This window comes from Amblyomma mixtum, chromosome 5 (genome assembly GCF_055824585.1).
Source record: "Amblyomma mixtum isolate Tamu chromosome 5, ASM5582458v1, whole genome shotgun sequence".
In the NCBI taxonomy this organism is placed as follows: domain Eukaryota; kingdom Metazoa; phylum Arthropoda; class Arachnida; order Ixodida; family Ixodidae; genus Amblyomma; species Amblyomma mixtum.
In genome coordinates this window covers 117,733,217-117,805,305 of record NC_143016.1, presented here as the reverse complement: position 1 = coordinate 117,805,305, position 72,089 = coordinate 117,733,217, and the positions used below count along the sequence as shown (strand labels likewise).

General features: G+C 48.6%; 1 protein-coding gene across 1 annotated transcript; it reads left to right on the top strand.

The window, feature by feature from the left end:
- The first annotated feature begins 46,877 nt into the window (after positions 1 to 46,877).
- LOC149343448 (uncharacterized) lies at positions 46,878 to 71,291 on the top strand. The gene is made up of 5 exons (XM_089546971.1): positions 46,878 to 46,982; positions 59,615 to 59,778; positions 64,614 to 64,690; positions 68,532 to 68,618; positions 71,110 to 71,291. The coding sequence occupies exons 1-5, from the start codon at positions 46,878 to 46,880 to the stop codon at positions 71,289 to 71,291; spliced, it is 615 nt and encodes a 204-aa protein (XP_089403097.1).
- Positions 71,292 to 72,089: the final 798 nt, after the last annotated feature.

The following is a 72,089-nucleotide window of genomic DNA, read 5'->3' as shown; positions in this document are numbered from 1 at the left end:
CTGCAGCACTGCGAATGCAATGCAATGGACTTGCGGAGCATTTAACCGAGCTGCACTCTCGTCAGCAGCCTCTACGACGTTGCTGCCGCCGTCCTCTATTACGTCGCCTGTACTGTTCAGCTAAGGAAATATGCTCTGTTGTCTGTGCATTACATAGCTTCAGCACGATAATGTGACTAATAACTGCACAATTTTGCTTTTAAGTTAGCTACGTCGCACTCGAGAATTTCTTACTGTGGCTGAAATATTTTCAGAGCGTAGCTCTTATGCGCCAGTTCTTGCGTTGAGCGGCGTGCCTTGACATCGGCCTGGGGCATAACAGTGAACGAGCACATCGGGAGATAGAAGAGCGAACGCAGAGCGCAGCGAAGGATGAAAGCCAGCGATAGCGAAGGGAGCGTGAGCACGAAAGCGGAGGAGGAGGGAACGGCGGCTGCCAGAAGAGTCACTGGAGAACATTAGTGCGCGCCGTCGCCTGCTTGATGATGACCTCACCGATAAAGTATGCATCACTCATCAGAGATGGCGCCACTATCATTGCCGCCGTCTCTTTCCTGTTTGACGATAGCGAAGAGAGCGCAAGAAAGAAAATGGTCTAAGAGCGAACGGCGGCAGCGTGAGCGGTAGGAACCTTTGGGTAGTTTTGGTTTCAGCTGCTTCAGCATGCCTGGCAAGGTCTATTGAAATAGGTCGCGAAGCCGGAGCCCGAATGCGGTCCAGAACCAAGTGCTAGCGACATCAAATTATGGGTGGAACTAAAGCGCCAAAATGAAATGAGTGGACAAACAACTAGAAGAGGAAAATAATTAGGACATATTTTGTGTTTCAAAAGCATTCAAAAACAATTGCAGTGATTCCTTTTTAAAATATTTTAGTTGTGTGCATTTTGTTAGAAAGTATAGCGCTTGCTTAGTAAAAATTTATAACAGCGTTTGCTCAGAGTAGCGGCAATGGCAGCGGGACGATGCCAAGGTTGACGGTGCTCTGATGTAATACCCTGGTCATATCTTTTGACCCATGTTTTGACCATTCTGCTTGCTTTTGTTTGAAACTCGATTCTGCTAGCCCTACTTTTTCCTCGTTGCTTGTTGCTCGAGTTCTTGGTGTGCATCGTTCGTGTACAGTTTCCGTTTTTGCCTTTTGCCAGCGCTTCTGTTTAGTTTCGTTCCGTTGGGTGCGGTTCTGTCGCATTTGCCCCCAAAGGGCATCGTCTGTGGCCATGGCGCCCCCGTACGCAAAAAAGAGGTGTGCGGTTGCACGATGTGCGAGCGATAACCTGTCTGGCGGCGTCACATTTCATCGCTTCAGCGCGACACCTGCGACATTCAGCGCGACACCTGAGGTGAGGACGAAGGAAAAAGGCACAACGAGAACTGACTACCTAAAAATAGCGTTGGTGGTCGGCACTCGTGTCTTCTTTCTTCGTTCTCGTGTCGGGTGTCGCGCTGAAGCGTCGCGGCGTTCAGTAGTTTATTTTTCCCGCCAAGCAGCACCTGACGCTGACGTCACGTATATGACGTCACTAAAACACGTGACTTCGACGTCGCGTTTTTGTTTTAATTATGACGTCAGTTTTTAGTTGTCCACGCATTTCGAAGACTTGTGGCTGCGCACCACAAGCCGCCATGTTTTGAACGTATGGGCTTCTATGGAGCCTACGCTACCATAGTACATCTACCTTGTGCCTGGTCACTAAAGCAGGCGTGATGTTTAAAAAATTATCGTGCACATTCACGCAGGCCGACAGGCTAGGGCATCATGTCGAATTGTCCGAGGCACCGCAAGACGAAGTTGCTTTCTTATCGCCGGCGGTGGTTCGAATCCAGCTCAAGGATGAGGTGCCACGCTAAGCGGAGTGAGCAACACAGGTCACCAACATACAGAAACAACACACGCAAACACTTCACATCACCGACAAGATCCCCGCAGTGGACAATCACCTCCTGCATCTGTGTGAGGCGCGCCAGAGCTTAACAAGACATTGGAAGGGCCAAAGGAGGAAGCGTAAGCTTGGAGCTCGCGTTGCACAACTAACGGAGCAGGCTGCGGCATATGCCCCATAGCTCACAGACTCCAATTGGATATAGCTCTGCAACTGGGCAGCGCGTCAGATGAGCTCGAAGGGAACTTGGCGTCTCTTACGCAGCCTCATCGACCCCTCTCAAACGGAAGGGGAGGTGCAAAAACAGCCCCGGCGGGCTCTGCACGGGCACCAAGGTACGACGGCGCAACTTGCGGACACTTTGTGCGACAGGTATCTCTGCCGCACAAATGACCCCGTTTGGCCCAAGTACGCGTACTGCGATGAGCCAAATCAGGACTTAGACACCCCTTTTGCATTGCATGACCTTAAGGCGGCCCTCGCTAAAATAGGCCGAGGTGCGGCACCGGGTCGGCATCGCATAACAGTGAAACTGTTGGCGAACCTCTCGGACTCGGCCTACCTTGATTTGCTACAATGCATAAATCAGATCTGGGATTTGTGTCCACTCCCTCCCCAATGGAAAACGTCGCTTGTAACTTCCATCCCCAAAGCATGTAAAGCCCTGACTGCGGACAACTTCAGTCCCATATCACTGACCTCGTTTGTGGGAAAGCTCACGGAGAGGACGGTACGGGATCGCCTCTCTCCATACAGCGAGGGTAAGAGCCCCTTTGCAGACGCTATGTTCGGGTTCCGCCCGCACATGTCTGCACAGGTTGTCCTACTCCAACTACACAGCGACGTAGGACCCACAGCCATGAAAAAAATGACAAGGCCATTCTCGCCTTCGGTCTTAAGAGGGCGTTTGACAATATTAAATATGGCACCATACTGTCTAACTTGAACACCACTAACTGAAGGGCGAAGGTCTTCGCCTATGTCACAGACTTTCTCTCTGCGCGTCAGGCACTCCTCCGTATCGAGAATGAGGAATACGGCCCGCACTGTATGGGTGCACTGGGCACTCCGCAGGGGGCGGTGTTATCACCCCTCATTTTCAACATCGCCATGATGCACCTGCCCGGCCAACTGGCTCAGGTGCAGGGCATAAATCACGCGCTCTACGCAGACGATATTAGATTCTGGACCACTGAGGGGAGCCTTGGGGAGATGGAGAATAGGCTTCAGCAGGCCGCCTTAAACAGCGATACCGTCCTTGACCAGTTTTGAGTGCCCTGACTCATACCCGAGGAGTGGCTGAACGGTGCGTGGCCATACATCCAGCAAAGCTTGGTGCTCCGAAGTAGCTCTCAAAGACATGTCAAGGAAGGGTAGTTCGTTGCCGACAGGAACTTCAGTAGTAAAACTTAGACCACGGCCGAACTGACTGAACACCCTCAGAACGTTAGTTGCGAGTCAGGGCTTGTAGTGTCTCCCCTCTTGTTCTGTGTTCTCTGTCTAAGTTTGCGCTGTTGTTCCACTATGAATTCACACCAACTATCCGAAATGTCTTCCCTGCTACCCTTATGCTCAACAAAGGAGCACGGAGCACTCCTCGCCGGCGGCCTGCGCCACGTTTCTGCCAAGACGTTGTCAAAGCAAACGCAAGCAGCGAACATCTCTCTGTCCCCACCGCCGCGTACCTGAAAGCGCGATTGAGGTGTCCACTGACTCACGGAGCCAGTTAGGCGCCTTCTGAAATTTTTTCCCAGAGATAGAACTAGGTGACGACGGCGATCTTAAATGTACAGCGCTAGACTGTGGCAGATTAACACGAGGCGTGACCGGCTGCCGTGACTGCATAGTGCTCTCGTGCAGTGGCCAGCGAACCTAATTTGTTCGCACCACCGAGGATTCGAAACTCAGTCGCTGCAATATTTACTTCTGCTTGTGTCTGAGAGGCTTGAGAGAGACATCGACTTTTTCAGGATTGCTGCTGAAGTAGTACTTTTGCACTGAAAAAGGTAAGAAAACGCCTTCAGCTTAAACCGCAATCCGATATTGACACCAACCAAACGTACTGAGGAGCCCGAAGGACGCGTGGGTGCGTGCATGTGTGTGCGTGCGCGTGAATATTTTGAGGCCTGCCTAAAGGATCTACGGCATCAGGCTCAAGAACATCCTATTTATGTGGTGTGACATTGAACCAGACCCTGCAAGGAAGCGGCGCTGGGTAATAAAACGTTACCCTAATCAAGGCTTGACCCTCTACTAGGCTTCCCGAATAGACTGAGTGCTCTTCGCCCTAACAGATGTTGCATTCAGCACATTTTCATGAGCACTGTTCATTCGAAATTCGAAATTTTCCTTGAAATTGCATGCGTCGAACCACAAGAGCGCGTGCAGTTTCAAATAAAAATAAATTATTACATGTGGTGAAATTATTTGCGACTTTTGTGAATAATAAGTAAAGAACTTATTTTGCAGCTTAAGCAAACAGCCTATTTTTGAAAGGGGAATTCCAAGGAAATGACAATGTTTTCACGACGAAGAAAACCAGCTGCTCCTAAAGCTAACGCTCCCTTGCAGCACTCGAGGCTACAGCAGCCTCGTTGATTTTGTTGAAGTTATCAACGGCTTGAGCAGAAAAAAAAAAGAAAATATGTCGCATTTCGAAATGCTGTACACGAGGCGTATTTACTTGAGCCACCGATTCGTCGTAAAAATGTGAAGGTTCAGTGGAAGCTCCATTTAAGACTCGTAAAAAATGTACACAATCAATCACCACCACACAGCGACACAGCATATGTTCCATTGATTCACCAAATACACAAAACCAAAAGCGCTGTTCTCCAACCGGATAAGCAAGACCGCACGAAAACTAAATGGTCGTACAGTAGAGTTCCACCCGTCTCTTTTTGGGAGTCGGCAATAGACTCTATCTGGCCCGCCCTTCTATTCGACTGGGCATAGATTTAGGTGTAAATTCGCCGTCGTTAAACGGGTGCTGTGTGAGAAATAAGCCTCCAAGTACCACATCATTTCTAAATGCTCATTGGGCACGCATTCATCGATAACAGCCATCGCTTTCCTGTTACACCGTGCCCTATAAAAAAAAATATTCGCCATTTACACTGACCGCACGTGTGAAAAGTATCTGGCGGAATGGCGCTTTATAGCACCGGTCCCGCTGGGGAGATGATTGATATTTATAAGAACTTAGGTGTATTTCCTTCAGGATGTCTAAAGGCTTTCGACTTAAAATGACACGATGTTGTCAATGTTGACGCATGCAGCATCTGTCAATGTCGACGCATGCAGCACACATCTGTCACTACCGCCACCGTAGCTTAAACCACGACTGAGGTGTCCACTGTTCCAAAATGGCAGTTATGCGCCCTTCCTTTGCTTTCCAAGCTCCGGCTCCATTGGTTTTGCAGCTTAAAAAAATTGCTGAGGCTCAGCTTGGCTAAGCCTGGGGAATGCGAAGCATATTAGTGGCTAGGCTTGGTAATACATGGCTTTCCTTGGTTGAATACTTGGTCATTTTAATACAACCACTAGAAGCCTTCGTCGTGGGGGAAGACAACGGCATGGCTACAGCGGAACGCCGACTAACCCCGAGACGCGCGTTGGGTGAGCGCCTGGATTGCCACGGAAGCCGCGTCTGCTATCGGTACTTCCTCGGCTCGCATTGAATTCGGGGCTCGAAAGGAGAGTCCATCAACGTGCATTTCCTGGTGAACGACAGCGGCCGTGTAAAATCCCGTGGGCGATGGCCATGCTACGTCTACATAATATACACCGGGGCGGGAGCCGTGTTGTCTCTCAAGAGCCCGAGCCCGCGCTTACTCCTACCAGGAGCTGCGGGAGGCCAACCTCGTAACCAATAATACACGCGGCTCATGCAGACGGCCACTGGGCGCCGCCTGCTAAACCGCTTACACATCCAACACGACTGCACTCCAGAGGAGGTGGAGCGTATCCCAGTACTGTGGCGCCATATGCTCTGGGTCTCCCCGCTCAGAACGCCTCGCTTGTTGGAAACGCGGCGGGTCATCCGCCCTACCTGTTCGCCTACCCTCTTGAGTTTCACAGTGGTGGAGTCCGGTCTGAGTCTGTGGTGAATGAAAAGGCCCAGAACACGGAGCTCCTCTACCTCTCTAATAGGACCTCCTGACAGAGATGTGAATTGATGTCCTATCCTTCGGGTTCGCTCTGACATGCAGAAGCTCTGATTTCGCTGGAGCACATTGGAGCCCACAGTCGATAGCATACGCATCGACTATGCGGCCTGCTGAAGGCGGTCCTCCATGTCCCCAAGGCTCCCCTCAGTGGTCCAAATTGTAATGTCATCTGCATATAACGCGTGTTGAATGCCTTCCACCAGGGCCAGTTGGCTTGGGAGGCGCATCATAGCTATGTTGAACAGGAGCGGTGATAACACCGCTCCCTGAGGGGTACCCCGTGTTCCCATCATATAAGGGCCGTATTCCTCGCCCTCAATCCAAAGAAAGGCCTGGCGATTAGTCAAGAAATATCTTATATACGCGTAGGCCTTAGCCCCACAATCAGTAGAGCTCAAGTTGGCCGGGATGCTTCGGTGTTTAACATTTTCGAAAGCCCCTTTCATATCAAGGGCGAGGATGGCTTTTTCATTGTGTTGCATAGTTGTGGGTCGTATTACATCCCTGTGCAGCTGGAAAAGGACGTCCTGTGCAGACATGTGGGGGCAAAACCCGAACATGGTGACTGCAAAGAAGCCCTTACTCTCCAGGTATGGAGCGAGGCGATCCCATACCATCGTCTCCATAAGCTTGCCCGCACATCAGGTCAGTGATATGGGCCTCAGGTTGTCCGTATTCACGACCTTACCTGTTTTAGGGATAAACCTCACAAGTGACGTTTTCCACTCGGGAGGGAGTGGACGCCCGTCCCAGATCTGGTTGATGTATTCTAATAAATTGGGGTAGGCTGAGTCCGGTAGGTTCGCCAACAGGTTCACTGTTATGTGATCCCGTCCCGGAGCCGTACCCCGGCGCATTTTTGCTAAAGCCGTCTTAAGGTCGTGCAACTCAAAAGGGGCATCAAGTGTTTCATTAGGCCTGCCAGAGTACATGTACTCAGGTCCTGGCGGGTCCTCCGTACGACAAAGATATCTGTCGCACAGAGTGTCCGCAAGTTGCGCCGTCGTGCCTTGATACAGAATGGAAAGCTGGGCTAGTTGTAGGTTGTTCATGATGAAAATTTGTGGGAGCAAACAAACAAAAGACAGCTAAGAAACCACAGGACAAGCGCCTTTTTCACAACTAGTTTAATGGGAAGGCAACAAACACTTAAATATGAAAAGATATGGAGCGCACCTCAGGAAACAAGAAAAGGAGGGAGCAAGTGGAACCCGTGGCAAAATGGTCAGTGCAAAATGAACAAAGGATTCTCGTGTCAGATAAAGAAGGGGTTTTCACCATAGTGCCAAATCACACCTATAACCTGAAGGCATTCGCCGCGTGTTCAGAAAAACTTCAAGGAAGTATGTGTTGAGGCTGCGCAAGTTAAAGAACGAGCCCTAGAAACCCTTCTGGACCTGAACCTGGAACAGTTGCACAGGGCGGTAAACACGGCAAAATTCGACAGACTTCAAGTCTTCTTCTCCGCCAAGACGCATAAGCCTGACATTCCGTTCCGAGCAATTCTCTCTAAACGAGGTACTTGGCAGAGGAATGTATCAGTGTTTTTACAGAGGCAGCTTTCCACGTTGGTCTACAAAGATCCTTTTTGTGTTCCTAACTCCGATGCGGTGGTCACCTTTCTCAGAAACCACAACCCCGGCACAGCGTACGCCTTCAGCATAGACATTGAAGATATGTATTACTCTTATTTATTTATTTATTTATTTCAAGATACCCCTAAAGGCCCTCTTCACGAGGGTATTAGATAGAGGGTGGTAAAAATTACAAATTGTATTCATAAAAGGAACATTTAAATGAGTAACAGGGCAAGAAAGAAGCAAGAAAAGAGCAATAACTGGTAGTCAACAGCAATCGAAATGTGGCGGAACAACAAGACGCAAAAAAAAATGACCGGCTTTTGTCTCCTGTGAAGTCGTGTATCTCTGAAGACAAAGATTAAATGATGTTTGTGAATGAAACGGGTGTGTCCTTAGAAGGGTTTTTGGAACTTTTGACGGTGTACCTGCGGTCCACTATTGTAGGGTGGGGTGACAAGATATACCTACAAAAGTCGGGCATTTGCATTGGATCACCTGTAGCGCCCGTTTTGAGTAGCATTTTTTTGAGTGAAGTGGATCGCGTACTCAGCCAGAGAGAAGGTTTGCACTAAGGGATCTTTAGGTATGTAGACGATTTTTTGGTCATAGATGACAAGGGGGATTTTAATAATCGGTATGGTGAACATTTTGAAAACTTTCAAAGAGTGTGGATCAGGCCTTAAGTTCACTCTTGAGGTTCCCAAAGATAATTCATTGCAGTTGCTGGACCTCAATTTGCAATTCAATCCCGAACATATCTGCTGGCAATATTGCCCTGGGTCAAAAAAAAACCCTACTCAGTTACAGCTCTAAACATTCTAAACTGGTGAAGAATGGAATAGCTATTTCATGTCTCAGATCCGGCCTGGCGAAACCGTGTCTAGATGTTCTCAATGATAGTTTCAAAGCCCAAGTTTCCAGGTTAGTAAGCGCTGGCTACCCTGATAATGTCATTGTTCAGTCATGCATAAAGTTAATGAAACGGGTCAAAGGCAGTTAACTCCCCGCTGAAGGGAACTTGAAGAAGCATGCGGTCATTCCCTACATCCACCGCTTATCACATGGCCTAAGACACGTGGCAAAAAGATATGAAGTCAAAGTAGCCTTATCCGCCCCTTTGAAATTAGGTAGACTATGCCCCCTTGTACAAAAAAAGGCGGAAAAGGTTGACCGTATTTCCCGCGCATGCACAGTCAAACACCAGGCTCCGTTTGTGCGCAGTGAAACAGGAGTGGTGTACAAGATCCCTTTTCTCTGTGGTCTGGAATACACAGGGCAGACTGGGCGTTGTTTAAACATTCGCCTTAAAGAGCACAACAATGGCAGTGCCTCAGGGGTGAGGGAACACCTCCAAGAATGCAATAACTGCCGGCCTATCTTTGTGGCAACAGAGGTTCTATTCCGTCACCCTGAACAAAGAATCAGGGAGGTGATGGAAGCTTTCCACATTGCCTCGCACGGTAATTGCGTGAGTAAGCCGTCAGTATCGCTCACGAAAAAGGAAATACGTTATCTGCGTAAATTTTGAGTTTGTTCAGTCATAACATGGAATCTTAACTGTTTTTATCTGTACCTACCTGTGATATCTTTTCATATTTAAGTGTTAATTGCCTTCCCATTAAACTAGTTGTGAAAAAGGCGCTTGTCTTGTGGTTTCTTCGCTGTCTTTTGTTTGTCCGCGCTCACAAATTTTCATCATGTACCTTGATACCCTTGCAGAGCCCGCCGGAGCTGCTTTTGCGTCTCCCCTCTCGTTTGGGAGGGGACGATTAGGCTGCGAAAGAGACGCCACGTCCCCTTCGAGCTCATCTGATGGGCTGCGGCACCGCAGCGTGCTCTCCAATTTGAATCTGAGAGTTCGGCAGCATACGCTGCAGCCTGCTGTGTGAGTTTGGCTAAGCTGGCGCGTAATTTCCGATTAGTTTTCTGCTTTTTCCACCGCTTAGTTATGCTTCGGCGCGCCTCCCACAAATCCAGGAGGTGGGTGTCCACTGCGGGGATCTCTTCGGTGGTTTGTAGCGCTGTGACCTGTTGATTCTGAATGTTGTATATGTGGTTAGCCCACTCTGCGTAGCCGCCGGAAAATAGTACGGGAGGGATAGTGCGATCGCGGAATTTGTGTCAATCGGTCAGCTTGGCCTGACCCCATTTTTTGCGCGCTGCCTTTCCCACGAGTGTAATCCGGAGAAGAAGGTGATCGCTGCCTAGAGAATCTCCCATGTTCTCCCAGGCAGCCGCTCTAGCATTTTTAACGAGAGAAAGGTCTGGACACGTGTCGCGGGTTACCAAATTCCCCACTCGGGTTGGATACGCCGGGTCTGTGAGCAACGTGAGGCTGAGGGTGGAGATGAGCTCCGCCAGCTTACGTCCTCTTGCCTGTTCGAAGTGGTAGCCCCAATGAAGGCTGGGAGCATTGAAGTCTCCAACGATCACTAGAGGCTCTGTGGCTGCCATTTTTATCGCACGAAGGTAGATTTCATTGAAAGTTACGCGCGGCTTATGCGGAGGGCAGTATGTGTTGAGGATATGTATTGACGGGTCGCGGCGTCTGAGAGGCAGTACCCGGACCATTGTATATTCTTGCTCGGTACTCAAGTCTCAGTCGACCGGAACCACGGTGTAAGACTTATTCACCAGGATGCACGTAGAGGGGCCACCCTGAAAGGTGCTGTAGCCTGATAACTTAGCGTCTATGCCGGGCTCCTGCAGGGCAATGAGCGCCGGCATGTCACCTAGGGACTGCAGGTAAAGCTGGAGGTGTGACCGCTTTTTCCAAGGTCTGAAACCCCTGCAGTTCCATTGGATGATCTGGAATTTTTCAGGGTTGTTATAATTCCTATTAGATCTGCTAGCCATCTTGTTGTATTTATTTACGGGCGAGCGGACTAGCTCTGGCCGGGAGCCGGCGCAACCCCGGAGAGGGCTGCAACGGACCCACTAGGTGCCGAGCCTGAACCATGTTCCTCCGCTGCCTGGCGGGAGGCTGTCTTACGTTTGAGGTGAGGGGATTCGCAGCTAGTGGCCCTCTTAATTTGGGTGCTGACCCAGGGCTGCACGGCTTTAAGGACTGAGTCAGTGACGTGGGCCATAAGGTCGGGAAGTGCTTGCGTTAAAGCTGCCTTAAACATGTCCTGAAAGGACTCGCGGACTGCTGACATGATTTGATTTGGGAGGGCCGCCACTTGCTCCTCCAGTTGCTCGGTTTGGCGCTGCAGAGCCTCTAAGCCGTCGACGCGACCAGCAGTGGAAACTGATCCAACTACCGTGTACCCGCTCTGCCGCGAGACGCTAGTGAGGCAAGATGTTACGGATGATCCGTCATCCTCGTCATCTGGCTCAGCTTCTTGCATTGGTTCTGATGACCCGGCCTGTTTGGACTCACCTGACTGCTCACCTGCCCGGACTGCTCACCTGTGGTTGGACGGGTGCCTAGGGCGGGAAGTCCACGGCGTTGAGGACCGGGGGCACCACCTGGGTCCCGGACTTGACAGGTTTCGATGGCCCGGTTTTGGCCTTCGGTTCCTGAGCGTTGTGGGTTTTTTGCGCAAAAGACACGACACAAAGAAACGAGGTAGACAGGACAAGCGCTTACTAACAACTCAGGTGTTTATTGACATAACATTTGCTTAAATACAGCAGCTGCTCTTATCAAACACGAAAATGGAAAGAAGAGACTTAGCATACATATATCAGATCAGCACAGATCCCACCATCGCACGAGTGAATGCATGTTTCGAGCTCTAATTCTGCGCAAGATAACTGATTTCTTTTTTGAGAGCAAAATTGAAGGATTGCTGACACACGAGTTACCCGATTTTCCTATCTCATTGGCCTCAATTATCTCTTTTCCAAGTTGTGTCTTGCACCGGCGCAGTACTGAAGTTTTTTCGAGCGCGGGAGTGCAGTTGCGGCAATTCCGAATATGGTCAATCATTTTGCTACCTGACTTGTTCTTTACATCTCTTGCGTGCTCCCTCAGCCTTTCATTAAGGCACCTGCCAGTTTGGCCAATGTACTGCTTACCACAGGCAAGTGGTATCGAGTACACAACGCTCTTTTTACAGGCCACGAATCGCTGCTGGTGCCGCTTCGAACGAGCGACGGCCGTATCCTCCGCATTCACTCTCTTGCAAATCCTGGAGAGTTTTTCAGGAGCGTTAAAAACCACTCTAACACCAGCCCTAGCACCGATCTTCTTAATATTATGCGAGATTCCGTGAATGTACGGAATAACCGCCACTTTCTTCCGGTCAACTTGGTCGGGTTTGCTGGCTGGCTTCTTCAGCAGGTTCTCGGCAGTTGAAGCCAGCAAGGCTGTCTGGCAGCCTGCGCTCGAAAGGCGCTGCAACTGGATGTCAAAGCTGGGTCCTACCAATGCAGGCAGGACTTGCTCAGAGCGTTGGAAAGGCACGATTTCACAATGCCTCGTTTCACGGCTTTGGAGTGTGCCGAGCTGAAGGGAAGCAGGGGCTTGTTGCCTCTGGGCTCAAAGGCCCAACATACGTGTTCACTTGAAAAATGAAGCCCTATATCTAAAAACCTGATGCAATTATCTTCCGGTAACTCGTGCGTCAATTCTAATGGTGCTAGGCACTCTGAAAACGTCGTTAGATGCTTATGTACACTAGCCGAAAAAGATTCTTTGTCACAATCCACGAACACAATGAAATCATCAACAAATCTAAAAACCTTTAAAACGTTAGTGTCGCGAAGGCAGTCATGCAGCATCTTGTCACGTGTCGCTAAAAAGATGTCACTAAGACATGGTGCTAGGCACGATCCAATGCATACTCCTTGTTTCTGAATGAATGTCATATCTTTCCACTGCGCATACGTGGAAGTCAGCTACATTGTTAACAGTTCGATGAAGTTGTCAACCGATAAACCTGCATTATTTTGGAAGGCTGTTGCACCATGGCTGTCAATACAATCGCGGACATTTTTTAAGAGACAATCGTGAGGTATGGAATAATACAAGTCCTTTATATCTACTGACAGGGCGGACATGCGTTTGTTGTTATTTGATTTTAAGAACTCAATTATTTCGTCCGAATTTTTTGCCCTAAAGGGATCGTTAATTTCTAAAACACTCAATTTCTCTTGCAAGAACCTGGCTACGGCTTGCTGCCAGGACCCCTTTTCGGAAACAATCACTCGGAAAGGGCATGCATCCTTGCGTGTCTTGCCACTGAAGAACATGTTTAGGGATAACTTCTCAGCTTTCTCTACAGAGTGCACTAGCCCATCCAGCTTTAACGTCTCGATAAACTTCATTGCCTTTGTCTTAACTTTCGCGAGTGAAAGCTTTTTACACTCTTTGAAATTTGTAGCGATCGCTTCTGAAGCCTTTTGAAGATACATAGTTTTTTCCAGGACACAGAAGCCTCCCTCCTTATCGGCAGGTACGATATTCAAGGCATTATCCTTCAGGTACCGAATGGTCTTTTCAACAGGTAGGGTCCTAGTTGACGACCTGTGACGTTGGAGGAAGTCAACGCCTTCGGAGACACACCTCTCGGCTTCAGCCCCTGAACGTCGCGAGACTTGCCTGACCATTTCCAGTAGTTTAGCTGGAGACTTCCGAGGTTCGGTGGCGAACTTTGGTCCGAGGCTGAGTACCTGCTGGGTCTGCCTCGGAAGTGACACGTTCCCCAACGTATGGACGTTGTTCCCAGGTCCAGCGTTCACTTTTGGTACGCACCGTCGAAGGAGCGGAAGTGTTCGTTGCCACAGGAATTCTGTAGTACTGTTGATCATCACGCAGAATTGGCGCCATTGCGATGAAGCACTTGAAGGCTGCGTGCACTCTTGTAGCCGAATCCACAGAAATTCCTTGTACAGACGGCACTGCCTCTGGTACTCCGAGCGCAATATTTTGCACACTCTCCTTCCGTGCCCGGGCGAAGGTGTGCAGCCGCCAAACAGCGCTATAACTTCGCCAGGAAGCACCTTTTTTCGGATACAGAACCCAAGTTCTCTGGACTTGCAAGCCACATGGGCAATGATGGGAACAAGTTGCGACTGATACAAGGAATAAAGGAAAGGAACGCCTGCAGAACTAGAGATATAACTTGCGAGTATGTTTTTGCAGGCTAGTTGGTGCCTAAGCATTGTGGGTTTTTTGCGCAAAAGACACGACACAAAGAAACGAGGTAGACAGGACAAGCGCTTACTAACAACTCAGGTGTTTATTGACAAAATCATCGAGCACTGTTACGCCAACTCCAATCAACTTATACCACTGTGGGCCAAGCTGTATCATATCCCGACTATGTAGGCCCCGATCAACCCTCCCTCGACGCCCCCATTATGGAGGTTGAAGTCAGAGCAGCCCTTATCAAGCTCCGAAACTCAACCCCTGGGGAGGACCAAATCACAAATGTCATGCTCAGAAATCTAGATGACCGTTCAATTTCCCTTCTCACCGACTACTTCAATGAGTGCTGGGAAATGGGGGCGCTACCTGCTGAATGGAAGCACGGGAAAATAATTTTCATTCCTAAACCAAACAAGCCCATTAACGCCCAAAACCTCCGTCCCATTTCGCTGACTTCGTGCTTGGGCAAACTGTTTGAGCATGTCATCCACACCCGTCTCACGCAACACATGGAATCCCATGGACTATATCCACATACTATGGTAGGATTTCGATCCCACCTCTCGGCACAGGACGCCCTACTGCAGATTTCACACGCTATCCTCAATGACATGTTACATCACACCAGAGCAATCCTGGCAGTCGACCTCACCAAAGCATTCGACAAAGTTACGCACAGCGCCATCCTGCAGGGCATCCAAGAGCTGCAGTTGGGGCCTAAGACCTACAACTATATCCGGGCCTTCTTAAACGGTCGCACAGCCTCACTGCATATAGATGATATACAGACCCCCCCCTTCACGCTTGGTAACATTGGTACCCCGCAAGGGGCGGTGTTATCTCCCTTCCTCTTCAACCTCACCCTCATCCCCCTGGCCAAGGCTCTCAGCCGCATCCCGCACTTAGGACACACACTTTACGCGGATGATATAACGGTTTGGACCACATACGGCTCGGATGGCGACATAGAATCGACCCTTCAGGAAGCCGCTACAACTATCGCTACTCACGCGGCAAACATTGGGCTTGAATGCTCCCCCACAAAGTCAGCACTCCTCATAATCCGCCCGCGGCGCGTCCCTACCTCCCCCATCACTATCTACCTGCATGACACTCCCATACCGCAAACACCTACCCTCCGTATTCTTGGCCTGCATTTACAGGACACGGGGAAAAACAACCTTACACTGAAAGCACTAAAACAGTCCACCTACTCCGTCATCCATCTTCTTAGAAGGGTTTCACATTCACGAGCCGGTCTAGATGAAGCAGATAATCTCAAGGTGCTGCATGCGTTTGTGCTTAGCCGCATTCTTTACGCCACTCCTTACCTAAACCTCTCCTGTTCGGATAAAGACAAGATCAATGCTCTTATCCGCATGGCTACCAAAGCAGCGCTAAACCTACCAAAGAGTACTAGCACGGACAGACTCTTAAAATTAGGAATGCACAACACTATACAAGAACTTATAGATACGCATCGCTACACACAGTACCTTCGTCTGGCTGGCACGGAAACTGGACGATATATACTGGATTCTCTGGGAATTCGCATACCAGCACATACGACAGACTTCATCTCTCTCCCTCGCGCCATACACTCCGCGCTTATCCTGAAACCCCTTCCTAAGAATGTCCACCCTGAATACCATCAATCCCGCCGAGTCGCGCGAGCCAAAGCTCTCCATAAAGAATATGGCACTTTAGAGGATGTGCGCTGGGTGGACGCCGCGTGTGGTACAGACCGTTCAGTAGCTGTGGCTTATCATCCAGCAGCCCCCCCATTTACCCATTTCATAGACCCACCTTGTACCCCGGAAGAAGCAGAGGAAGCAGCTATAGCAATAGCCATTGCCCAAACCAATGCGGCTTATATACTAAGCGATTCCAAAACAGCCATTCTTAACTTCGCCCGCGGACGCGTCCATCCCCCTGCGTGGCAGATATTGAGAATGTGCACCCTAAATTTGGGGGATTTGCGGCCGAATTATTGCATCTAACCACTTCTGTTCTTCACACCTGTAGTGACGGAACGAGTCCGGCGAACGCGCAACGTGCACGGATCTGCTGACTACCGACGGTTCGTGGCAGCTACCTGCCGCCACGTGTTCACTGAATCACCGCCAGATCATCGCTACACCACCCATCATAAAGAGCCCACAGCGCAAGCGCCATCACTGCCCGCGGCAGCGCCCCTCCTGGATCTGCTATAAAAAGACAGACGATCAGCTGCCGAGTGGGATTTGCGGCCGAATTATTGCATCTAACCACTTCTGTTCTTCACACCTGTAGTGACGGAACGAGTCCGGCGAACGCGCAACGTGCACGGATCTGCTGACTACCGACGGTTCGTGGCAGCTACCTGCCGCCACGTGTTCACTGAATCACCGCCAGATCATCGCTACACCACCCATCATAAAGAGCCCACAGCGCAAGCGCCATCACTGCCCGCGGCAGCGCCCCTCCTGGATCTGCTATAAAAAGACAGACGATCAGCTGCCGAGTGGGATTTGCGGCCGAATTATTGCATCTAACCACTTCTGTTCTTCACACCTGTAGGTGAGTGGGACGCAAATACATAGGCTCGGTAGATTACTACCTTTGTTTTGGCTGCAAATCCCAATTGAGTTTTTCTGAGCTGTCAATGCTGTGGTGATGGGTGTCGACCTTTGCACATACCGTGCTCGAATTGGTTGTTTTGTTCAAATTGGTTGTCTTGTGCCGCTTGACAGAGAAACAGTATCATTTTCAACAGTATTGTTTTGCCCGGGATCAGCTACTGCAAACGTATGTGTTCTTGGTCGGCTGACCTTAGCCATTTCTTGTATTTGGCTCCTGCTGATCTGTGCTGGGGACATTGAGACAAATCCTGGCCCTGACAAATGTGATCAAATTCTCGCTGCTATCAGAGAAATGACATTATCCAGTGAAAAGTTCCAAAAAGAAATTCTTGGAAAGGTCAAAGACTTGCAGTTGGGCGTCACAGAGATCAAACGACGCCTATCTAAACTTGAAGAAAACTCGGATGTAGTTAGCGACGTCTCTAAGGAAGTCAACAACTTGGGCTCGATGATCAAAGAATCCCAAGACAGGCTGCAAAGCATAGAAACAACACAAACGCGTCAGTCTAGCATAGTTGTTGACGACCTCAATAACAGAATGCGTAGAAATAACTTGATCTTCAAAGGTATTAAAGAGGAAACAACGGAAACATGGAAGGATACGGAAGAAGTTGTGACTAAGTTTGTAACCAAAAACTTAGGCATTTCAATTGGCGAAATTGAACGTGCCCACAGAATAGGACAGCAAAGGCAGGACAGCATCCGCCCAATAATTGTGAAGTTCTTAAATTTCAAAGACAAGACAAACATTCTCAAAAATGCATCCAAATTAAAAGATCTCGACTCCGCTTCCGTTTGGATAGAGGAAGATTTCTCGCCTAGGATGCAGTTTATTCGGAAACAGCTCAGAGACTTCGCCCGAAATACTAGAAATCCTGGGGAAAAGTATAAGCTCTTATTTGATAAGCTCCTTCTCAATAACACACTGTATTCGTTTAACTCCGCCACTAAAGAAGTGATTGCCCTCCCCAAGCGCGACTCTAAAGAAGTGGCTGCTGTCCCCAAAAGCGGCGCTAGTGAAATGACCACTCCTGAACATGACGCAACCACTGAGGACCACTGACTACAAAATAAACCCATAAATTCAGCATTGTCAATTTTAGTGTCAAACTTCCGCAGCCTCCTTCCAAAACAAGATAATGTGTGTTCTTATGTTGAAGCATGCTCAGCCGACCTTGTGCTGGGCACAGAGACCTGGTTATCTCCCGATATTGCTGATTCTGAACTATCTTTGTCCAGCCATTTTTCATTATTTAGAAAAGATCGCATTACCTCGCGCGGTGGCGGGGTGTTGATCGCCGTAAGGAAAAGCCTGCAAGCCTATGTTGTTGATACAGGATCGTGTCTGGAAATTTTATGGGTTGCATTGCGTCTATCACCATCAGTAACTTGTGCCGTTGGGGTCTGCTATCGCCCACCTGATTCGCACGAGGAATTCCCTGAAAACCTAAATGAATCTCTAACTTACGTGCAGAACAAATTTCCACGCTCGCCAATATTCCTGGCAGGTGATTTCAATTATCCGCATATTGATTGGCAGACATGCAGCCCCCTTCACGGCATAAGAAAGCGTGAATGCCAGAATTTTCTGGATGTGCTCTCACTTTTTGATCTGCATCAACTAGTTTCCATACCTACGCGTGGTGATTCACTTTTAGATCTTGTTCTGACAACGGAACCCGACAAGGCAACTGTAAGCGTGCTCGATGGTGTCAGTGACCACAGTATTTTGCAGTGCGATTTCACAGTAGCCAGGAATAAACCAGAAAAGGCAAAGAAAGTTATATTTGACTATGCCAGGGCAAATGTTGATATGCTGCTCAATGAACTATCATCATTTTCTGCCGATGTTTTTCATTCTTTCAGTTCACGGGATGCCAATGAAAACTGGTCTCTCATTCGCGATAAACTAACTTTGTTAAAAGATAAGTACGTGCCCAAATTCACCATCACCACATCTACAGAAAGCACATGGTTCACAAGGAGCGTCAAAAGATGTATAAACAAAAAGAAAAGGTTGTTCGCGAAATATAAAGTGTCAGGATCTGCGCGCGATTGGAATCAATACCGCACACATGCGCAACTGTGCAAAACTGAAATTGAAGACGCGAAAGACAAGTTTTATAACCATGACATTTCGCATCTGTTAAAGAACAATCCTAAAAAGTTTTGGCGAGTTGTTAATCCAAATTACAGTTCCAACTCCTCAGTGTCAATAACTAAAGAAGGCAAGCTCCTTACCTCCCCTGAGGTAGCAGAGGAATTTAACCAATTTTTTTGCTCAGTGTTCACAGATGAGAGCCCTTTACCTTCTGACCTGACATTTACAAAGCTGCATTCAACTATGCCCGACATAACTGTCACGCCAGAGGGCGTATCCTCTGCCATAGACCGTCTACCCGCTAACTCCGCACCCGGCCTCGATGGGATATGTCCTAAATTACTCAAAATAGCAAAACCTGCAATATGCCCCATCTTAGCTGCTATCTTTCAGCAATCCATTGACACAGGTTGTGTTCCAAAGGACTGGAAAATTGCACGTGTCATTCCCGTTTTTAAATCTGGCGATGCTTCTAACCCTTCAAATTACAGGCCCATTTCGTTAACTAACATCAGCTGCAAGTTGCTCGAGCACATACTCTCATCTGCCATCATGGGTTACCTGGTACAGCATAACTTCTTTTTTGTCAATCAGCACGGCTTCTTACACGGTCGATCTTGCGAAACACAGCTGTTTGAACTGATCACTGACCTTCATCACGCAGTTCATGCTCACTCTATAATAGACGCCGTATTCGTAGATTTCGCCAAAGCATTCGATAAAGTCCCACACATACGTCTAATAAATAAACTTCAGAATCTGAACTTAAATCCTAAAATTAATTCTTGGATCAAGAGTTTTTTGGCCAGTCGGTATCAAACAGTCTTTATTAATGGGCATTCATCGTCCCTCTCCCCCGTTAAATCTGGAGTACCGCAAGGGTCTGTACTCGGACCTATCTTGTTCTTAGTTTATATTAATGATATAAGTAATAACCTAAATTCCACGGTCAGATTATTTGCAGATGATTGCGTGATATACAGACAGATTACTGATCCTTCCGACTCTACTCGTCTACAATCAGACCTTAACAAAATTAATGACTGGTGCACACAATGGCAAATGGAGATTAACACCTCAAAAACAAAAGTTGTTAGATTTACCACAATATCTAGCGCCGAACCTTGTCGTTACAATTTGAACAATGTGCGAGTAGAATCGGCACCCATAATAAAATATTTAGGTTTGCATTTAGCAGCAGACCTCTCATGGAACAGGCACATCGATACAGTTATTAACAAAGCTTCCAAAACACTCGGCTTCCTCAGACGTAACCTGCGTTTAGCTAATCCAGGCACAAAGCTATTAGCATACACTACATTAGTTCGCTCGAAATTGGATTACGCCTCTTTGATCTGGAACCCCCATCAAGCATACCTAGTAACAAAATTGGAGTCCCTGCAAAATAAAGCCGCCCGATTCATATCGAAGAACTACTCTCGATCAGCGAGTGTAACTGAAATAAAAAAAGTTCTAAATTTACCTCTTCTCGAAAAACGGAGAATGGTTTCCATACTGTCATTTTTCTACAAATTATATCACAGTCATTCTTCCTTTGCTTCGTACCATATCAAGCCGGCTCATCGGATATTCCCACGCATTGATCACCAACTGAAAGTAGAACCCATTTTTGCTAGAACTAATCTCTTCTTTCATTCGCCTCTCCTCATCGCCATCCGTCAATGGAATCTGCTCCCTGGCACCATTGCGTTTGCCAATGATTACGAAGCGTTTGTAACCGCTCTAAAACGTCACTTCGAGCTGTAACCTTCATATTTTTGCATTCTTGTTGAAGCACTGCTTTTGAAGGAAACCTGAGTGTTCTTTGTCATGTGCCTTTATATTTTGAGTGTTTGATGCTTTTCAACAATGTGTTCCCGGCCAACGAATTTTGTACTCATCGGAAATTTTTTCTGTTGTTCCCCCCTATGTAATGCCCGCTCGGGCCTTTAGGGTATTTGAATAAATAAATAAATAAATCCCGATAGGCGTATTGAGCTCGTGTGGGTGCCGGCTCACTCTGGCAATCCCGGAAATGAGGCCGCCGATAACATAGCCCGAGGACTTATTTGCCGGGCAAATGGCGACCCCAGCCGGGATTTCTCGAGGGAGCGGGCACACACGTTCTCAGAACTAACTCAACAAGCACGCCTTGCCCGTCGACTCTATCCCCCTCCCCACCCCCGCCTATCCCACTCCCAACAAATCCTCTGGAGGCGACTCCAGACCCGAACTCTTCCTACCCCTCAGCTTCTATCCCACTTCCGCAATGTTTCCCCCGAGTGCACTCTCTGCGGAGAACCGCACGCCACCCTAGACCACATCCTCTTCGGCTGCCCTGCCGATCCTCCCCCGCAGGGACAGCCCGCCATCGGTACATGGGAGGAATGGGAGGCCCTCCTTGCGTCGCAGGACCCGGACGCGCAACTTCGCTGTGTGAACCGGGGTGCCAGTGCCATGGCCCTACGTGGCTTGGACACATGCGCGTAATGTGAGGGCTGTGCGGTGGCCCTGAGACCTTGTACGGTCCAAACTCACTTGCTCAGTAAAGTTTTCCATCCATCCATCCATTGACATAACATTTGCTTAAATACAGCAGCTGCTCTTATCAAACACGAAAAGGGAAAGAAGAGACTTAGCATACATATATCAGATCAGCACAGATCCCACCATCGCACGAGTGAATGCATGTTTCGAGCTCTAATTCTGCGCAAGATAACTGATTTCTTTTTTTGAGAGCAAAATTGAAGGATTGCTGACACACGAGTTACCCGATTTTCCTATCTCATTGGCCTCAATTATCTCTCTTCCAAGTTGTGTCTTGCACCGGCGCAGTACTGAAGTTTTTTCGAGCGCGGGAGTGCAGTTGCGGCAATTCCGAATATGGTCAATCATTTTGCTACCTGACTTGTTCTTTACATCTCTTGCGTGCTCCCTCAGCCTTTCATTAAGGCACCTGCCAGTTTGGCCAATGTACTGCTTACCACAGGCAAGTGGTATCGAGTACACAACGCTCTTTTTACAGGCCACGAATCGCTGCTGGTGCCGCTTCGAACAAGCGACGGCCGTATCCTCCGCATTCACTCTCTTGCAAATCCTGGAGAGTTTTTCAGGAGGAGCGTGCTTGGGCCCCGTCTTTGTCTTCGGCTTGGATCCGGATGGGGAGCTCGGTTTGATGGCTTTCCGGAACCGCCCGGCACAGCCAGGAGCTCCGGTAGGGTGGCCGCCTCCGCAGATGAGGAAGCTCGGAACACAGTCATGTTCCGCCGGGCCGTCAGGAGTGGCTCCAGGAACGTGGACTCCGCAGCGTTTGCAGCGCCCCGGCTGCGGTCGCGGGCACGCATCGGCCCGGTGGCCCACTCTGCCACAGCGGTGGCATGCAGGCACTGTCTTCTTGTACAGCCGAACAGGGAGCCGTTCGTAGCTGTACAACACCGTCCGTGGCACTTTGGTCCCAGCGAAGGTGATCACCGCAACCGGGGTTCCGCCTAGCTTGCGCACAGACACCACATTTTGTTCCGCACTGAGTTTTGGTTTATCCCCTTGTAAGGGACTGGATCGCGCTGACGAGCGCCTCCTCATCAAAATTCTTACTAACACTGTACTGTGCCGGCGGTACTTAAACATTTCAACGCATCCTTTGATGGCACGTGCCAGTTTTGTGGGGAGGTGGCTGACACCTTCCACAAGGTTTGGGCGTGTCAATACAACCCATCTATCCCCCCCAACCCCAACCCCACACGAGAGGACTGGGAGGCGGCCCTGCTCGGCTGTCAGGACCTAAACACCCAAAAGGCCTTGGTTCACCGGACGCGGGCGGCGTTGCTTGCTAATGGGGCCCCGCAATAGGGGCTCCACCTAGTATTGTTAGGGGAAAGGGCCAATAGGGCCTACCCCAATCACCTCTCTGTAAATATTTATTGCACTATAAATGTTTTTCACTACCACCACACGTTTCGTCTGGCGAAACAGTCACGACGCCTCGACAGAACGCACCGGAGAGTTTAGGGTGTCCCCGGAACGGTAACTCGCGTTCCCCGTGTGTGCTTTGCGATGTCAGTGCGTGTTAAGGATCCTCAGGTGGTCGAAATTATTACAGAGCCCTCCACTATGGCACCTCTTCCTCTCTTTCTTATTTCACTCCCACCTTCCTCCCTTCCCTTACGGCACGGTGCAGGTGTCCACTGAGATATCTGAGACAGATACTGCTCCACTTCCTTTCCTCAAAAACCAATTTACCGACAACTACAGCGTTTTCCATCCTTCCTGGGTTCATAAACTATGTCGTCGTTGAGAGTATCTGTCCTCGCTTCGGCGAGCGCGGCTTCGGCCGCTTATCTGATTTTTTTCAGCAGCGTCCGCTCCGGCGGACGCAGTTGTTGCTGCGACGCGCGCCTTTTCTTGCCTTTTTCTCTTTCCTCTGATCTCTTACCTCTCCTCTATCTGCACGTGGCAGCGGTGGTGGCTTGTCTAGAGCCAGTAGCAGGCCCGTACAATTTCCTTTTCATTCTTCTCTCAGTCACAACAACAACAACAACAACATGCCTTACGAAAGCGATTCTTGATGCACCTCGCAGTCGGTTCCACCCATGACAACGTGCTCCATTGTGTGGAAGAGATTCACCCGAAGTAGGACGTCGATAGCTGGTCAGTCAGATGTTATCAGCATGCACTGGTGACGTGGCGCCGATAAGACACTAGAGCATGTGAATTATGCCGATCTCAAGAGGCAGGTCTGGCTAGTGGCGTCCGGTGCTTGGAAAGCGTGGTCGCCGCATTCAGAAAAGAAGTGGTTCGCCGCACGGTTATCGAGCACGAACGGGACCTTTTCAATTATTTCATGACTCTCTGCGAACAAGTCAGCTCTCATCCCCATACCCCTTCTAAACTTATGACTAGTGGCACAGTCATTGTACAAACAAAATTGGCTGTGGTTTAGTCGAGTAGCGATAGCGACAGACACCCAGCTGCGCTTAGGCTTCGCTTGTAGTGAGACATGTTCTTATTAAACTTTGTGGTTTCCCTCCAAACTAGCAAAGTAGAGACGTTGTGGTCGACCAACGGGTAAAACTTTATTCTTCGCACCAATGAATACGCTTTTATGATCCGTGAAGTAATGGGCTTTGTGGCGACATCGTCAATGGCGTAGTTAGACTCGTCAAAGTTCAGAAGAACTTTTTCTTTTTGTTGTACAGTTATTTTCTTTCATCCAAGTTCAGCGGAAGAACCAGGTCCAAACTACTTCCTCACTGCGTAGTGGTACTAGGCTGCACCTCATTCACCTGAAGTTAATATCGTTCTTCCAGGCCTTGAATTAGCGCAGGGTCTCGTTTCGGGTCCTTGTTGAAATCGCCCGTCATAATGGTTAACCCTCGTTCTGTGCGGCTGGGTAATCCATTGACCACCATGTCCAAGGCGGTTGAGCCATTGGCCTGAGGGGATATTTATACACCAACCATGTTCACGGCAGACAGGGGGAAGGTGATGCACAGCTCTAACACCGTCCCTAACGTAAATGCAAACCCTGGCATTTGTTCTGCTCCACTCTCCTTGCTGCAGCTACGAGTTTAAACCCTGGTATCAAGGAGGTCCCATCTTCAGCGACTCCTGTCTCGGTAAAGACAAGCCCATGCGCAGCCATAAGTAGTGAATCTCTGCCCATATCCTACACATGGCTCGTGAGAGACCGAACGGTCAAGAACCCGGTCAAGAACTACGCTTAATTAGATCGTTGCAAGAAATAAGCATAAGAACACAGCTCACACAATTAAAGGCACTGCAGTTGTGCGAGACAATCATATCAAACTAGTGTAATATTTCTTTAGAGCATTCAGAGAGTTAGTGGTCAGCTTTATATCCCGTTATAGACTGTTTCCCACTTTAACACGAGCGAATCACAAAAATCTGTCAATGTAAGCATTTCTAACTGGCGATAGATTAAAATTACCATAACAGGTTTCTAGTGACACGAGATAAGAACGTTATAGATCACTGCGGCACCCGCATTGAAGGAATGCGTAAGCATGAGTTTTCAAATTTTGCGGCGCATTTCGTTTTCAAATTTGGCGCCACGCATTGCCTCCGCCCACACTTCCGGTCACGTGGGGCCACACTTTCGTCGTTTTCAAATTTGGCACCTCGTTTTCTGTGCCCCGCTCACTTTTTGGACATTTTTGGCTCGAATTAATTAACCAGTCAACCCACCCCAGCCCCTCAATTTCCCGGACGAGATTTTTTTGATGCTCTATCTAATGGTACAATTCTTTTCCGCTTAAACCCAATCATTCAGACGTTATCGTGTGCACAAGCTCGTGATGACATGATATCGCCCACTTTTTGGACATCTTTGGCTCTGATTATGTAATTATTAACCCAACTGAACCAGCCTAGTTTCCTCCACGAGGTCTTTTGATGCTCTATCCAACGGTAGGATTCTTTTTCGCCTAAACTCATTCGTTCGGGCGTAATCGGGCGGACAAGCTCCGCCCACTTTTTGGACATATTTGGCTCTTATTAACTAACTGATTAACCCACCTCAACCCTCCTAATTTTCCCCACAATATTTTTTGATGCTCTATCGGATGGTATGATTCTTTTTCGCATAAACCCATTCTTTCAGGCCTAATCGTTCGGACAAGCTCGTGATGACATGAAACAGCAAATATAGCCATACATTGCTTACGCACTAATAAAAGACCTAAGCACGGATGCCTGAGGCACGCCTGTACAAATATTCCGTAGTGATCATGTATTGCTGTTTATCACAAGCGCCTGTTGAGGGTTGTTGTTATTGCTTGAAAGTAGGTCAAATACCTTCCCACGAAAAACGTAATGCGTTAGTTTCTCAAGGCGGATAGTGTGATCTATGGTGTCAAAACCTTTTATTACGTCTTAAATATGGCTGTTGCATGTTTGATAATATTGCCACATTCCTGGGCACTCTCGTGGCGCCGTCTCCCGGCCGAACTGCCTTAACCGCTATTCTGGCTAGCCTTAGCCATGGTGGCGGGCAGTGCTTCTTCTTCGTCGTCTCTTCTGTGTGGTGCCCTCAGGAGTCCGCTGCTGCCTGGCACTTCACAGCAAAACGTGTCCTGGCCGTCCCGACTGTCTAGCTGTGACATATTTGGTGGAGGTGCTGGGTAACGTCCCTTGTACACTGACTGCGAAGAAGCCTTTGAAGCCAGTTCTCAGGGCGCAGACACAACCCCCGTCCACAAAGCGAGTCGCCGCCTGCTAGGCCTACAGCCAGAGTTCAGCGGCCTGACAAAACCAAGGAAGATGACATCAACCACTGCTAGCCAGACCCCTCAACGTTTTGGAGCTGACGCTCCGTTCGTGCTCCACGCGGCCCAGTCACCGCCGACGTTCCACGGAGACAGGTTTCAAGACGTTGAAGATTGGTTGGCCAGTTTCGACCGCGTGGCAGCCTTCAACCAGTGGGACGGTGAGCGGAAGTTCAGGAATGTCTCCTTCGCGCTAGAGGACTGGGCAAAGATCTGGTTCGAGAACCACGAGACCTCTTTTGCCACCTGAGAGGTTTTTCGGCGTGAGTTGCTGGCGACATTCGGCAACAGTGAAAGAAAAGAGAACGCTGAAGTCGCTCTGCACTCCAGGTAACAGCAGCCAAATGAGAGCGTCACCATGTTTGTTGAGGACATGATGCGTCTCTTCAGTCGAGCCGACCCTGCTATGGCCGAGGCCAAGAAAGTGCGGCACCTAATGCGGGGTGTCAAGGAACAGCTCTTTGCTGGACTTGTCCGTGACCCTCCCAGGACAGTGGCCGAATTCACAAGGGAGGCAATGAGCATGGAGCGCTCCTTGCAGGAGGGTTGAAATGCAGGGCAGTTGGTACATTGTAAACGGAAAAAAAAAACCAGTCGCACAAGACGACGGACAAGAAGAGTGTACACACCACAACGACTGGATTAACAACTGAAGTTTATTGGAAAAAACATGGTCCGAGCAAGGCCAGGAGAGCATGCGCAACAGCATCATCACTAATCACTGAGCATAAGAGACGAAGACAAGAAATCTCATCTATCGTGGACGACCTAAAAAAGCAAATTCTTTTTCAAGTAAGCGCACCGAGGTTGTGCTTATACAATCAGAGCCTAACAAACCGATATGATATGCTTCCAAGATTTCCCGCTCCTGTTTTCCCTTGCCTCTACCAAGAATGGTGACATTGCTGAACAAAGAATAACAGCCACATTCATTGCAATGGCGAGGCAAGATTGCACCGCCATCGGACCCCAGGGAGGAGTGATGCTCACGAAGCCGGTCATTAATACACCGGCCAGTTTGGCCGATGTAAACTCTCTCGCATGTGAGGGGGAACTTGTACAGGGTGCTCCCTTTCGGTCTATGCTCAGCTCCGGCAACTTTCGAACGGATGATGGACACTGTGCTTTCAGACCTCAAATGGTAGTCCTGCCTCGTGTGCCTGGATGATGTTGTCATCTTCTCCGACACTTTCGAAGAACACCTCAGCCGCTTACGCGCTGCTTTCGGAGCTATTCGTTCAGCCGGTCTCTCCCTTCAGCCAGAAAAATGTCACTTCGCTTTCGAGGAGCTGCAGTTTTTGGGTCACATTGTGAGCGCCAAGGGCGTTAGCCCAGACCCCGACAAGACTGCCGCCGTCGCTGCTTTTTTATTCCTGTGTGCGCCGTTTTCTGGGTCTCTACGCCTATTATCGGCGTTTTGTGAAGAACTTCTCTCGAATCGCTGAGCCCCTTACCCGCCTCACCAAAAATAACGGACCGCTCTTCTGGGGTTGGGAGCAACAACATGCCTTCGAAGAGCTACGCACGCGTCTTCAAAGTACACCCATACTTGGGCTCTTCGACGAGGCAGCTGGCACAGAACTGCACACAGACGCGAGTAACGTTGGCCTGGTGCGGTCCTTGTACAGTGGCAGGATGGTGTCGAACGCGTGATCGCTTACGCAAGCCGCACGTTGTCACGATCTGAGGTGAACTATTCCACCATCGAAAAAAAATGCCTAGCTATTGTGTGGGCAGTAACGAAATTTCGCCCCTATTTGCATGGCCGCCCTTTCCGAGTGGTGAGCCACCACCACTCGCTGCGTTGGTTGGCAAGCCTCAAGGATCCTTCAGGGCGACTCGCACGCTGGAGCCTCCGACTGCAAGAATCTGATGTCACCATAGTGCATAAATGAGCGCAAAAGCACAGTGATGCAGATTGTTTGTCCCGTGACCCACATCCAACCAACAGCGCGGACCTCGACGACGATTCCCTTTTCCTTGGGGTCATCTCCGCGTTCGACTTGGCTCAACGCCAACGAGACGACACTGAATTACGGTCCCTGATTGACTATCTCGAAGGAAGCGCTCGGACTCCGCCCCGCATCTTTTTACACGGCCTGTCATCATTCTGTTTACGGGACGGCATCTTGTACAAAAAGAACTATGGGCCGACGGAGGCTGTCTATCTGCTCGTTATACCTAATGCCTTTCGCGATGAAGTCTTGCAGGCGTGCTACGATGACCCTTCCTCTGGTCACCTTGGTTTTTCCCGAACTTTGGCACGCATACGTCAAAAGTATTACTGGCCCAAGCTCGCGGCGGTTGTGAAATGCTACGTCCGAACCTGTCGCGAGTGTCAACGTCGCAAGACTTTGTCGACTAAGCCGGCCGGACTACTGCAGCCTATTGATCCACCACACGTTTCTTTCTACCAAGTCGACATGGAATTGCTCGGCCCTTTCCGGAGTCTTCGCTGGGTAACCAGTACATTGTGGTCGCCACCGACTACCTTAGTCGATACTGTGAGACGAAAGCTCTTCCCCGTGGAACAGGTGCGGAAATTGCCGCCTTCTTCATGCACACATGAACAACAGCTTATCACCCGCAAACTAGTAGACTCACTGAGAGCCTAAATAAGACGGTCGCCGACATGATTTCCATGTATGTCGACGACGACCACCGCCACTGGGAAGCGTAATCGTTTGCGTTACTTTCGCATATAACACTGCGCTACAAGAGACGACTCACTTCACACCGTTTCGCTTAGACCATGGTCGCGAAGCCACGACTATGCTCTACGCAATGCTTCTTCCTGGTAGTGTAAACTCCGCTGTCGTGGGGGCCGACCGCTTTTTTAACGAAGTTGATGCCGCCCGCCAACTGGCTATGATGCGCCTACCGGCCCAGCTGGGCGCTGTCACCGGTGTACAGCATGCGCTGTACGCCGATGACATCACCCTGTGGGCCACACAGGGTTGCCTTGGAGACATTGAGGCCGACCTGCAGGAGGCGGCGACCATAGTGGACCGTTATGCTCGCCGCTGCGGCCTCCAATGCTCCACCCAAAAGTCTGAATTTGTGCACATACGCCCCTCACCAAAGTGCACAGCCAAAATTTCATTGTCTCTTGAGACAGGTCCAATCCCTGAAAAAATCGAAGTCCGGGTACTGGGGCTCTTTATACATCAAGACAGACGGTCAGAAACAACATTGGCCAAACTCCGTCAGGTGGGGGACCAGGTGGGCCGCTTAGTCCGCCGGGTTTCTAACAAGCGCGGGGGTTTACGATGTAAGGACGCCTTGCGGCTGGCGCATGCATTTGTAGCCAGTCGAATTCTATATTCGACTCCATACCTCCACCTGCGGAACCAAGACGAGGATTCACTCGAAGTCATCCTCCGCAAAATTATTAAGCGGGCTCTGGACCTCCCCGTGACCACCTCCAACAAACGCCTCCTGGGGCTGGGCATGGTGAACACATTTCGGGAGCTCCGGGAAGCTCACTTGACCAACCAATACACACGTCTCTCGAAGACATCGTCGGGTCGCCGCCTTCTTGCCCGACTACACATCCAACACACCACTCTCATGGAAGAGCGCGTACGTATTCCATCCCAGTGGAGATGCGCCCTCCACGTGCGCCCTCTTCCCGCGAACATGAACCGTGAGGACCATAATGGCCGGCGCCTGGCGCGGGCGGAAGCCCTGGCCCGCCACTATAGATCGAAACCCGGCGTATTCTACGTGGATGCCTCCGGCCCCCACCATGGGGGATGGTTCACGGCCGCAGTCGTCCACGAATCCAAAACAGTGAACGGCCTTACTTTCCGAGCCCGTGACATAACACACGCGGAGGAGGTCGCCATTGCTTTGGCTGCATCTCATTCCAATTCAAAAACAATTATTTCCGACTCGCGAGGGGCATGTCGGAACGTCGAGCAGGGCTGGGTACCGTATCTAGCCTACCGCATTCTCCAAAACAGCGTCTATACCGGGGATCCCGCTCACCGGCGTATCGTTTGGGCTCCTGCTCACATGGGCCTTGAGGGAAATGAGGCAGCTGACGCCGCCGCCCGCGCGCTCTCTCACCGGACATTCCCCTCCGACCCCGACGATCAGGAAATCGAATTCTCTCCTGCTTACTCGTTTAAAGACATTTCTTTACTTTATCAATCTGGCCATAGTCTTTATCCCCGCCCGTGTAAAGGTCTCTCAAAGGCGGAGGAGCGGCTTCTGCTTCGCCTATATACAAATACTTTGCTGTGCCCGGCAGCTCTAAAACACTTTGACCCTTCTTTCTCTGGCAGCTGTCCGCACTGTGCGGAGAAGTCTTCGGACATCTACCACATGGTGTGGGCCTGCCCCTCCAACCCTGCTATCCCCCCTCACCCCAACCCAACCGGGGAGGACTGGGAGGCGACCCTGCTCGGCTGCTCTGACCTGCAGGCCCAACGGGCCCTGGTCGCGCGAGCCCGGGCAGCGGCCGACGCCACTGGGGTCCCGAACTAGGGACCTCCACCTAGTACTTGTGAGGGCTGGCCCCCTTTGGGTCAGCTCATACCTCACCTCCCGAAGTTTATCTGTAAATAAATGTTTTCCACCACCACCACTCGGCAACATATCCGGCATCAACAAGAAAGAGACGCTCACCGTTACAACCATCGCCACATGGATGTCACTTACCAGCCCGGAGAAAACGTTTGGGTGTGGAGCGTAATCCGCCAACGAGGGCGCTCTGAAAAGCTGCTTATGAAGTTCTCCCTCAAGTAACTGTTTGTTCCTGTAGACCACCAACGTCCGAAGTTGTGCATGTCGCACGAATTGAGCCTTACCACGCCCGCTAGCAGCTCACTCGTCTCTACCTGCGGGCGCCGAAGACTAAGGTGTTCAGCGTTCGCGCCCGTCGAGATGGTGGTCGGCCAGAACCGCCTCATGGAATCCCACACTCGTCCTGCTGTCCAACCACAACACGCTGCCGCTTGAATACTCCGTCGGACAGAGTACCCACGCCTCGGTTTCGGGAGCGCTCTACGACCGTGTGCTGCTCGAACTGGAAGTAGCAAATGTCCAGACGACTGAGAGCTGTCTCTCCCTCCTCGCATACGAGATCAAGACGGCCGAGACAGTGGATTCCGCGCCCGTCGGCGATCACTGCTACATGCACCAGGACTACTGCCCCTCTGCTCGGGCACCCAATGAACAGCAGGTGTTCGTGTGCCAAAATCCCGTGCCCGGGGGAGCCGCCGTCTGTCCACGCGACCTGCCGCGCCGAGGGCGGCGCTTTCCAGAGGGGGGGAGCAATGCCACATTCCTGGGCACTCTCGTAGCGCCGTCTCCCGGCCGAACTGTCTTATCCGCTATTCTGGCTAGCCTTAGCCATGGTGGCGGGCAGTGCTTCTTCTTCGTCGTCTCTTCTGTGTGTTACCCTCGGGAGTCCGCTGCTGCCTGGCACTTCACAGTAAACCGTGTCCTGGCCGTCCCGACTGTCTAGCCATCACAATATTGAATGCTTTGTTAATTACCTCTGCCAAGGAAAGAATTAAAGAAGATGCTCAGTAATTCAGCCAAAGACCATGATTGCCTAATGATTGCTGTACATGCGCCGTATTCTGAGGTGATATATGTCGTTTCCTTTTTAATAAAGTTTTATTTTCGAGACAGCACTTGTGTTGTGGACGATTCTTTGTGTTGTGCCCCGGTTCGCGCTGTTCCTTTCCGACAAAATGATGTCACCAACTCGCCCAACTTTCCATCCTCGAACCGCACCTTGCAACTGCTTTACGCGTCCGAAGAATGGGTATATGTGCACCGTCATCCGCGCATGCGAAAATACAAACGGTGAAGAAAAACCACCTGTAAGCACCTCAAGAACGCGTTCCCTCCAGCGAGAACTTAAAAATGATTTCTTGAAAACTGGAGAGAAAGACTGTCATACGGGTTGTTTTTAATAACAAGGTGACCTGCGAATTCCTGCAGTTTCATGAGCCCACTGCTACATCTAAGCACATAAATTTGCAGCGTGCCACGGAAACTAGCCGAAATTATGTAGGAAAGGGAGATAATCTAGTGTCGAGGTGTTGCGCGAAATGGTAAGCGGCACGAAGTGAGGTTTATATTAAGGGAAGTCCAATGAATGAATGTTCTTAGAACTAATATTTGCTCAAGTAGAGTGAATGCACAGACGGAAGGCCAGAAATCTGAGGACACGCCGAAGCGGAGACGACGTTAATTGCATTCGTGGTTTAATGCAAAGCGGTACCGAACGCTACATCGCTCACTGATAACCAGAATAAAGGTGCGATTTACGAAACGTAAGCTATCCAAGGCCCCAAGTCCTTAACTGTAGCTCGGTGGATCACGAATGCAAGTGTCTTAATTATATCTTCATTGCAGTAGTAAGACCGCTTGGCAGCGTATTTCAGCCCTGGCTATCTTCTACAGGACAGTTTCGGTACTGTGGACGCAAATGGACGCAATACTGTGGACGCAAATGGTGGGCACCATGCCCAGTAGTCATTATTCGTACTAATACATGTGCATATGCACCCTATACTAATGGGGTAACAACGAAGAAATAAAAGGTCCCTAGCAGCACTTCTTGCAATTTGGAATTGCGCTGATTTCAGTATAATTGGTTCCGGGTAAATCCATTTTTTTCTATGCCATTATGTATTTGTGGCTCTAAGAAATGCACAAACCAGGGGCTGACCCGAACTCACACCAAGTAAGACTCACTAAGCTTACAAAGTAAGAACAAGGTACTTTAATAGTTTTATGGTCATGAAAACTCCCGCCGAAGTTCGGTTTGGAGAGAAAAACGGCCTCTAGAGTCGCTACCGCTAATCAGCGATCGGTGAGATCAGCGATCGGTAGGCCGTCCCGGTGGTGTATGGCTTTTTCAGCGTTCGGACGCAAACTTTTCAAACGCAAAGTTTTTTTCGCCAAACTTTATTCTTTACGACCGGATTAACTCATCCCACTCGTCTGAAACTGGCATCATCAGCCTCCGCTTCTCGTCAGGAACCTGCCGATACCAGCCTTTCCCGGTTTGGACTACTACATCAAGAGGCAAGTCCATATCTTTTCCTCAAAGCGCTGGGCTAAGAGGCTAAGCCCCGCGACGCAGCGGCAACCGATACTAAACGCCGCTAGAGACGCAGTTTCGCGCTCGGACCACCGGCGCATCGGTGCCTCGAAGGCGGCATGGAACCCAGTGTAGTAGAAAGTGACGACATGTCATCCTCGGAACTCACCTCTAGCAACGGCTGGCAATCAGCGCACGAAATGCCCTGCGTTGAAAGTCGCAACTCCCTCCCACTATTACTCCGAATCTACCTCAAGCCTAGGCCGGGCTCCTGCCACCCCCCCCCCCCGCCACCCCCCCCCCCCCAGCCGCCCCAACTGTGTTCCGTACGTCACCCCAAGCTACCCATCGACGATCATAAGATCATCCTCCGTCCCCGTGGCGGCCTCAACCTTCCGAACGTGAATGGCGCTGTGCTTCGCGGTGCCATTCTGCAAGCAGCCCGCCTCGGACCTCAAGAGGTCAAGCCTGACACAGTCGTCATCAATACCCTCCAACACCTCTTCCTCATCAACACTCCCGACCCGCAGCGCCGACTACGCTACCTCGCCATCAAGTCCGTACTCATCAAAGCACCCCCTACGACATATATTGTTACCATGCAGCCCCGGAGGGCTGCGCCCGCGGCGTGGTCTACGGGGTCCCTCTCGATCTTTCATACGAAGACATCAAGGACCGCATCAATCACTAGCGGAACCCTCCATCCTCGACTTTAGACGGATGAGCTCGACAGAGTCTATCATCATTCTCTTCGAAAAAGACTGGATGCCCAAACACATCTCTTACTCTTCCATTCTCTATAGGTGCTACCTGTTTAAAACGAGGGTTGAGCACTGCAATAACTGCGGCGCACTCGGCGAACGCGCTGATATGTGTCCGGCTCCTAAACAACGCCTCTGCCCCGGCTACGACCAAGCAGAACCCCCCCCCCCCCCCCCCCCCCGAGGACCACTCCTGCACGCCGCAATGCAAGATCTACGGCAAAGCACACCTAACGGCGCACAGAACATGCAAGGCGCGCTTCTGCACTCCATAACTCGTCAAAAAAATGGCCTGGCTTAGCTTATGGTTAAGCCTAGGATGCGAAGCATACCGCCGGCGGAGGCTGCGCGTCCGCAAGCGAGCGCACGAGTTGAGCCCCAGCTTTCACAGCTGTTGTGACGTCATATCACGTGGTGCGTCGATGTAGGTCAAGTGGTAGCTACGCGGCCGCGCGCGGCGCAGCAAGGAAGAGCTCGGTTGTGCGGCTAGTATGCTTCGCATAAAAGAGGTATTGGGATGCCAAGAGAGCCGCCTAGGCAAACGCCAGCCAGGCTTCCACCAGTAAGCCTCCATCCCAACACCACAGCCGCTCCACGACCTGCAAGCGCCAGGCACCGCGGCTCACCCCGGAGTTCTTCCCGGGGCTGCAGCCTGCCGCACCGAAAAAGCCGCCTAGCACTAGTAAGCCCAAGGCCCGGTCCCGCTCCTGGACCGGAACCAGGCTACCACCACCTGCAGTCCCCCCGAGACCAGCTGCCCAAGCACACGGCCGGCAGGCGTAGTCTCCCCGAACTCCACCAACCCCCTCTATGAAGAGCTGTTGCGTGTCCGCGCGCAGCTCACCTCGCTCCAAACCACCAACCTCCACCTCCAGGCCCAGCAGCGTGCTCATCAGCAGGCCCAAACCCCTACCGCTACCCCGGGCACATCGGCACCGGCCGCTCCTACCTCCACTCTTCCAAGGTCACCTCTCCCTACTCTCTCACCGCCACCTCTCCCTACTCGCGAACCACCTGCCATGAAGCGGGCTGCAACTCCCCCTGCCTCCTGAACCACAGCAACCCCGGCCGAGATAACCCCAGTCCTACCTCCCAAATTCGAACAACTCAAGGAAGCCAGAATTCAGGACGCGGTGCAAGACGGCCATCCAGGACTTTACCAATGAATTCTCCAGGCTAACTACCCGTCTAGTCGAATGTGCTCGCCAAATTGACGAACGACCTAAGGAGCAAGAGGTTCGCCACGCGAAAGCTTACGCCGCTGCGCGGCCTAAAAAAACGTCCAGATCCACACCTTCTCTAACTCCTACACGGCAAACGGCACCTTCAGTGATGGCGAGGCCACGCGCTAGCCTCACCCTCTGGCAGTGGAACTGTCGAGGTTTTGGTGCCAAGCGGGTACTGGCTCACCAGTTCCTAGCTCGGTAGACGGCTCCGATGTGCTCGCTCTGCAAGAGCCTTCCAATCCCCTTACCCTACCCAGCTGCTTGCCTATCGTCCCCGTTTCTCCTACACCCCCTCGGGTTGCATTCCTTATACACTGTGCGCTCACTACCATCTCCCATCCCTTAGGCGTCCCTGAAATAGATCATCTCCTCATCGAACACGTGCCGCAGCACACTCGGGATAACAGTCCCTTCATCCTCAACGTATAAAGCCACCCGAAGTGCCTGCGGCACGACTTCGACCGACTATTCACGCTTGCCAAGCGCGCCGCACACAAATGCCTCCATCTAATTGTATGGGACTTCAACGCCCCACATACGGTCTGGCGCTATACAACCGACACCTCAAAGGGGCGCAGGGTATGGCTGGAAGCTCAACAGGCCGGCTTCTTCCTTCTCACAGTCTGCACCACCCCTACTCGCATCGGGAACAGCGTCTGCGCAGACACTACTCCCAACCTCACCTTCACCCACCGCCTCCCTCATGCTATGTGGTGTAACACCCAGGAGAATTGGGGTAGTGATCACTACATTATCGAGATTCTCCTACAATTAGGCCAGACATGTAGACCCCTTCGTGGTGCTACCATCACGAAGTGGTACTCATTCTGCACCTCCCGAACACCTCGTACTCTAGACACCATATAAGACATAGCTACTTGAACCGGCCAACTCCAGCGTGATGACTCGCCCCCTCCCAGATGACTGCCCTACAGACGCAATAGATTCCCATATCATGCACCCATGGAAGGTCGAGGCCGGTCTTGAGCGGAGGTAGCTGCGTCAGCGGTGGAGTCGAATACTCAGACGCCGGCTGGCCCGGCTCAACAAGGAGACTGGGACGCATGCTGCGATCCTATCTGGCCAAAATTGTGAATCCCTCTTTAACAGGTTGGACGGCAACATGAGCCTGCCCGAGAACGGGAACCTATTCCACCATATCATTGATTCGGCTCAGTCCAAGACACACCAGGAAAACAACCTCATGAAACTCATACACACATCCGAGGCCTCCCCGCAGGAACTCCTCGAGGAGCTTCATGATCTCTACTTCCCCGCATATCCCTCTGCAGACGACCAGGACTACACAGGCTCACCCAACGACCTCTGGGACCGACCGGTCACCGAGGCGGAAGTCAGGGGGCAAAACTTCAGCACCGCAACACGTCCTCATCTCCTGGCCCCGACGGAGTGCACAACAAGGCACTCCGCAACCTTGATTCCCCCTCCGTCAAAGCCCTAACCTACTACTTCAACGAAGGCTGGTTGCGCGGCGCCTTCCCACCTCAGTGGAAAGATGCCAAAGTAGTCTTTATTTCCAAATCCAGCAAACCTCCGTTAACCTTCGTCCCATCTCCCTTACTTCGTGTTTGGGCAAGCTCATGGAGCACGTCCTCCACACCCGGCTCAGCCTATATCTGGAGAATAACAACCTTATGCCTTCGTGCATGTTTGGTTTCCGCTCAAGCTTATCCACCCAGGACGTCTTTCTACAACTCAAACACCACATCCTTGACTCCCCCGCGGGTGACACCAAGTATATCCTAGGTGTCGACCCGACAAAAGCTTTCGACCACGTTACCCACGCAGCCGTCCTAGAGGGCCTCCACGGCCTAGGCGTAGGTACAAGGATGTACAATTACGTCCGCGACTTCCTCTCCGAACGCAACAGCCACACTCATCTTGGACGGTAACCATTTCCCAGGTCTCAATAGGAGCACGGGGAACGCCTCAGGGTGCTGTGCTGTTTCCTATCCTATTCAACATACCCGATCTCCCACTCCCCCACGAAATCGCCCCAGTTCCCGACATACATTTCAGCTTCTATGCTGACGACATCACTGTTCACTGTATGGGCAAACCGAGGCTGTGATGGTGACATGGAACCCAACCTAAAGGTGGTCCTAAACATCATCGACTGCTACGTTCGTACGCGTGGCCTAGCCTGTTCCTCTTCCAAAAAGGAACTCTTCATTTACCGCCCCAGGCCTAACGACCCCGCTAACCCTCCCATCTCACTTCATCATCATCATTTTTATTCCAACATCAACATTACAGATGCTGAGGACCGTGAACAAAAAGCCTCTAGCTGGGCTTGACGGTGTTCACGGCCCCTAAAAATCATGGCATTGGCAACAAAACTAGAATAGAAACACAACGCATCAGACATGGGAGGATGTGGCACAAAATCAGGACATAAGCAAAGCAATTACAAGATTAGTAGTGTGTTTAATGAGGTATACAATGTACGGTGCAATACAGAAAAAGGTAGAAAGTGCAATTATTCTGGCTATGATATATTTACAAAAAAAAAACAGTATTGTGGCTATGAAACAACTCGTTTGTTTAGAAGCGACGGGAGCATATTACGTAGCATCTGGTATCCATAGTTAGTGCGTGCTCGAAGTATTTCCCACAGTTCAGTACTGCGGGTATTCCGTGTTTTTCGTTTAGGTGTGAGGTTTGCTATGCCACCTAAAATGTTTTTATTCTGTTTAATTCCGTTAGAATAACGCTTAAGGAGCATTGTTTTATAAATGTCAGGAAGTGTGGTAATGTTTAGTTCCCTGAAGAGAGGTGCAGTATGACTATCGTATGCAGCGTTCGCAACTCTACGAACTGCCTTTTTTGTTTGTAGGAGGTGCAGTTCAGTAATATTTGACAAAGTAGTTGTACCCCACACTAGGTTACAGTAGTTAATATGTGAAGTAAAAAGGGCGCTGAAAATAAGGCGTTTAATGCAAACTGGAGCAAAATATCGCAATTTGCACAGGATCCCTGTAATGCGACAAATTTTAGTTGCAACTGCATCTATGTGAGCATTCCAGGACATATTTTTTTCGAACAGAACACCAAGACATTTAACTTGCAACGCTATCTGAATATTTGCAGTGCCGAGATGGAGTATGGCCTGCGTGTCTATGTTTCGGTTTTTCGGCCTGAAAAAAACAGCTTTTGTCTTACTGTTGTTTATGGCAAGCGAATTAATGATACTCCAGGAATGTAGTTTATTTAGAAGTACATTTGCGCGTGAGATAAGAAGTTCGGCATCAGACCCTATTAAAAGTATGCTGGTATCATCAGCGTATATGATGAATTTTGCTGTGTTGTCAATGTTTACCAGATCATTGATGTAAAAAGAAAACAGCAGAGGCCCCAAAATACTTCCCTGAGGTACTCCTGCGTGAACTGCTCGTACATCAGACAAATGATTATTGATAACAACTTGCTGGCGGCGGTATTGAAGATAGGATTTTAGCAACTGAAGAAAAACGCCACGGAAGCCATAATGTTGCAACTTTAATAACAGGGTATCGTGGTTAATGGTGTCGAAGGCCTTAGAATAATCTATCAATATGCCTAATGTGCACATTTCTCGCTCGAAAGCGTCTAATATTATTTTCTTCTGTGTCAAAAGTGCCGTCTCGGTAGACAGCCCTTTCATAAACCCAAATTGCGCATCTCTGATTAGTTTATGTTTTCTTGCGAATGACATTACGCGAGAATGGATTATTTTTTCCAGACCTTTTGAAAAAACTGGTAAAATTGAAATAGGCCTGTAATGTGTGAGTTCGTTTTTGTCACCGCCTTTGTGCAAAACTGTTACCCTTCCAAGCTGCAACTGTTTCGGAAAAATGCCATGCTGAAAAACGAGGTTAAAAATATGTTCGAGTATAGGAGAGATTAAGTCTAAGACATGTTTGACCGGTCGCATTTGAAGCCCGTCAATGTCACAGCAGTTGCTGTTTTTGACTGACATGAAAGTGCTGAAACCTTCATTTGTATCAGTTGGCGCTAAAAACGCACTGTAGCTCGTCCCTGCACCTAAATATTACACGCAGCTTGAATCATGAGTACTGCTTGATAGCGATACAAAATATTCATTGAATGAATTTGCCAAACGTGCGTTTGATATTACTTCGCCTTCTAAAGTAATCGAGTGTGTTTTGCTTGCACATTTGAGAACGCGATTAAGGTGCTGCCAAACGAGGTCAGGTTTTTTCATTACTTCACTATTGAATAAGTTGTGGAAATACCGTCTTTTTTCGTAGCGCAGTAGGCTGTTTACTTTGTTTCTTTGTGCTTTGAACTCTTTGAGCGTGTTATCGTTTTTATTCTTTAAAAACACTTGGTTCAATTTACTTTTCCTACGCATTTCTTTTATGCAGTTCCTTGTGATCCACGGTTTTTTTGCTCTGCGTGACGGCTTGAATGATTTATACAAAAAATGGTCATCATAAATACTGACAAATTTTGTGTGAAAGCAGCTGTAAGCAGCTTCAGGGTCCTTTATGCTCAAAATTTCTGACCAGTCGACCTTTGCTATATTGCAACGAAAAGTATCTAGAGTGAAATCATTTATGTCTCTTACTCTTACAGGAATATTTTCTTGTACTTCTAGTGTGTGAGTCGAGTGAGTGGTCATCAAGAATATCGGCAAGTGATCACTTATATGTGCGCCTACAACACCCGATATAAGCTTTGAGTCATGAATGTTTGTTATGAAGACATCAATTAACGCCGAGGAAAGCTCCTGAATGCGCGTTGGGTTATGTATAACATTGGAAAATCCATTTGCGTCTAGCAATCTGCTAAGTTCAACCTGTGGCACAGAAGTTCTGCTCAAATCAATGTTCAAATCTCCTGCTAGTATTAGTTCATAATCATTGTCGTTTATCCATCCCAAGTAACCATCGATAAAGCTAACAAAATTTGTTCTGCTGCCTGCAGGGGCTCTGTACAAAGTGCAGAATACAGTTTTATTGAAACGGATAGAGAGTATTTCATAATCGGAACTAATAGAGCTGTAACTCGATACAAGATGACATGTTATCTCTTTTCTCGCCATCACCATAATTCCACCTCCCCTCCGGCAGGTTCTATTGAGAAAGTACGTTGTGTAGCCAGGAGGACTAAGAACATCAGACTCATCCCGGTACCACGTTTCGGTGATCATAATCACATCGGGTTCAAAACCGAAGGTGGAAATAAGTGCCAGAATTTGATCTGACTTGTTGCGTGCCGACTTCGCGTTGATGTGTATGAAAGAAAGACTGACATGATTATTCTTGCGCAAAGCGCCTACTTCGGCTGGAGTTCGATAGGCGTTGTTCATTTCCGAGGAAGCACATGGCATCAACTGATACCAGAAATCAGTTTATCTTATCGAGGTCACTTAAGCACGTGACGTGCAGTGCGCCTGAACTGTCAGTCTTTCTTGCAAAAATTTTGCCGCCAGTCGTCCACGCATATTTCCACTTCATTTCTTTCTTTTTCGCGACAGTCATCCCCGAAAGCTTTTTTAGTTCCGGGCACAAGTGATCATTGATAAACACAGGAGACGATTCTTCGAAGCCAAGATCAGTTGTGCAAACGCGTTTTTTCCCTGCTTTTTTAAAAACAGCGTCCCGTTTTGAGCGGTTGCAGAACTGAACAATGATGTTAGTCTCAGTGGAATTTTTCCTAGGTACTCTGTGGCAAACTTCCACATCACAGCTGTTGATCGGTTCTCCTATCAGAGTACCTATGGTTTCCAAGACAGTAGGCAAATTGTCATTTTCGGTTGCTGGAACGCCTTTAATTTCCAGGTTCCTGTTCCTTGAGTATTGTTCAAGATTTGTTATTTTCTTTTCATGCTCAGTCATCTGCCTCCTTAGGACTGCGCACTCAGAAGACAGTGAAGCGTTCTCTGCCCTGAGTTCTGCATTGTCATTTTCGATCCCTTTCATCTTATCGGTCATGTCCTCAAAGGCTTTGCTAAAGAATTCAAGGCTAGCTTTCACCTCCCTGTACTCTTTTCTGAATTCTCTCTCGAGAGCTGCTCGCATATCTTGTATATCTTTTCGAACATCTTTTATGAGCTTAATCACATCAGGTGCCATAGCAAGAAAGAAACAAAAAACGCAGTTCGATAGCACAAATGCAACGTCAGTCTCTGGCAGCAGCAACAGCAAAGAAAAAACAGCAGCAACAGCTGGTAACTATGCCGAAAAGAAAGTGCTAACCTGCAAGTTAATGGAAAGACGCGTTTGAGCCGAGGTTGCTTGGTCGCTGTCGCCGCTGCCAGTGAAAACGCTGGCTTGCTCGTGGCTTGCTTAAGTAGAGACCGCACCTAGCGGACCGCTTTGGCTTGTCGGTGACGCAGGTCGTGACGTCCAAATGGAACCGCTCAGTCGTTGGTCCGGAGATCAGCTGTTATCTTGATGATGTGGCCAGCGCTTGATATGCTCTGCAAGTTTATGGAAAGATGCGTTTGAGCCGAGGTTGCTTGGTCGCTGTCGCCGCTGCCAGTCGCCGCTGCCAGTAAAGTAGGGAACCATCCCATTCCCCTCGTTTCAAAGATTCGCATCCTGGGCCTCGCCCTTCACTCCCACAGCGCGCACGGCGACACCATCCAAGCCCTCCAGACCCAAACCCAGCAAGTCACCTGTCTAATCCGGCGCGTGGCGAACCGACGCGCAGGCCTGCGAAAGCGGAACACTTTCGGCCTCACCCAAGCCTGCATCACGAGGCTCCACGGTGTACTTATTCCCCTACCTCCCCCTAAAACAGAAGGAGAGGGACCGCGTCAACGCACTCCTCAGGAGCTGCACGAAGGTCGCCCTCCGCCTAACCCCGAGCACCTCTACTGCCCGGCTCTTCAACCTCGATACCCACAACTCATTTGAGGAGCTGGCAGAAGCCACTCCAACAGCACAGCTGACTCGCCTGTCGGGTACCGCGACAGGCAGCACTCTGCCCTGTCAGCCAGGGATCGCCCCGATCACCCATCCTACCGAGGAGTCCCCCCTACCTCCAGACCTATGTTCCCCTCTCATCATCCATCCCAACCCTAAGAATGAGCATCCGGAGCACGACGGAGAACGCAGGGCAGCCCGCGCCAAAGCCCTGCACAAGCTGTACGGCAACAGTTCCGAGGTAGCGTACGTGCACATGGCAGCGTACTCGTCGGGCTCCCGCATGGTCTTCGGCGTCGCTAAAAATCAGGCCCAATTACTCGTATCAGGCTCCATCACCACAGACTCATCAGAAATTGCAGTTGAAGCAGCCATCGCGCTAGCTCTTATCTCCAACTCTGCCACCAGAATTCTCTCCGACTCAAAATCCGCCCTATACAATTTCTCCAAACGCCTGATATACCGCACCGCGGCTCGGCTTCTACGCTTCTGGCACCCCGCCCGCCTGTAACCCTTATCTGGACCCCCTCACACGCAAGCCTCTCCGGTTACGAGGAGGTCCACTCCCTCGCCCGAGGTCTCACTTTCCGGGCTGGAGTTGGACCCCGTCTGCCATCCCGGGAGCGTGAGCTTACCTTTAGAGATATCCTTACCAACTACCGAGATACCCGGAGCGTTTACGCACCGCCGGCTCCCACTCTAATCCTAACCCAGGCCTTCCACTGGCCCCAACCACAGACCCGTACTGCTCCGTATCGTATTCTCCTTCATGCCCGCTACCCCAATCAGTTCCTTTCCTGCTGTAAGGTCTGTGGAAAATCGGGAGACTTTATCCATACCCTTCTGACATGCCCTACCTTCCCACACCCTCCATCCCCAACCACGGCGCAGTATGGTGTGGTGGTACCAAGGAACCTTCCTTCCACACCCATGTCGCTACACGTGCGAAAGCACTATCCCGATTGGTAAGCCCAGCGAAAGACCTTGCAATGTTTGCGTGTTTGTGCCAAGTGAAAAAAATAAACAAAAACTAAATCAAATACATAGCCACGAGTGGGATTCAAACCTAACGCGGCTGAACACGCCTCGTGTTAAACTGCAACGCACGCTTGCGCTGCGCGTTGTACATCATCTCCTTCATCAACTAGTACTGCTATGAAACTAATATTCGCGTTTTCAGCTGTGGGGAGGTAGTGGCAGAAAGCTTTGTGCTGCCTGCGATGGCGTGGACAACGTTTAGGCAGAAACACGGCTCTAGACCAATATACGCTGGCGCCGACAGCATACCAGCAGAAACGCGGCACAGCGGCATACGGAGCCGGCGTACGTTGTCATTGCCGATGAAAAAGTTGAAGACGCGCATAACTGGCACCTGGGGTCAGGGGAAACCTCAGTCGATGTTTCAAGTACCTAGCGCTGTTGTCCACCTACAAAAAAGTGTTCTTTCGCACAGTATTTAGTGCTTAGCTATGCTAAACCGCCAGCCATTTTTTGATCTTTTAATCATTCATGAGTGATTAAAGAGGATGTCCTATGTCTTTTACAGTGGCGCGAACCTAGCATGCTTGACACTTGTACAAAGAAAGAGCGCTGCCGGACGCGCCAGAGCTGGCTCCGTATCCGTCATCGTCTGGCTGCTGCGTAGACATTTTTCATACTTAATGTGGCATTAAAAGGTTGCTGAAAAGTGTGGTGTGCTCATTAACCCACAACATACACATGAACGCCACGGAGTGCGCCGTAAGGCAAGGGCCGTCTTAGGAGACGGCGCTTACTTGATACGTCCTCCTATTGGTTGCTCATCCGGGTCTCTGAACACGGCTGCAGGTTTACTAGTGTGCTGCGTCATACTGCGGTACGCTGAGCGCTAGCTCTCGTGGGATATTTTTGGGATGGTTGAAAGCATGGCACGGCTTAGCGTCTGCGAGTGCAGCGGAAGAGCTCATTAAAACGTCACGTTGGCTGCTGCTATGCGCGGCATCACGGCATTTCTCTCTAGAAAACACAACGTATTCGATTTCATTCTCGAAGGTTGTGCAGCGGTGCCATTTTCACTTATTCATCTTTTGAACTTTTAAATGATGCATTTTGATAGCTTCATTCTTTGGCCAGCAGGGTGTCGCTACTCTTAAAGTGACAATGCCATTCCGCAGCGCCGCTTGCTGCTCCGATACCGAGTGAACAATGCCGTTCTGAATTGCTGAGCTTTCGTGCGCACTAGAGTACAGTGTTGTGGTATCCTTTAGCATTGTACTATAAAATATTTTTCCAAATTCCGGTCACCCTCTACATGGGCAAAATGTCAAAGCGAATGCATTAAGACAGAGATAATTTTATTCATATATGCTACAGAAGGCAGAAATAGAAGTGTTTATATAGCAGCTGTTATTTGCTCGAGTTTTTTGCCTGCACTGGCGGGGACAGGCCGAACCTCGCACAACATCTGAAACAGAACTAATAAAATAGAGCGATGTCATTCCAGCCAGTGCCTTGACTTAATGTTTTAAGCGCTGACATACTGACACTGGCGAGGCTCAACGTCATCATTTGCGTCAGTGGCGTCGTCGATGGCCGGATAGTTCGTACATCCGCAGCGCCCGCTGCTGTGCGGGCATCCGCTGGGATTCGGCGTCACATTGCTGACAGCTAAGAATGTAGTTTTTTCTTTGTTAAATATCATAGAAGCCCTTCAAATACCCTCGGAACAGCGTCAGGCTTCAGCTTGGATAGCTCACGTCGCAGCGAAACAGTGTCCTCGTACACAACGAACTCATTGTACCTAACAATGTCCGTGGTATCGAAACGTTTCTCACTAACGCACACGCACGGCAAATCAGAGGAGAAGCCAACAATTTCTTTACTGTGGATGGCGGACCTCCACTTCTCTCGCAGTTCGGCGTCAGACAGGAAACAAAAAACTGACACCTTTTCCTCGTCCACAGCGTCATATCCACAGCATGCATTCATTTCACAGCGGAAGCATTCATAAACTTCGACACCACACCTGAGAAAATTCCAGAGCAAGACGACGACGCAACTGCACTTCGCAAAATGTCGCTTTCTACACAGAGGCTGCCGCCCTCTCAGCACTAGCCGAAAAATGATCCTCGGCTGACGCCACTGCCGCCACCCGGTCGCTTTAGGTAGCGCATCAAGCTCCGACATAGAGCTACAGAGAAGTTTCTTGACCATAATGCTGTTGAAGGACTTTGGTAAGGCACTAATATTACGGAGTAATCATGTTGAGCCTCGTGCAGACTCAAACCCCCGAAAGCTCGTTTAGATAAGGCCTAATACCTCTGTTTCAACTTGACTGAGCCCGAGCGAGTGAACTCTGGTTCATTATAGCGAGTTCTTTTAGAGCCCAGCTCTTAGGCGCCCGTTTTTACGTTTCGCGGCGTAGCCGTCACCGTTGCCGTCACTGTTGTCCGTTGTAATCAGCGTTGTAAACAGTAGCGAAAGCAATGGAGCGAGATCTTGGAAAGGAGAAAGTAAAAGCGCAAACGCCTCCCCTCCTTAGCAACTGGCGCACCAGTGGGGTCGTAGCTGTGCATAGGAACCGTGACGTCACACAGTAGCGGTAGAACGAGCGCGCGCGCATCGGCGGTGGCAGCCGCACTGCCGCTCCTTTCCCAGACGTCTCGTCGCAGTCGAGTGAGTTAGGCGCATGGCTCCGAAGTGGCCCAGTGATTCCGCGCCAAGCAGTTCAGGGAAGCGGCAGTGGGTTGACCACAAAGCTTTCGCCAAGCACGCTTTAGAACTTCGAAAGTGTCTTCGGTATTCTTTTTTTTTTGAGGAAAGGAAATGCGCAGTACCTATCTCCCACAGCTGCGAAACCAAGAGATCGGGGGCTTGGAAAGCAGAATTTATCATTTGTAAATTGGTTTTTCAGAAAACGAAATGTGCAGTATCTGTCACACATCTCGGTGGACACCTGAAACCGGGGAAGGCAGAGGGAAGGCGCATAACTGCCCTCTTAGAAAACTGGACACCTCAATCGCGCTTTAAGCTACGTGGCAGATGTGCGCTGCATGCTTTGGCATTGACAACGTTGTGCCAGAAGCGCTTTCACCTGCCAGTGTGGCAGGGTGGGTGGGGATATTAATGCAGATATAAAGACAAGCGGGAATTTCTTACCACTTATGCGGCAGAACAACCCGTTTCCCTCGCTCGTAACGGCTCCCACGGCTGTGACAATCTCGCGAAATACTTGCGCAGACCTCGTCTTTGAGAACCAGGCATTTGTGCAGCAAGTCGAGCATATATCCATCTAATTCTCCATCCACAGAGCTTCCTTCATGACAATCAAGAACTGTTAGTGGAGTGTTTCTTGAAGCAGGAAGATGTGTACAAAATAACAAGTTGTCTGTAATTGTACATACATGTCTTTGCTCGAATTTTTTGCCTCAATCTATCGAGAAAGCTGAAACAGCCGATGAGCTGCGCTCAAATTTCGGATTAGGACGTAAGGCAATAGTCGGCAATTTTTTTATGTTTCTATACCACACAATGACTCCATGGATTTCGTGATTATCAGGAAGCTGCACTAGTTTCCAGAATCTTTATTTTTGTTCGAAAAAAGAACAAGGCTTGAGCTTACAGGTGATCAGTCTGCTGTTAATTCAGAAAGAGAAAGACAGCCCCATTTCGCCTGTCTTGCCTTACTACATCAAATAAATCTTTAGTTAATGCGGGAACATGGCACGGAAATATGGCGTGTCTCAAAGGTTTTTGTTCACGCCACTGTGAATGAGTATTCTATCTGACGAGCTGAGTCCCATATTAGGAGACCAGTGTCTTGCGCCCGAAGGCATTTAGCAATTTTGCTGGCAAAGCCTCCCCTGGAGTACGTGAAACCCACTGCCGTCATAAACCGGTACAGCAGCACCCTATCCATCCCACATATTTGTTCCTATCGAAGCCTATTTCGTCTGCAGCCACGCTTGTTTCTGCTCGATTCTGATCCAGGTTTCTCAATTGATGTCGCTTGAAGTAGGCGCAGTAGAATAAATTATGGGGTATGTTTCTGACTCCTCGTGAGCCGTTGGTATATTTCAACGCTACGTCCGCCAAGAGCGTCCTCTATGTTCACGAAATGTAAGGACACATTTTTCTTTTTTTTTCTGAAGCATACAAATTCAGCATCCATTTTCTAGAGTGCTGCAGTGCTGCTCTCAGTCAAAGTAAGGATCACAATGGCTATACTTAGCACTACCTTTCGCTTCTTGTTTCTGAGCTTGACGTTAAGCGAAGCCTCAGCATACTTGGCAATAACTGCACACAACGCGTCTGGATGGGACGTAAGCAGAATTCTTCATATTTCGTTCTATTTGCGCCAAGAATGTTTCATCCCGTGAGGTTTAAAATACGGTTTATGCTGTTTCATATATTTTAAGAAAGGGTTGGGGTAGGGTCACATGCGTTTACCTCTGGCAAAATGAGCAAAGCATCTGAGTATTCTTTCTGCACATTTCATGAGCAGATGCAGCTTCGAAGCTTATACATGCGAGTTTTTGAATGTTGCTTGTCTACTGGAATCTTCACGAGAGCATTTCACTTTCTCTTTTGGAGCGGGCGGCTATATGTCAGTTTTATGTCCCGAAGACGCGGTCAAGCTATTATGTAGTGTTGACGGCAGTCTGGAAAAGCATCGAAAGGCTTTCAAAAGACGCTATTTACGGGGTTGAATTGCACATACAAAAACTGAACAGCTCGGCGGAGGCTATAGCAAGAAGTGCGTTCTGCAGTCGTCAAAGAACCGAATCATAGCTGCTGCCTGCCCAGCACAATTTAAACATTAGAAAGAAGCTTCGAGATCAAGTTCCAAAAGTACGTACAACCATCTAGAATAAGGCGCAAGTTGTTTCGCGTGGCTGCGATTATTCAAGATGAACCTGGGCGCATCTCGCGTTCGCAAAGTTACAAGGCCAGGTGTTGCCGGGCCTTTCAAAACTTTAAAATTTTCAAAATTAGTACACGTACGCTTGGTTGGACCCATACCTTTAGGATAGTAATGGGTCCAAATGCTAAACAACTACAATAATATGGCCAGACCTCATCATGACAGAACAAAATCACAGCAAAGTTCAGTAATGCACAAAAAACCTTGTAGAGCTGATGGTCGACTAGATCACAACGCAGTCAGCTGTAAACAAAATTTATAAATCCAATCACACAAACTTCTTCATTTCTACATTTCCATGGAATTTAGCAAAACATGTTTTAAGGTGTCGAAAAACTATTGTTCTCATTTATTTCATTTGGAACTTCATTCCGAACATGTGCTCCGTTATATTCTAGGAGTCTTTCGCGGTGCGTATTATGACAAGGCGGTAAGCTAAACAGATTGTTAGTTGGAGCTAATCAAAATAAACTATGGGGCATGGGGTTGTTAGATCTAATTATATTATTTACTATTTCAGCTATCTTTTATTTCCTTCCCATTGATACTGATAGTGTGGGAAGCTGCCGGAAAAAGTTGCCTGCTGGGGCAGGTACTGTTTGAATAAGTTCTTGTAAGAATAGCCCGTTTCTGCAGGCAATAAACAGGATGTAGATATGTTTTATATGTATGGCCCCATGTTTCCAGGCAACGGGATAAATGGCTATGCATAAAGGCGAAATACAGACTGCATAAAATTGGAAGACCAAAGCGGCCTCTCATCATCATCATCATCAGCCTCACTACACCCACTGCAGAGCAAACGCCTCGCCCATGTCTCTCCATTAACCCTGTCCTTTGCAGTTGCTTCCACCGTATCCCCGCAAACTTCTTAATCTCATCCGCGCACCTAAAATTGTACCGCCCCCTGCTACGTTTGCCTTCTCTTGGAATCCACCACGTTACCCATAACGACCAGCGGTTATTTTGCCTTCGCATTACTTAACATGTACAAGCCTATTTCTTCCTCTTGATTTTAACTAGGATATCACTAACCCAAGTTTCCACCCTCAACCACTCCACTCGCTTCCGATCTCTTAACGTTAAACCTATAATTTTTCTCTACATATCGCGCTGCGGCGTCCTTAACTTAACCTGAACCCTCTTTATTAGCCTACACGTTACTGCCCCATAGGTGAGTTCCGGTAAGATACAGGTGTTGGGTAGTTTTCTCTTGAGAGATATTGGCAAACCGCCACTCATGATCTGAGAGAACCTGTCATATGCGCTCCACCCCATTCTTATTCTTCTAGCTATATCCCTCTCATGATCCGGATCAGCGGTGACTACCTGCCCTAAGTACACATCTTCTCTTACTACTTCCAGCACTTCGCTAGCAATTGCGAACTGCTGTTTCTTTGCTAGACTGTTGAACATTACTTTTGTTTTCTGCATGTTAATTTTAGAGCGCAGCTCTTAGGCGCCCTTTCTGCGTTTTGCGGCGTCGCCGTTGTCTGTTGTAGCCGGCAGTGGAAACTCTTTAAGCTGTGAAAGCAATGGAGCGGGAGCTTGGAAAGGAGAGGGCAAAAGCGAAAACTCGTCCCCTCCATAGCAAACGGCGCGCCAGTGGGGAGCGCAGCTGTGCATAGCAACCGTGACGTCACATAACAGCGGTAGAACGAGCATAAAAGAGCGCGCGCGTCGGCAGTGGCAGGTACACCGCCGCTCCTTCGCCAGATGTCTCGTAGCAGTCGAGTGAGTGAGACGCATGGTTCCCAAGCGGCCTAGTGATTCCGCGCCAAGCGGTTCGGGGAAGTGGCATTGAGTCTGGGCATTTCTCTATTATCTGATCGATAGTGTGAATATAATCTATTGTCGAGTATCTTTTACGACTTTAGCTTACTTCTTGCTAATTTTCGGCACGCATCGACATCTCGGCAGTCAGGGTTACCGCCGCAGCCGACACACAAATCTGAACCCAAGGGCCCAAACGCCGGGTCTTGTTGGCTTTTATAGAGGACAAAGGCCCGCATATGTACATGTTCTTCATACCCCAAGTACGTTATATTGCATATTCGTCTTTTCAGGACTTCTTAATTAAGAAACGCATCACTCCTGCAGCCTAAGTGCAATGAATGTCAGAGAGCACTCACTGTGCGGCCACGCAATCAACTTTTCAAAAGGTGCGAAACAGTAGGGACGCTCTCCGATCCCTCACAAATTTATTAATTTGTCTAAATAAGATTTCTGCCCCAGCGGCCGAACCAATCCTAAGTCGCTGACGCTTTTAGGTGAAATTTCTGAAATTTTGGTTTAATTACGTATTCTCATTTGCCCACTTCACGTACTTTAGCGTGCGTTCCCAGACACCCTTAAAGCGTGTGGGGGTAGCAGTCTCGGACTCAAAGGAGATGCCCTCATCTCACCGTGGCAAACTCAGCGGACAGCAGCTACTAAGCGACAAGAGGTTTTGGTCGTTTGCTGCCAAGCTTTCGCCGGTCAGAAGCAAGAGAATGGGTTAGAGCCAAAGGTTCACAAACAAGAACTTTGTGCAGCGATGAGACCATACAGAGGATTTCACAATCACCCGTACAGGCGCATACAAAGTGATTAACAAAACAATGCAACTCGTGCAAGTTACACTGGAGAGAGATTACAATACAAAAGAATGATTGCACCTAAAGTGCACTAACAAAAGAGAGGCAAACAAACAAAACACAGTTTATTCACCGGGCACTGCGAAAGTCCGACGACCAGAGGTTCACGATGGTGCCATCCCGCAGACTGGCGCCTGCTGCCACGTTGAATCACGGCTGGGCGAGTGGTGTTGTCCCGGAAGTCGAGCGGCCGCGCTTCACTGGACCTCTTACGGCAGCTTTCGCTAGACGACAGTGGTCAACGCCCTTCTTGTATAGGCTATCTCCTCGTCGGTCTGTTCTTCACAGCAAGGCATGCACGCACATACAAACAGTATCGGCTGTGCAGTCGCCTTCTCGCGCCGAGCGCGCGTCTCCGTTAGTCAAATGCCGGCAGTGGCTTCGGGTTGCTTCCAGATTTTTGCAGTCTGGCGCCGCCGCCGAAGCGTGAGTGAAGAGGGAAGGGGCATCTCTTAGCTCATGCAAGGCTACGCCCTTTCCGCCAACGTCGAGTAGATACAACTCCGACATTCTAGAAGGTTCTGACAATTCCTTGGCGCCGAGCCGGCTGGCGGTAGTGGACGGGGCAGTCACACAAGCAAAGCTAGTAGCTCTCCGGGGTTTCTTTATCCACAGTTTTACGACACGCGCTGGCCTGAGGCGTCCGCGCGGCGCTGTTTTCTTTTGTTTTTTTTTTCAAAAATGCACTGAATTTTGTGACACTCATGTATATATTTAACCAAATATACGCCATAAAAAGTTGTTGAACGTTCATGCAGATCCAGGCATGTAATAAAGATCATAGAGACAAATCATAATGGAAGAAACGTTGGACCTATGGCTGCCAGATTTTGTGTACATTCACGAGACCATTGAGTCTTCAGATATGTGTTTGGATTAATATTAACAGACCCAACATTTGGTCGGGTCCGACGAGGATATATGACTGTTTTATGAGGAAGAGCACATTTGCGCAATTCAGAATTGGCAGTGCTTTACCTCCGGTTAAACCTGGAGGATTGCGAAAGCAATGAGGAGAGAGAGAGAGGCGATGGAGAGCGCACGGCAGCAGCCCCGGCAGGCTAGCTATGCGCAGCTACTGAGCATGCACAACTGCTTATCGCGGCGGCAGCACCCCCTGAGTCACCCGCGTAGCGACGGGGGACGCGGCGGCGCGCCAGCCACTGCTTCTCGCGAATGCGCAGTATGCCCTTTCTTCGGCTCCACGAAATGGCTCGGGGATTCGCGTAGTGTTGCTTTCGCAGCAAACAAAAGTGTCACTCTTGGTGATTTGGGGAGACGCCTACCACTGAAAGCGGTACCACTCACCTCTCGCTGCTCTTCCAGTGACGAGGGTCTGCTCTCATGGTAGCGGCGTCGATTTGTCGCTGCCAGCACCGGTGATGGTGGAGAGAAACTAAGTACCATGGATAACTGGCAGTTGATGCATCGGTAGTTGCCCATAGTTGACAAGGGGCATGAATCCCAGCAAGGCCACTATCTTCAAAGCACGACGCTTCGCGGAAGTGGAAGGAAAGGCCTCTGTTAGCCACTGAAGGAAGAGGGTGGTTAGATTAAATTCCACCACCTTGCCATTAGGAATGTTGGCCTTCATTCCACAGGGGGAGGAAGCTGTTTCCCTGAAGGAATCAATTAGCTCTGAATATCCACACAACATACCATCCGCCGCGCTCAGGCTGCCGTTTGGCGAACCACTTATTCCGCGGAGAAAGAAAGACGCGTCCGTTGATGACGCAACGCCGTGGTGACGCTCATAAAGATGACTTCAAGCTGGCACCTATTTTACATAGCGCGTCTGCTGACATCTCACTGTAATTTCCTCCCAGAGTGGAGGGCCTCATTCTTAACAGTCTGCTCAGGCTGTTGCGCAATGACTTTCTAAACGCGCTAAGAGATAGCCGTCATGTTCAGAACATGCACCGCAACCACTTGCGCCAACGCGACTTTGCTTTAAAGAGAATTTTATTGGACCGTTGTCTGAAAAGGGACAACCATCCCTCGGTTGTACAAAGTTAGTTCGGCGACTGATGTCGCCCCGTACACAGCACGGTGACTATTCTCGCCCGACACAAAAGGATACAGAATGGCGACTATTGTCGCCAGACACACAAAGATACAGAACCGCGACTATTGTCGCCCTACACACAGAAATGTTACAGAACGGCGACTATTGTCACCCACCACAAAAAAAACATGAACACAACTGTCCTGCGAAATTTCATAATGGTCCAAGAAAACGCGGCGGGGAAGCACTCGGAAAAACCCTAGCTGCGACTCCACACAGAAACATCGCGCACAACACCGGCGAGCACCACTAGATATGGGAGGAGCCGCACCGTCACACGGCCCCCGCTGGCGACGATGAAGTGGATGCTCCACCGTCACAGGCACTCGTCTTCCGGTAGCGAGACCCAGTGTAGGCATGCCTGCGCAAACAGGCGCGCTCGCACACGCTGCAGCAGGGGGTACATGGCCCGTTGTGGACGGCCCTGCTAAGACACGACGCCTCTCTGGCGCCACAACACAAAAGCACCTACACACAATAACAGGCGCACAATTGTCTCACGTAGCCTGGTGCGGGAATCCAGGGAAACAAAAAACATACGCGACATCAGTCGCCAACATGCCCTCGCCACCACGCACTGTGCTCTAGGGTCTCAGTCTCACCGCACTGCGGACACCTCGAGGAAGGTACGATGCCCCACGCTGCGATGCGGACTCCCGTCGGCAAGATCCTCCAGCCTCACAGCCAGCTGAAGTCGCGGACGTCTAGAGGAAGTGTGTGAGACTTCAAATTTCGCCACCGCACCCGTTTATTCCGCTCTAGCTGTTCCGGTGTAGCCTCCTGGGTGGCAAGGAGCTCACAAACGCGGGAGGCCTGCGCCTGAGAGACGTAGACCTCGGGCAGGGTAGCGGTGAGAGACTCGGCCGTCCGGTAAACATAACGAAAGAACCTCGGCTGCTGTTCGGCTGACGTACCTACTACATGACCAAAAAAGAGGCGCCTCGACGTCCCGAGGAGATAAGCGAGGAGTACTCTCCCCGGGTAGTCGGTACTTTGTTAAGAAGAAATTTTATTTATATATGTACACATGCCAAGGTTACCAGATGCATTGACATCTACAAGAACACATGACACTAAGCATGTAAAGCGAGCCAATTAAAGAGCTACCATAAACATCTCTAGCTAACCAACAGGAATTGCTCGTGGGCGATGTAAAACAGGATAGCATTCCTATTGACAGAAGAGTGAAAAGGCATTACTTTGACATTGAAACACTGAAAAGGAGACCTTAGTGCCAGTTCGGCCTAAAAACCAGGAAAAAGCGACCATTGTTTACAGAAATGATTGGGCATGACCATTGCCGGAGAAACCCTTCCTCACCCAAGAAAAAGAGTTCCACGGACAAAAAACTGATCAGCTCCCGTCGGAGACGGCCGAGAATCGTCCACACAGCGCGGCGTCGAAAGCCACCAGCGACCGCGGCGCATCGACTGCGCCATAAACTAAAAAGAGCCACAACAATTAGCAGGCGAGCAAAATGGGCGCTGGGAAAGCGGCTGCGGGAGACGAAGCACGAAAAGCCCTGCCCACGGAATCCCACATGAACCGCGCGCCAAAAGACACGCGCTACCACGCAGGTGACTGCAGCGTGGTGATTAGATTCCGGGAGCGGGCAATCCGGACAGGTACTGGAGCATAGCACACCCCAGCGTTCTAACCGATCACAAGTAGAGAGCACTGCTCAGCCAAGTTTCCAGACAAAGTCCCGTAGATGGTCTGGGACAGGTGCCAACGCTATGCGCGCCCACTGAACGCGGCGCATAGGTGAGCGGCGAGCCGCCGGCACAACAGGCAACAATTGCGAGCCCATAATGTCCACACACCGTCTGCGACGACGTTGGCATCAGGTGCTACTGCTGTTACATGCCTGTAAAAGGCCACTGACAAAGCATAGAAACCGGTAGGTTGCTGTGACTGAGGTCCATGATTAACAGGGGCCGCGGAATACAAAAAGCGTAGAGAAGGGCCCAAAAAGTACCGAGTCAGGGTTCGCTCCAGACACGCGTTTCCTAGCAGGACACGCAAAATACGCTTCAAAGCTAACAGCGAGGACATGACGCACAAATTTGGAAAGGCAAAACCTCCTCTCTCCTGTGGTTGACAAGGACAGCACGAGCCACAAGCTCGGTTCCGCTTGGCCAAAAAAAACTGTAGTCTGCTCCCGCCTTATGACACGGAGGGGTGGTTTAACAGTCTAGCAGAGGTACCAGAAGGCACCGAGAATGACTGACTGCACCAGGTAGCGCCTGTCAAGCAGAGGCAGGTCGAATGTCTGCTCCCTTCGCACACGAGCTGTAATGTCTTCGACGACCGAAGACCACACACCGTCCCATGCATATTCCAGCACAGTCGTAAGTCACACCTAAAATGCGCATATGCGCGCACCACTGCACAGGTATTCCAGATGTAATACGAGTCTGGGGAGACCCCACAAAAACGTAACGACTCTTCGAGTAATTATGAGCAACCCCACACAAAGAGGCGTACTCACGAAGAACATTTAAAGTTTCAAGCAGGCTGCGTTCATCAGCTAAGTACACAGTGATGTCATCTGCATAAGCAGTGACGCGTACCGCCTCGCTGCCTGGCAACGCTAAGACAAAAAAAGGGGGGAAAGTGGACAACCTTTACGGACGCCGCGGCGAACATCAAATGCGGTACTTTCCCGGCCATCGAGAAACAGAGTGCTTCAAATATCTCTGTACATCTCTTTAAGGAGAAGCACGAAAGAAGCTGGAAAACCGAAAGCATCCAGCGTCCCGAAAATATACTCGTGCTCTAAAAAGTCGAACGCCTTCTCTTGATCAAGGGAAACAAGAAGACCCTGTGCGCGCCGCCGTAAAGTATACGCTAGGACGTCTTGCGTTACAGAAGATAAGCTATGTATTTCACGGCCTGGGATGCAGCAAACCTGGTGGCACAAAATAAGTGACGGGAGGAGAGCCCGTAGACGACGAACGAGTAATTTTGCTTATATTTTGTAATCGGAATGCAGTAGGGCGATAGGGCACCAATCTGCTGGACATGTCGGCAAAGGAGACTTTTTAGGAATAAGGACCATGCGGCCTCTATTGAACGATCCAAGAAAGACGTGCTGAGTAAAGCATATATTTAACACTTCCGAGAAAATGGGGCCTACAATACTCCAGAACTGTAAATTGAACTCCACAGAAAGGCCGTCTGGCGCTGAGCCTCGTTTCATGAAGTCCACCGCCTCCTTGACTTCAGCTGTTGGCAGAGCCATAAGGCCGTCATGTAGTTCAATGGAAATCTGCGGCAAGCCTGCTAAATATAAGTGTGTGGAAACTACATTGCGATCAACTAGAAGGATTGACTGAGCAAACCCCCTGAAATGGATAAAAAACGCAATGAAATTCCTGCCACGTGGATGGGACATAGCCCCGGCGGAAGATGTAAAGGTAGGGCACCTTGAGGGCACAATAGCTCCTTCAAACGGTCCCAGTCACCACGCACAGCCCCAACAACTGAAAAACGTAAGTCCCGCGTGAGCTCTTCTTTAGTGCTGGCGTCGTGAAGGATGCGTACATACAACCGCAATATTCTCTAATGAGATATTGGAAGAAGCCGGCGTTGACGCGAAATTGTGGGAAAAAAGAGATGTTGCTTTCGCATAATGCATGCTTGTTCTTCCCTCAAATTCTCACGTATGATGTCAGGAGGCGAGCGTTTTCTTTTCGTTGGCAATTAGTTTCTGTTTTCTCCGCGTCTGAATACTGGACATGCGCTCCGTAAAGCTCCGGAAGTAATAATTCTTCTCAAGACAGCCGCATAAGGCAGTTTCATCTTTCATTTTATCTGATTCAGTGCAGAAAATGGTGATACCCCTTCGTAAAATAGCTCAGATGGCGCAAACCTTGGAGTTCGTTGGATGACAATAGCGGGTTGTTCAGGTAGCGGCCGGTATGTGGCTATTCACTGCGCAGAGAAATATGAAGTCCTTCAACAGCACACTTTCTGTAAATGACCACGTGCAGTCTCCCCTGAAGACACAGCCGAGTATACAGGAGCAGGAGCAAGAAGAGCATGAGGAGGGAAGGTGGGGAGGTTAACCAGTAGCTGGAACCAGTTTGCTACCCTGCACTGGGTGAAAGGGATGAGGGCATATAATTGTAAGGGAGGAAAAAGAGAGAAGATAAAAGGTACAAGGCGGAAAGGCTTAGGCAGAGTCACAGCCTGTCGTGCAGCCCCGACACTCGCAAGAACCACAGGAGGGCCTGGGAGGCCCTCACCGCCGATGATCTCCGAGGCCAGTGGCCCAGAATCTGGGAGTCCGTTAGCGGGCGTGAAGCGATGGGTTGCAAAGCAAGTCGGAGAGAATGTCTTGCAGAACTGTACCCTGGAAAATCACAAAGAATATGAGAAATGATCTCGCCGCTGCCACATATCTCACAGGCAGGGTTAGCAGCCATGCCGATCACAGTAGGGAAGTGGTTTTTGAATGCGACATTAAGCGACAAGCGACACAGCAAAGTTGTCTCACGTCGTGGTAGGCCTGATGGAAGCCGTAACTTCAGGTCAGGATCCGAGGATAATAGACGCTGGTTCGAAAACTGGCCGGAAGTCTACAAGGCAAGCGTGATCTCTCGAGCTATTGTTCGAAGCTTACCCGCTGCGTCGGCTCTCAAGAAGGGGATAGATAGACGAAAAATCGCCTTCGCAGTGAGTAGTTCGCGCGGACTCATACTCGCGGTTGTTGTCGGTGATTTCGCTGTGTCCTGGCAGCCATTGGCAAATAATATCGCGCGCTTTATTGGTGGCGGTGTGATGTAGCTTTCAGATTTCCGCGAACAGTTGTTCAAGGGACGCATGACGAAGAGCAGATTGTAAGGTTTGGAAGGCTGCTTTTGAATCACCGAAGACATACCATTTCTGGAGTATTTCTTCACTAATATGTTCAATGGCGACGCGAATAGCAGTAAGTTCTGCAGTCGATGAAGTATGGTGTGGTGTTGTCACTTTCTTAACTATGGTCCTTACGGGGATGACCACGGAGCCCGAGGAACTGGAGGGGGTCACAGAGCCATCGATGTATACGTGCAGTCGATGTCTGTGCTGCTCATGCAAATATTCAACAGTGATCCGTTTTAATGCTGCTGGCGACAAAGCCACCTTCTTTTTGATGTCTGGTATGGAAAGAAGCACACGAGGTTTGTGCAAGCTCCACAATGGAAAAGCCGGTCTAGAGGCTGGTGTAAATTGAGATGGTAAAAATCGAAATGGACATCAATAATTTTCGAAAACGATGTACGCGGCCGGTTAGCAAAAACACTGGCAAGATGGTGAGCGGGAATCCCAGATATGTGTCGAATATGCGCTCTCAAGGCATCGATTGTTATATAAGTCGTCAGTGAATTCTCCTGGGTGAGTAGTACTGTTGCGGCTGTAGACGCACATTTGGGCAGTCCTAGGAACGTCCAGAGAGCTTGAGCTTGAATACTTTGTAGACACCGTATGTTCGTTTTTCTCAAGTTTCCATGTACGGGGAGACTGTACCGAAGGAATCCCATGAATAATGCAGTGTACAGCTGGAGCATCGACCGAACTGATGCGCCCCACGACTTCCCTCCAAGAAATGGGAGAACATGAACCATCGATGTCAGTCGCCTTTTCAAGTACAAAACATGTGGGCTCCATGATAGGTTACGATCAATCACTCCTCCAAGAAAACAATGGCTTCTTTCGCAAGGTATTGTTGAGCCATTTATACATACGGGGTAATGTGGCATGCCTTTGCGTGTAAAGGCAACACTGGAACATTTTTCAGTAGAATACTCCTGGCCTTGCAGGCGGAGGTAGGCCGTAAGAATGCCAGCCGACTTTTGAAGCCTTGCTCTAACTTGTCGCCGCGTACCTCCTGATGCCCAGGTACAAATGTCCGCATAGACTGAGAGTTGCGCCGATTATGGTAGTACGTCGATAAGGTTGATAAGCGTAAGGTTTAAAAGCGCTGGGCTAAGTACCCCACCCTGTGGGACCCCACGGGAAGTGAAATGTGAAGACATTGGTCCATCCTCAGTCCGCATAAAGAGATATCTGTTAGATAAATAGCTGCGTATCCAACAGAACATGCGACCACCATGTTCTGCAGATTCCAGAGCGTCCAAAAGAGCTTCATTAGTGACGTTGACGTAAGACCCTGTAACATCCAGAAACAACGCCGCGGTCAAGCGATTCAGATGTTTCTGATGTTGAACTTATTTCACCAGGTCAGTCACGCAATGATTGGACGAACGTCCACATCGAAACCCGGACATTACATCTGGGTATATTTGGTAGCGCTCTAGATACTAGTCAATTCGTCTAAGTACCATCCTTTCCATGAGTTTGTCCGTGCAGCTAGCCAACGCAATTGGACGGTACGACGCAAGGTCAAGTGGTGATTTTCCAGGTTTAAAGACTGCAACCAGGCGACTTGATTTCCATGCATCTGTAACTGTACCCACATGCCATGATGAGTTGAAATTGTCTAAAAGGGAACGTCGAGCCTCCTCATCAAGGTTTGCAAGTGCAGAGTATGTTACTCCATCAGGCACCGGCGACGATGAACGTCTGCAACCAGCCATGGCGGCGTCTAGTTCAGGAAGATGTACTATTGGCCAAATCTAGCTGAACATATAAGAATCTCAACCTGTCGAAGAGGAAAGGGTTGTGAAAGAACGGCAATAAACTAGTGTGGATAGAACATAGAGCCATGTGTGGAATAAACTGGTGGGAATGCAACCTGATGAATTCGTATCTGCCATTTCATGTGCGACTTTTACTAGCGGTTTTTATTCGTTTCAAACATAATTGACATGTCTCTCATTTTACGCGTCAAACACGCATCTAAATTCGATTATTTCTAATTTTAACTTGGTTGATCAAGTTGAAAACTGCAGCAGAGATTTGTTTGTTTTTTACTTCCATTGCTCTCGCAGCAGTTCTGGGAGCTTTGAGTATAAATTGAAAGCACCTTAGAAGATAGCCATAATAAGTACATTCTAAAAAATTCCTCAACTCCAGAAAAAGGCCCTTATTGCGCAATTGTGGAAGTTCTCACGATTCCGGCTAATGACACAGAGTCAAACCATTGCGAATATCAGACCTCATTAACTTATTTAAACTCGTTGATAAAAAAACACAATTCTTGGTCTGTTGGCCTTCAAGCCAAATGTGGCGGTATGGCTCAAAAACTAAGATGCTCTTTTTGCACGACTCTTGTCAAAATATGGCATGAAGTGTTTTTGTCACCATATTTGCTTTTACGACTTATTGTCACCCCAGCCACATTTTTTTAGCAGCAGCTTAACTCAGCTCTTTTATTTACAGTTTATTCAGAAGAACCATCCCCTAAACTTGTTAAAACGAAACTTTGACCCGTCGGGGGGCCAAAATGCTACGAACTGCACCAGCGCTATCACAGTTTGGAAGAATTTATCGGATCATACTTCTTATCAAAGCTTACAGTACTACAACACGACGGCGAATTCTTGGTAAGAAGTCACCTCTTGTCAGATGTTTCGAAAGAAAAAACTACATATACATCAACGCGGCAAGTAAGTTTTATAGCCTTGTTTCGTGATGCAACCAAGCGCGAATCGTTTCCAGTCGAAGTTTAGTTGTTGTGAGGAATACATTAGTGCCGTAGCGAACATGTATATTTTTCTCTCAACCAATCTGTATCAGTAGGCGATTATCTTTTTGTAGTTTCTCTCCGCCATCAAAAATAACATCATAAACGCGTCTTCGTCGAAACATTGGACAGCCGAATGAGGCTCGCCCAACTTGACCCTTGGTAATTTATTTTTTCTGTTGTCGAGAATGCCATCTCCTTTCCTCCTCTTCTTCGTGGATGCAAATATCTAGTGGCCTCAAGATTGTCTACGCCGTAAATTATAAATTAAGGTTCGTTAAGAACAGATGTGTGAAGTTTTTTGACGCTTATTTAAAGGTAGGTGGTAGTATTATCACGTTTTCGCAACAATATAGAGCAAAATTTACGGAGAACACTTTTAATGTTTTCACTATTAACGTTAATGGGTCCCTTCAGCGGCCTGGGGTAATCATTACATATCACTTCGCAGACACGGACAGCTTTCTTTATTTCATTTTTAATTGTTTCTTGCATTTTTCCCTTTCTTTTTTACTTCTTATATAATTTCTTTTTATTCGTTTTTTAGAATCTATATCATTTCTCCTTTATTTTATTTCTTCATTGTTTTCTACCTTTGTTTCCTTTTTTGTTTTATTTGTGAAGTTAGGATCTTCGTTAATTGGTCAAGAGCATGTGATGTCACATCGTTTTCGACAAATGCGAATTTTGTTCTCACACCGCAACTTTTGCCGTCGAACAGAATTTTGTACTTTCAGCCCCTGGCGATGCCACCAAACGCGAAGTCTAATGCTATCACGTTGAGAGAGAAAAAAACTTTATTATGGCAAGTGTGTTTAGACCCCCCTTGGGTCCCTGGACCACCGCACGGTCCCACTCTACGTCGGAACGTTCATGTGGTGTTTGTCCATGACGTCGGCACCCCGAAGCACCGCAGCAAGCTGCGATGGCGGGTCCGGAGACGCGAGCACGACCTCCCAGTCCTCCCAACTTGATAACGCGGGCTGTCCCTGCGGGGGAGGATCAGCAGGGCAGCCGAAAAGGATGTGGGAGAGTGTGTCGTGAGGGTCGCCGCACAGGGTACATGCAGGGGAGGTGCCACAGTAGTGGGATAGCAGCTGAGGGGATGAGAGAGAGCGGGTCTGGAGGCGTCTAAATTTTCTTTAGCTCTTTCAGGGAAGCGTCAGATACCCGTGCACTTTTTTTATTGACGTCAGTTTCGTTCTCTCCTGCTCGGATCGATTTGACTGCTGCACATGCTCCACTTCACGGAGCTCGAATACTGCCGGGCGAGCTCAACGTCCTTTCCTAGTTATCGCAGCCGTTCTTCAAAGAGGACTATGACGCGTGTGGCGTTATTTTTTTTTAAAGCAATGTTTATTGCCTCAGGGCATAAAATTCCATGCAATGATGGATGATGAGAATTCTTGAATAAATGAGAAAAAGTTCGCCGATTTAAAGAAATTGACGACTGTACGTTGATATGTTCCCTGTGTCCAAGCGGTGTATGAAGCAGCATTGTTTGCCGAAAGAAGTTTTGCCGCCAGGTACCTAATTCTTGTCGGCTTCGAGGACCCTCTTGCCAAAAATAAAGCAGCAGAGCAGACAATCGCCCAATGAACACAGGTTTTAGGCGTCTCCAGAGGATCTGTTGGGAATGGGTAAGGGAGGGGTGTGGAGGAGGGTAAGTCCGACGGTTCAAGCGGGGCATTTGCGCGAGCTCTGCAAAGGTGTGCGCCCGTTCTCTCGAGAAACCTGGATCGAGGCCGTCCTGATCACGTTGAAGAAGCCGTACCAGGAGAAAGCAACACAGAGAACATACGCTGGCTCACAACTAGACTTATTTCGGAACACTGAAAGGCCTAACCTATAATTATAGAAGGTAAAAAAGAACAAAGACGCAAGCGAGGATCAAAAATCGACGAAAAAACGAGCTTTTTATCAGAGATACAAATCGAAGGTTTAATAATGCATTTTTATTTCTCCTTTCCGATTTGAGAGGCTTCAACCACTTCCTGTGCGGTGTAATCCATGTGATTGTAACTGCGCGTGGGCAACAGACCAGTGCACGTTCTGTTATAGCTGAAGCTTCATTCCGCGCTTGAAAAACCTGAAGTTCATGCTGCTGCTTAAAATGAAATTCAAGCGGCGGAGCGGGGCGATCGCTGCGATGTCATGCCAAGTGACTTGTCGTGACTCGGCGCAGCTGCAGCGCGCGGAGCCGGCGGCGGTCGCTCGTCTTCGCAGCTGTGCTGAACGTGATTCAATGTTCACTTCGCAGTTGCGCTGAAACATTTGACCCGCCGTTCATCTCATACCATAATAAGAATTTCCCAAAGCGCTGCTTGACCTTCGCAGCATCATAGCCATGGAGGAGTCGCGTGCTTTAACCAGTGCTCCGGCTGTGTATCGTAGACGGCTGATTGAATCTGATAATGCTTATGATCGAGAACTTCTACAGGACGCGTTGGCGGAAGATGGAGCGAGAAAATGAGCTAACATGAAAGCAGAAACCGAATAAGAACGAGAGGCTCATCATGCTTCTGCCCTGTAAACTAGGTTCAACCGGGTTGAACCCCAGCCAGTTTTCTTCTGTTAATAATTACCTCTCAACTTTGACAGTGACCGATCAGATAAATTTCGCCTTTAGTTATATCAAGTCTGTGCCCCTTCAAACGAGTACTTAACTTAGGTAATGCTCAGTCCGTCCAATGTATTGGGCTCCGTAGGGCAAATAAATACTGCAAAGAGGTCAAGTACTGCAGGTAAAAAACTTATTGCAGTTTGCGATGCCGCACCCTTTTCTTTGATTGTAATTCGCCTTCCATTATAATGTTGGGCACATCTGCTTGAGATTGGCCGCGGCTTAGAGAACTACACCATCATTGTATGCATTTGCTACTTTGTTTAGCCCGTGGGAGGCACGTTGCAAGTACGATAAAACTAGGGGGCGCTAGTGCTGCGCGACGTCATATTTGACGCCTTGAAGTGGAATAGTAAGATGCTCACAATGCTGTGGACCACAGAGGTGATACCTTGAGCTCCAGCACTCTCAAGGCTAGCTGCACTCGTTGCATTGGGTAGCCTGCCAAATTTGGGTGCAAATCAACGAGTCTTATGGCCTCAAAAGCGTGGCAATGGTGCATGACGTTGGCTGCGGAGGCAATGTTTTCCTTGGTAGTCATTAAGTTTTTCTTCGATACCTCTTATCCAAGTCTCTCCGGGACCTGTGTTCGTTGAGCGATTGTCTGCTCTGCTGCTTTCTTTTTGGAAAGAGGGTCCCCGAAGCCGACAAGAATTCGGTATCTGGCGGCAACGATTCTTTCGGCGAACAATGCTGCTTCATACACCGCTTGGACACAGGGAACATATCAACGCACACTCGTCAATTTCTTTAAATCGGCGAACTTTTTCTCATTTATTCAAGAATTCTCGTCATCCATCATTGCATGGAATTTTATGCCCTGAGGCAATAAACATCGCTTTAAAAAAAAGTAACGCCACACGCGTCATAGTCCTCCTTGAAGAGCGGCTGCGATAACTAGGAAAAGACGTTGAGCCCTCACGGCAGCATTCGAGCTCCGTGAAGTGGAGCATGTGCAGCAGTCAAATCGAACCGAGCAGGAGAGAAGGAAACTGACGTCAATAAAAAAAGTGTACGGGTATCTACGCTTCCCTGAAACAGCTAAAGAAAATCTAGACTTCTCTGAAACACGAGCTTATAATAAAAAAGAAAACTATTTTTATCCAATACGCCCTTACGGCCTATACACCGGGTGCGGACTATGTAAGCAAAAACTTTTTATTTTAGGCCGAAATTTGCTACACCAGCGGCGGACGATTGGCCGGAGAATACGGTTCTCTATACTAGACCCACAAAAAGTAACATAATTTTGTCTTGCGGGATGAGTCATGAAAACGCATAGCGCGTACGTGTCGACATAAGCTGCGATAGCTTGCCCTCAATTGGCCAAATTTTCATTTCTCTGTCAAAGTTTTCTTTCTAACTCAACACTGAGGCGTGCAGAAAATTTAATAAGATGTAATCTGCGGTCGCTGGTTTACATAAACGAGTTGCCATCCTAGGTTGTTTATACATATCGTAGATTAGCTATCGACACCCTCAGCTAGAACAAGGTTTCTTTTCCTGCTATTATTTGTTACACAAACTTTCAACACGCACAGGCATTACAGAATTCCCTGAAAGCATTTCGCCTTACTCATTTTCACAACCCACTTGCAAAAAAGACAAAATTCTGATATATTTCCTTACGGCTGGGGAACCCCACTTCATTGCTTCGACTCAAGTAAGCATGCATGGCGGTTCATTGGTATGATGACTCGGTAGCCCTATACTTTGCACTACTACTCTCATCACCTTTGTATAATAAAGATCACGGTGAACGTCATAAACGAATGCAATTGCTGGCTTGGCATTCCTAGTTTACAAATGGAAATGGAAATAGGGCTGCTAGACTTTATACAGATGAGTGAAAAAATACGCGATGACTAGAATTGCATAACGTTCTACTCATTGCTTCCTCACTTTGCTACAGTGCTGTGTGATTCGCGATCCAGCTTCTGCTCCAAGCACACAGGTCAAAGAGTAAACACTTAGGTGACATAATAGCGGATTTATTTCTTCCTATTCATTTGTCTCGGGTATCTGCACTGCGTATGCCCTGGTACGTTTAGATATTAATTTTCTTTTTCTAGGCTTACAGTAAATGAAACATTCTACTTCTTTAATGAATCTGGAGTATATGATTACATGAACGCAAGCAGCATAACCGGTAAGTGAATTTTGAACGCACATGTATATTTGCAAGACAAAAACCTATAGCGAACAAAAGCATTTTTAGGTATAGCGCTCGAAAGGAAAACGAGATTAAAGCGCACTTCAGTTACGCTCTCATCCAGAGGATTCAAACTCGAGTGTGCACGAAATTCCCCTGTATACAACAGGAGCTCCAAACTAAAGCGAGGCTGATCAGAACGAGGGGCTGATGCACAGCGAGACGCATATAACTGCACTAGAGATGCGTCAGCCCCGTGAAAAAATTTCTCAGACAGTGTATAGACTGCCCATAGACTTCTGTGTATAAAGTGTATAGGCTCTCCATAGACAAAATCCTAGAGAACAGTCTGTAGGCAATACAAGCCATATAGACAATCTATAGATTTACGGCCGTAAACTTTTATTACACTTTTGTCTATAGACAGCCTTTATACTGTTAATAGACAAAAAGAAATATCTATAGGAAGGCTGTGGAGTCAATAAGAAGTCTATAGACTGTCGGTAGACCAATTTTATAAGGGGCTCGTCTAGCCCTTTTCACCCACATGCTGTTGCACGCCACTTCAGAAAAGTTAACACATGCAGCGGCTTGAGGCATGCGTGTGCGTTATGTCAAGGCAGCTTGGTCACCCTTTTTTCTCGGTCACAAAAATTCGCCAATCCACCATTGCGATTAGCCAGCCCATGGGAAGAATTCCATTTTCCTCTGGTCACGCAATGCCTAAAACACAACTATAGCATTAGGTAGCAATACGAAGTAAACGTTACCAACTTAGTTTTAATGGATTTATTAGTAACAATTTTCTATTGCTTCGTGGTCACGGACGTGGAGACAGTCTGTGACAGTTTCTGCGGCTGAGTCTTCGCGCTTGCGTCGACGTCGTTCGCGAGCGTGCACCGTAGGCTTGGCGTGGGCTGCACGGTCACCGTCGTGTCGACGAGTGCCCTCTGCGTTTCTAGCGCGCCCACACGCACTCGACAGCCGGGCGATTTTGTAATGATACGTGGAAAATCTCTTCGCGCCACAATACCGAGCAAGAGCGTGTGCTTCTAGGTTTTAAATGATGAAATGATGTGAATATTGCTGCCGGTCAGCTACAATCTCTGATTGTCAGCAGGCGCCTAACAGTAATTGACACAAATCTACTTGTTGGAGTTGCAGAAGCAACTAATTAACATGGTTCCCCTGTTTAGTTATATCCGCCGCTACTTCTTTTACTATGTCTTGAAGGTCATCATTATGCCACTCAACACCTATTTCAGAGAAAATCTGGTGGGCTTCCCTTAACCACCGCATATAGTCACGAGCTATGAAGAGCCCACCGCACCTGCCTTTGGGCTCATGAATGTTGACGCTAGTGCTCCCATGGGGGCTGCCGGGCAGATTTCCTGTTCTCCTCACCCTTCGGGCAGCGCTTACGCTATCGTGAGGAAAAGCGTGCCGACAGGTACCGGTGTAACAATGGTCGGGGAAGATGAAGTGTAGGAGAATTCGAATATCATTACACGTGCTGAAAGTCCCCATGGCAGTGAGAAAACAACGTGCGTAGCGCAGGCTTGGCTACAGGTGACGATAAGTGGCGTGCGGACAGCAATAGACGATATGCGAAATGCGCAGCCCCATCTCTCGGCGCTCCGAGAACTAAGTCCTCCATGTTGGCACGATACAGAAAACGAAACCGCTGCCCAGCGTTGGGTTAAAACGGCTGCGCTTCGTTTGAAAAGTAAAATGCCGATGCAGTGTTGCGCTACCCTCTCCACTGTGAAAAGACACTACGATGCGTGCCAGAACTAGGTGCGTTCAAGCTTTTCACTTTTCTAATTTTTTACTCCGTCCCAACGTTTTAGTAACACAAAACGCCATGCGAAGTATCACGTGTCAGTACGCGGATCAGTGCGCAGCTTTCGCTTTCTGCGCTGATTTTTGGCAAATCTCTCGAGGTGATTTGCGTTTAAATTAAGATAAGGACCACAGCCTTTGTTGTCTCTCATCAAAATTAGAAGCCAATTTCGTGCATTTATCAACTGTCCGGTCGGGCGTGAATATATATAGACGCATACTTGAACAACGTAATAGAGAAGGTAATTTTTTTGAGCGGGCCAATCGCTTGTGCCGTGGCGAAATAAGTTCACTCGAAGAACCATATGCCGATTACTGCTTAGTCTGCTACGTGTTCAGTTAAGTTTTTCCCGTGTTCAATTAGTTTTAGAAGGGCGAGCAAACTCTCTGTACCATATACGCATATGTTATGCGCGTTAAGGAGTCTTTGTGAAGCAATACACCCTACGTATAAAAACTAAGGTGCGAATGGTTTATTTCTTGAGGATTCCTATACCTTCGATATCTGCGGCGACGAAAATCTAAAAAAAAAGAAGCGAATAATATAGCTACTTTATTATGAAGGAGGGACGCATGTCTAAGCTAGAAAGTACGTGCAACAGTGTTCTGAAAACGCTTCAGGCCATCAGATTTTATTATCGCTGTGGCAAGCTCCAACAGCTTGCTTCGCAACAAAGCCATTTGTCCAAGTTTGGGAGTAAGCTAATTAAGTTTCGGAAGCAACCGAACATGCTAATTTCGCCCCTGCACACACAGCTTGACCAGCGTATCGAGTCCGTGCATGCACCTACAGCTGTAACATCTTTCTCTAATCAAGCCGCCGCGGTGGCTCAATGCTTATCTGAAAAAAAAAAGCTGCGTCTTTGCTTACAATATTTTGAATTATATGTGCATGCCTACTTTCCTCTTGTTAATGTCGACTGACTGTGTCTTAAGCAGGACGCGGTTTCAACGATTTGTGGCGAAAATCAATCGACGCCGGGCTCTGAAACGGTGACGTTGAAAACCGCGGATGCGCATTGCACATTACAGTAAAGGAATCGAATTACGCAGCTGGTCGAGGGTCTTGTGTGATTATACTGCAATGCACGAAGCTCCTGGCGTCGGTGCGAACGAAATTTCGCACTGTCACAGAAGTTTGTCAACACACGTGCGCACTCACCGCAAAATAACCGCTCGCTACCCTACCAGATGAATTCGCGTCCACCTGGGAATAAAATAGCCATGATAATGCGTGATGCTTGAACTGGTGCTTTAATGCGAGCATTAAAACGACAACAGCACACGGTCACGGTTCGACTTTCCAACCTACTTTCGAGTGCGGATTATTGCGATCATCAGCGTCAGACTTCAAGCGAAGCTGAGGATGCGGTAGGAGTAAGCTGGCGCTTATTGAAAGCACCTACATTTGGTCGAAGATCAGCTGTGAAAACAACGCAGCAACTGAAGCTTGCCTGTTGAAATTCCACTCGCAAGAAGAAAGTACGCATAGCAAACGATGCACCAATGATGCACCAGCTCGACGAGCTCGACCGCGCCAAGATGGAAACCGGAAGTTGTGGGCGCGGTGTTGCCAGACCGCCAAGCAATTTCGCATATCGTCTATTGGTTGTCAGAGATAACAGGCACCTTTAGCGTACCGTGTACTGTGTTACCGTTACCTGAGTACCGCGAGTCCTTGTGTTTTTAATGCTTCGATGACTTTGTCTGTTTTAATCCACATTACATCAACTTGATTTTGGCTCTGTACTTATAGTCTTCAGTATTTAGTGTATTGAAGTCTTAGTGTAATTTTCTTGTGTTTGTCTTAAATTTTTCCAACATTTTTCGTTGATGTAAAAGCTGTGTCATTTTAGTGCTTTTTTGCATTTCATTGCAAGAGGTCCCACTACAGTGCTCAACTTCAGGACGTCTCTTTGTATCGTTCCCTGTACGTGTAAATTTTGCATACATTTTTGTATAAGCTTTGAAACTGTATTTTGCCAATTTTTTTCAGGTGGCCCCGCAGGACAGTATCGATTCTTGTATGCAGATGTCAACTGCAGCGTTGTAGAAGTTCTTTCAATTCACTTTGAAAGACGTGGTAAGCATAAAAAAAATACTCCGGACTAAGTTAGTCCACAAATTTTGTTTGTTTAGCATGTCCTAGAATAAAATACATATGTACCAGCCATTTGTCGACTTCATGATGAAACTTTCGGAAGCTTTTTTTTGGTACTTAACAGCGGGACACCGATAAACTTCAATTTTTTTCTATTCTTTATCCAACGTACTCACCAAAGCAGCAAGTACGAGAACATCCATTTGTAGTGTTGTTTATCTTGAAATACAAATACCTCTCTCTTGAAGCACGCAGAGGCATTCCTATTTCAATTTTATCGTGACGTTAATGGTGACGAAGGCCACAAGACGTGAAGTATTCACCAAAGAACCGAACAAGGGCAAATACAGTCTTGTCCGACACCGCTGCAAGCTACTCCTGCATCGAATTCGGCGGAGCGCGGGGCAGTCCTAAGGCACTATTTATACCGATGACCATGTAATTTTTTACTGAGACGGCATTAGCGCCGACACAGCTCGTCAGCCTTGTCAAACGGGTCGTCGCAAGCCACCTTTAACCGGTTTTTGCGCCTGTAACCAGTGCGGCATGAGGAGGGGAGAGAGAGTGGATGTCTCACATTATCCCACTACCAGTGTGATGTCATCCCCCACGGACTACGTCACATGGAGCACTGACTTATGGCAGAGGAAAAAAATGAAACGAAATCAGGAAGAAAAGCTTCGAAATAGATATCTTGATTTTAATTTCTACTTCCTTGCTTCATATGCCCTTTGAATAAACATGAAAGAGGGATTGAACGCACGAAGTTTACTGCACCTTTTCAGATCTAAATATGACGAGAATACTTTTTCTCGAGATACACGCATAGCTATACCAGGTGTCCCAGCTAAATGTAACCAAGCTTTTAAAAAACAGGGGATGTCCTAGCCGTCTGAATAAATGAAGGTTATTTGGAGTCGCGTGACCTAGTCTGCAGTATTTTTTTCGCTCTTCAAGGTTGACTAATTAGTTAAGCTTAATTAACTAACGTTTTAATTTTTGACTTGAGGAACAAAGTGTGAACGGAAAAGTTGTAGATCGCTTTGAGAAACAGCTCACTGGGACATTTTCAGCAAAGTAATATTTACGTAAAGTAGTTTTTTTACCGGCCTTTAACCATAGCCCGCACAATAAGAAAAAGCTTCCACATCACAACTGTGCCCCTTCAACGTCCCAAGACGCGCCTTAAAGAATAAAATGCGTTTTTTTTCTGAAGTCCTCTCCTCGATGAGACTTTGAGTGCACATTGGGGCAGAGAAGTGAGCGAGCAGCTGGTCACCTGACAACTTTATTTTAAGGCCAATAAATGAAGCTACGTAAATCGTAACTTGACGGAAACAGCACTACTAGCGGTTTTTCGAGGCGATCTAAAACTTTTTCATTGACACTTTCTTCCTGAAGTCAATAATTAAAAAGTTAGCTAATTAAACTTAGCTAATTAATTCACATTGAAGAGCGAAAAAAATACTCAAGACTAGGCCACGCGACTTTGAACAACCCTCAGTTGGTTTCACTGGACTAGGACACTAGGCCTTTTTTAAAAGTTTGGTTGCATTAGCTGGGACACCCGGTATATTATCGCAGCAAACCTAAAGAGACCTGTGGTTATAAAAGTGGTTATCAATGCGAAACTTGTCAATGTCTCTAGGTCACTGGCTGAGGAGACGTTCGAAACATTGCTTTCTTATACCCATCCTGTTTCATATCGAGTTTCTATTGATGGAACTCAGTTCATGACGTTACCGATGTCATGAGAGAAAGCACTGGGAAGGTATCTTCGTATCTTCGTTTTTTCGGGCCCTCCAAGCTTCTAAACTTGGTAACCACAGCTGTTTCAGCACCACACAGTGAGTAGTAATAAGTATATGCCTATGACCAGTGTTCAGCACTAGTAATTGGTGCCGAGCCTTTATATTCATTGATCCTCACTCACTGCAGTCACTAAGACTTGCAAGAACCTTGATGAAAATTCACTTTTAAGCTACACCTATGGCAGCAGCATACGTGCAAGTGAAATATTTCATATCATCAGCATCACCAGCCTGACTGCGCCCACTTCAGGCCTGTCCGATGTATCTCTAATTAACCCTGTCCTTTACCAGCTGCGGCACCATATCGTCGCAAAGTTGTTAATTTCATCCGCCCACCTAACTTTATGCCGCCCCCTGCTACACTCGCCTTCTCTTGCAATCCACTGCGTTACCCCTAAGGACAAGCGGTTATCTTGCCTTCGCTTTACATGCCCTGCCCAAGCCCACTTCTTCCTCTTGTTTTTGACTAGGATATCAATAACCTGTGTTTAATCCCTGACCCTATCTTCCCTTTCCTTGTCTCTTAACGTTACACCTATAATTTTTCTTTTCATAGCTCGCTGCGTTCTCCTTAACTTAAGCTGAACCCTTTCCGTTAGGATCCACATTTCTGCCCCAATATTTCTTCCAAGCGCAAAATCTGTTCGCTTTCTCTTCTTCAGAACGTATCCTTGGTGCAAGTGAGCGCAGCTTAGAAGAGCCGACTGAGCCGCTGTGCCATCAATGGGTGAAAAACGGAACCATAGTCACCAATGATTGCAACGAGTTCTTCATGAAGAACTGCTACAACCAAACTATCTACTATGACTACGATGATACTTGTACCAGCCTGCGTAAGTTGTGAAGTCGCACATTAGTTCCTTCTCAATAAAAGAGAACACCTAAACCATTTTGGATTGCTTCCTTATTTTTATCCCCTTGAGAGCGCGTGTCACTACGAATGATATGTTGAATAACAATACGAAGGACGAGAAAAAAAAACTTGGACAATGCCTTTCCCCAGCAGCGGGACAAGGAAGTTGTAGGGACAATTGTATTAAAACCTACGTGCCGGTGACATGATTACGCTCAGTGCCTGGCCCGTCAAGACCTCATGTGGCATATTCTCTTGAGAGAACTCTAACTCTGGGCCAACACAACCCCATGGCTCATAAGCGACCCCAGCAGAAGTTAATGTTTATTTAAATTGCAGAAAATATTATACGGGACAGTCAGCTCAGCGACGTAATGCGATAGCGGTGTGTTCTGGATCCATTGTGCACAGATTGGAAGCTAGCGAAGACAACGAAATCTGAAGCACAGAGTTAGATAGTGACATTCCAGCGGAGGACAACAACATCAATTACTGGCCGTTAAACACAGATACTTTAGAAGAACTTCAATTTGGGCTAGATGGTGCATTTCTTGGGACAGAAATGGTAATAGCCCATGTCATATGTCAGTCTTTCTTGTGTGCGTCTTGCTGTAGCGCTGTTACCATTTCTGTCTCAAACCATGGTACTGATGAAGTTTCTCGGACAGCTCGACACGGTGACGAAGAGGACAAAGAGAGAGAGAAACCATTCAATGAAAAGCAAAGAATTTAGCCGGCGTTTAAAAATCATTGTCATGCTCCTCTGCATGGGGAAGAGAATTTGGGAGG

What these genes read in the sequence shown, in the direction of transcription:
- LOC149343448 (XM_089546971.1), top strand. Translation starts at nt 46,878, where the DNA reads ATGGCTATACTTAGCACTACCTTTCGCTTCTTGTTTCTGAGCTTGACG. An exon ending in GAACGCAAGCAGCATAACCG is followed by an intron (nt 64,691 to 68,531) that starts GTAAGTGAATTT and finishes AATTTTTTTCAG; the next exon opens with GTGGCCCCGCAGGACAGTAT. An exon ending in AATTCACTTTGAAAGACGTG is followed by an intron (nt 68,619 to 71,109) that starts GTAAGCATAAAA and finishes TCTCTTCTTCAG; the next exon opens with AACGTATCCTTGGTGCAAGT.